At 39.8% G+C, this 72,089-nt stretch overlaps 2 protein-coding genes across 2 annotated transcripts in view; one reads left to right on the plus strand and one right to left on the minus strand.

The window, feature by feature from the left end:
- The first annotated feature begins 6,914 nt into the window (after positions 1–6,914).
- fhl3a (four and a half LIM domains 3a) lies at positions 6,915–46,785 on the plus strand. Its single transcript, XM_072460838.1, has 6 exons — positions 6,915–6,992; positions 31,624–31,788; positions 34,379–34,553; positions 36,876–37,045; positions 42,973–43,159; positions 44,667–46,785. The coding sequence occupies exons 2-6, from the start codon at positions 31,633–31,635 to the stop codon at positions 44,816–44,818; spliced, it is 840 nt and encodes a 279-aa protein (XP_072316939.1). The 5' UTR covers positions 6,915–6,992; positions 31,624–31,632; the 3' UTR covers positions 44,819–46,785.
- A 24,197-nt stretch (positions 46,786–70,982) lies between these two features.
- The window catches only part of rspo1 (R-spondin 1), an 18,193-nt gene continuing 17,086 nt past the window's right edge, over positions 70,983–72,089 (minus strand). The window contains exon 5 of the mRNA XM_072461331.1: positions 70,983–71,951. Within this exon, the coding sequence (XP_072317432.1) occupies positions 71,692–71,951 (260 nt within the window). The 3' untranslated portion in view covers positions 70,983–71,691. The remainder of the gene's footprint in view (positions 71,952–72,089) is intronic.

A 72,089-nucleotide genomic window follows, 5' to 3' on the forward strand; every position in this document is an offset into this window, starting at 1 on the left:
AGTTTACGAGGTGTGTAATTTCATCTTAATACGCCGGGATAAAAAGGAAGATTAGGGAGGAAAGGGATCATCTTCTTTAATACTGTCCTTTAATCAAGCGTCACACCACACAACTGTGAAACCACAAGACTGTTGTGCATGGCAAGCAGTACAAAGTGAAACATCTATCAAATATAACTACTGTAGCTTGGAAATGTAATATGTACGGCTGGGCTACGGTGACAAAACTCAAATCGTGATCTCATGGCAGAGATGATGTGCTATTTGGTTTACACAAGACTGTACTTTACAAAGACATACATAATACTAATAATGATAATGATACTACAGTCTTTGTTACCAGACCCCTTGTTTATATTAACATAATTTGATGGAAATAATTGTGCTTATTCATTAGATTCAAAAGCGCTAGATTTAATTTGATACAGACGGAAATGAATTGTTGCAGCTCAATTGCACATCAAAACAACTCTTATGTTTGAATAAAGAAATATAGGTACTGATAATAGATATGGTTTGTGTATGATCGTTGTTGTTTTTTGGACTTTGTTTTGTAACTTAGTAATTAGCCACCTACATGGATCCCACCAAGTGTTTTTCTTTCTGCCAGACCAGCCGAGTCGACATCCTTCCCTGCAGATGTGCTTCCTCCCAGTTTAATTGGGTAATATTGAAGACTGTGTGGCATGTAGTCTTTAACCACGCGGTGACACACAGCAGGCCTCAAACACACCGCTCTGCCCAGGGCCCAAAATGTCACCTTTCAAAACATAATCAACTCCAGATACACAGCGACACCAGGAAGTTACCAACTGACATAGTTCAGCAGGACCTGCTCTTAATGTCTGCTGAAGGTCATATAAGCTTGTTGCTTGTATGCACTAATTTACATTCAATTTTGTCAATTTCCATTCATAAGAAATCAGAAGACGTAGTTGTCTATCTTAAGAGTGGGTCACTTAAGACGATTCCCACTCAGACTCTTGCTTAATGTCGTTGTGTCCTTTGGCAAGACAAGTTGGTGTAATCCCTCATTGGTCCAGGAATGGTGCATTGTAGAAAACGTCTCAAAGGTAGTTGATGTAATCCCTAGTTCGTCCAGGAGTGGTTCATGAAAAGGTTTCAAATGTAGTCAGTGTTTTCAGTCTGATACAGCTTGCGTTTATACTCTCATGAGCTCAAATCAGTCCTGGCCAGTGGGACAAGTTATACATGAAATTTGCCCAATATATTTGTTTACAAGTCTGACAGTTTTACACTTAGGCCTATCGAGATCTGGTCGCCTCGTCCTCAGAGCTGTCAAGTACCTCACAAGCATTTGACTGATTTTGATTTCTGCCAATGTTTTATGAGGCTATTGTGGACTGAGGGGAGGTTCTATCTTAGACCACCATTCCAATTTAAAGAGGGCTTCTCCATTGAAATAGTACTGTGCTAGTACTTCCACTGCTCTCCACACCTCCCCCTGTTCCCAGCCCTTCTCCTGTAGGATCCTGCCTTATGTGTGCTGCTTGTTTGCCCCAGCGCCAAGTGTATTACTGTGGACTGCTTCCTTAAGTCTTAACAAGCCTGGTTCCCACATCTGCAAGGAATGAAGCAAGGCTGTGACATCATGGCAGAGGAAATGGAAGTCGTGAGAGAGAGAGTGGGCGGATGGCAAGGTGTCGGAGCCCTGTTTGGGGGCATTTCATTCAAACTTAGCACCAAAGAATTTTGTATTATGGGGAATTGCCCACGAGAGGGAGAAAAATGCTAAAGTTATTTCAATGGGTTAACGAAGGCATGCCTTTTAGGGTTTTGGATTCAATTATAACAGAAATCCTAATTTTACATTTTGTTCATTGTAACTTGACTTGTTTTAATTGTTGAAAACTGGCTACATGCCATTTTTGAACCCCTTTATCTATGACTCAATGTGAAATTTGTTTGAATAATCACAATTGAGTTGTGGACAGAGGTAGGGGGGGTAAGTGAAAGGGGGGTAAGTGAAGACAGGAATTTTCAAGTAGTCAAGCCTCCATTGCAGGACAGTAGAGGATTAATCACACTCAAGCTTGTATTAATCAATCAAAACGTACATTTGAGTACGTTAATGATGAGGAAATGCCTTTGTTTGGTTAAAAGCTCATTGAGGCGATAATGTGTTTCATGTATGTTCATTAACATGCACTGTCCCAACCAAATAAATATTAATTTGATTTAAAAGATGACTTTGAAATAAAACCTTGATATTTTTTGGGAGCATTACAGTCGAAAATATTCTGGCAAGCCAATAAAAAATTAGCTAAAACGTGATTAAATGTATTAGCTGACAGTAAATGTGAAAGTACTGTCTTCAATTTTTTTCTATTTTTCTTTTTTACTTTTATACAGAAAGCTCTTTTTGCAGTATTTTGAACATCAGCATTTTAGATTTTTTGCTCTAAATGAACATTTTGTATATCTTCAAGTAAACCTTCACAATATTACTGATGCTTGGCTATATTGCCCACCTCTAGTTACTCAATCACTTTTGCCTCATTAAGTTTGCATGGAATCCCTCCCATTCACACATTTTATCCAATTTGCCCTTTAATAAAATGTTTTTTTGTTTTTTCTGCATGTGAAGTCTGTGGCACTATTTTTAAACCTCGTCGTTACTATTTCTTCTATTAGCAATGCTTCTAGGTTGTCTGTGGATGGTTCATATGTTCCCCAATATCATAGGCATTCATAGTGGTGCTGTCTTTGCATGTTCATTCTGGGTGTTGCGAGATGCATTCCAGGAAGTTTATTGATAGAGAGTGAGTTGTTGCACATCATAAAAACTTGTGGTTTTATTATCTCATCTGTTTATGGAGTGTAGATTTGAGAGGGAGGAGCTGACACTACAAGTCAACACTGGTCTTAGCGTTTAACATTCTAGGAGGCAAGATTTTCTTTGTATAAATACATGTAGAATTTGCTGACTGAAAAGAACTAATGTTGTCATGATAGAAACATTTCGAACTTGATTTTGATACTAAGAAAAAGGCTCGATACTCGACTCATGGCGGTATCAAAAAACACATGTTTAGATGATAAACTGATTTTCCACACAAACATTTTTTAGGTTTTTTTAACGTTACCTTGTGGTCCTATGCTAGTTCTTATATAGATCAAGATCATTTCTAAAACTGCTCAAAAAGGTCCTTAGTTTTTGTGATAATTTTCAACCTTGAAACTTGTTGAAAGTAGTATCTAGTTAGATACTGCTTTAGTGTCGATTAGTATCTGAGTTTTGATTCTTTTGACAACCCTAAAATGAACAAGGGCTTTAGTCCTTATAACTCTACAGTGAAATGAAAACTATAAACAATATGCAAATGTACAAAGAACATAGTATGTTCTAAAAAAGACTATTTTGGGATTTTCTGCTATTAAAAAGTATTGGGATGATCTTGCAAGCAAAAAACAATACGACAGAAAAGCTTATACCTATCCTCATTCCTTCATACCTGCTGTATTTACCAACACTTACCCTTCAGCATTCATAGTTGGGTGGCAGAGACAAAAGTATGCGGCGGAGACAGGCTGAGACAAGCCAGGCCTGCTGCATGAACTGAAGTGTAGATTTATGTCAGCCGCCAAGTACGCACATCCAAGTCTATTCAACAAACAGAAAGACAATGACTCCGGTACATTCATCCAACTCTTCTTAAGCAAGGACATGGGAGAGATGCTTTTCTTCACCTTCCTTGGATTCAGCTCACTTCTGGTGCGCTGCGAGGAGCCTTACATGGTAGAAAGTGTCCTTGGTTTGGCTATAAAAGGACGACAACCGATCTTTAAGTGGACTTTGGTGATTTACGACACAAGTTAAAAAAAACCTCCAAAAGCAAGGGACGTGCTGCTTTTGGTACAGCTTGCAATTGAGAATGAAAGGACGAAGAGAGAGCGGTGGTTAAGGGGAGCCATCAGGGTCTGCGTCTGTCACCAGGCTGTCACTGCGGGGCTTAGGCAAAAACAAAAGACCCACTATGAAGTCGACCACAGAGGCATTGGCTTACTGTAAAATGAAATGTAGTATGATTACAAATGTGCGATCTCTAATAGTGACAGTGTTCTTGAAAGTGGATTGAAATCTTACCAGTTAAATATCTGACCATTTTATTGTGGTTCATACACATTTTCGAGTCTCAAAGCCACACATACTTGTCAGCCAAACCCATTCACTGTCTTCGCTAAGTCTGGAACGTCTCCCATTTTCTCTGGGTCTAAAATACATCATTATGTATCTATAAAAGTGAAAAATAAATGAATAAATAATTTCCAAGTTCTTCTATATTTTGATTGGTTAATTCTGCTTGTCTATCACTCAGAGCATGATGGGGCGGGGAAAAATACAAAGCTGCATTAAACGGAAACAAAATCATGATGTTTCTCCATATTGGCAGATTTTCATAGAATTTATACAACCAAGTGGTATTACGGTATGTTAAAGTGTGCTTGTGATAGCATACAAAAGTACTACTATTGTTATTATCAAAAAGGCTTTTTTGAACTTTTCCTCATTTTTAACAGTCAGCCTAATAAAACCTTACACCAACCACAAAGGCATTAGCAAAGAAAAATCCCACCCAACCCAACATCAAATTTTAATTACCAGAAATGTGTGCACATTTCCTCTAATAGCCACCATTATACTCTTGTAAATGCCATCTGTAACAAAAAAAACAAAACAATAAACACTGGTTCTATACCATGTTTACTGTCTTCCTTTCAGAAATCTGGCAAACACCCTTTAACTGTTTTCCCCATCTAAATCCACCATACGTTAGCAATTCCGTTGTTTCTTTAATGGGCCTAAACAGTGAGCTTCAAACACAACCACATCCAATCCTGGCGATGGAAACGAGATCAATGGCTGAAATGGGGGCCAGACCGTGAGCCAAACGCAGAGTAGGGGCCAATGACACAGGCACAATGATTTCACTATGGAGGTATTCGACCCCCCTGAAAAACCTCATCCTTCATCCCATCACATGCGCCTCGGCTCTGGTAAGTGGAAAATGTTTAAGCTTTCGGTGATTGCTCAAGAAGGAAACTGCTGAGAAGGACCTGAGAGATGATGGTAGTGTCAAACTTACAGTGATTTGTCAAAAAAGTTATAGTACATTTTTAATGTTGTAGATTGAGACCGTCAACTTGTGGTAATGTGGTTCCAGTGGGTTTTGGTTCCAGATATAGTCTGCGGCTTCATCGAGGCCAATGAATAAAACATATGAAATGCTACATGCAATTTTGCACTTTTAATGGAAGAAAATGATTCTGTGTTATCTGAACACTGTTTTAGAAATGAAGGCATTTCAACTTCCATCTGAAAGTCATTTTAAATCTGATGGAAATGATTTGAGCAGCATTTATACTCTCCTGTGCTTCTGTTGATCCTACCAGAACCATGGACCCCTCCTGGACAATAGGGGATTTCATCGAGTCGTTTATGATTGTTAGTTCTTCTTTACCTTGTTTGTTAGTTTTTCTTAGACCTTGTTTGTTAGTTCTTCTTAGACCTTGGTGCTACCAAGGTCTTCTTCTTTCCTGGGAATGCCATTAGTTTGATTTGCGCAAAATGACTAGTTTTCCCAGAAGAAATGCCAATGCCTCTGTATTGATAGTAGAATTGTTCAGATGGCCAGGTCACATAGGTCAGCATGTTTAGTTGTATGATTCATAATGAGGTCATGAAATACATTTTTTACACTGGCTGGGACAACAGACATATGGATTTTGAAATGTGCAATTATATGAGCATAAATTGATTATATTATTTTGTCCGCATTAATGGGTACATTTAGTTCACCAACCTTCAGTGAACAAAAATAATAGTAGTCAGCTTCAATGGAAAAGGTATTTAAATCTCCCTTTGGTAAACACATTACATTTTTCCACACTTTCCAGTCTCGTGACCTCACACAGCACTGCATATATCTGTTAAATATACACTATGCGTGACCTAAATGTACGCTTTATTTGATCAATGTTTGGGCCTCAAGCTTTAAGTGAACAATGACGGCGCCTGTTTTATTTTCACCTCTCTCTCTCTCTCTCTCTCTTTTTCTACATTTCTCCAAGTCTTCTCTAGACGCTGAACCAGGAGAGGCGGGGATAGGCACGCAAAACGGGGTCACGCTAGCAATCTGGTTAAAAGATTGAGAGAGATAGACAAATCTGCAACATAATTCAACCAGCGCTATCTGTGTTTACTGGAGCACCTGTTTTCTACCGGCCAGTCCATTTAACACCAGAGAAGGGACTTGTTTGCATTTTATCAGACGTAATGAATTAGACGGGGATGACGAATGGTGTTTTGCATGGCTGCATGATAAAGAGATCCCATTGGGTGACACAGGCAGATAAGGCGCTGACGGATTGCAGGGCTCTTCTGGCAAAGTCAAGAAACTAAAGCTTCAGGACTCGTGAACTTGCAGCTCTCCTTGTGACTTGAATGAAATGTAGATAAAGGTCTTTGGGTGCAATGTAAAAGGGATCTATGAAAACATCTAATCAGTTTTTCTTGTTATTTGTGGTACTACTAATGCTACTATTTAACTACTAGCTTGTTTTCTCAGGTGTAGGAAATCTATTGAGAAATTGCTTGTTTTAGAATGATTGAAATACATTTGGTTTCACTGTTGGGTTTCAGTCACATGCTTTTATTTCTTGTATTGAGGCTATCTTGAGGTCTTTTCAGGACCTCATAAAGGTTTGGCATTTTGTTCCAGGGGTGGATCTAGGAAGGATTAGGTGTTAAGGTTTAGGAACAGTTAATTTGGCTAAGGTTTGGAATGAAATAACAAACCTTTTTGGAGTCCCAGGTCTTTTTACCATTCAAAAGATGGATTATTGGTGACTATTGTTGTCTTGAATTGTTAATTGTTATGGCAACTGTTTGTTGATCCTCGGAGCGCCACAAAGACGAGCCTAAAAATAGTGTGCATTACAACAGAACAGACAAAGCCGAAGTCTAAACTGTAAGTAGAAAATGTGTTTAATAGTATGATACATGAGTAACATCATTAAATGGTATTTTTTTTCAAAAGGTAATATTGATAAATCATCTATACATGTCGTCAAGGAGATTTTACAGTTAATAATTTTGTTGTTCACTTCTGAAATGGTAATTTGCAATATTTGATATCCATATTGGCTTTCATCGATGTCACGCTTTAAGCCAGGTAGCGCTTGAAGATAAAAAGTCCTGTAAATCTTATATTTACATTTATAGCATCTGTGTGCAGGCTGCGTGTTTTTCTTCCCATTTTCCTTTCAAGTTAAGGCCATACCTCCTCTGTGTAGTGTTTTATGAGATGTCCTATTGAAATAAAGGGTTTCTCTCTTTGAAAATACTATCCAGCATAATTTATGTCTCCAAGTACATGCTTTTATCTGGACACGCCATGTTCCGTAGTCCAAAAGGAGAGGACGGTGCTTCTCAGGACGGGGTTGAACTCTGGTGAGATGCTTCAGGGACGACTATACCACAAGGGTGTTGAGTAGACATAGTAGAGTAACTATCATCATCAAGTAAAATATTGTAGCTGTTAATTTGCCCCTAAGGTCAGCGGATGAACACTATGAATGGCGGTGGTCAGAGCAGCTGTTGGATGGCCAAAAACTGCAGCCAGCCAGGTCTCTATAAATCTACCACAGGGATATCTTTGGCAACAGAAGAGGCAGAACACCTATTCTTAAAACAACTTCTGTCTAAGCAAGTTTTAGACGCTTCAATGGATTGCGTATTACCGTACATAAATATTTCACATTTCATTCGATCCCAAAAAGATAGCTTGCATTTGCAATTGGAATTTGATTGATGATGATGCCAAATGGCAAAAATACACATTCTGCCAAGGTAGTACAAAATGTGTATGAAAAATAAGATAAGATAAGATAAGATATTCCTTTATTGTCCCACATGGGGAAATTTAATTGATGCAACGCAGGTAGATCCAGAGGTAGATACAGAAGAAAAGAACAGATCACTTATAGGAAGTTTGAAAAACACTCTCAGTAGAAGATCTCCTATAAACAAAAACTCCCATAGACAAAACCTCCCATTTCCCAACAATAAATACTTAAATACATAAATACATAAATACCATTGCATGTGATCACGACAGTAATTGCACATAAATATGTGTCACGACGGCACATGGATTGCACATGAATTGCACAGTAATTGCACATGAATATGACAATATTGCAAGTGTTCAGGACTAACAGTGTTTGTTATAAAGTCTGACAGCAGCAGGAAGGAAAGACCTGCGAAACCTTTCCTTCACACAGCGAGGGTGGATCAGTCTCTCACTGAAGCTGCTCTCCAGAGCGGACAGAGTGTCCTGCAGGGGGCGACACTCATGGTCCAGCATAGATGTGAATCTAGCCAGGACCCTTCTGTCCCCCACCTCCTGCACCGAGTCCAGAGCAAAGCCCAGGACGGAGCTGGACTTCTTGATGACTTTGTCCAGCCTCTTCCTCTCCCTCTCTGTGATGCTGCTGCTCCAGCAGGCCACATCGTACAGGAGGGCTGATGCCACCACAGAGTCATAGAAGGTCTTCAGGAGTGGCCCTGTCACTCCAAAAGACCTGAGTCTCCTCAGGAGGTAGAGCCGACTCTGGCTCTTCCTGTACAGTGCGTCTGTGTTATGAGTCCAGTCCAGTTTGTGGTTCAGATGAACACCCAGGTACTTGTTTGAGTCACTCTCTCAATGTCCCGTCCCTGGATGTTCACTGGTGAGGGGGCAGTGGAGTGGCGTCTGCGGAAGTCCACCACCATCTCCTTGGTTTTCCCCGCGTTGATGAGGAGGTGGTTCCGCTGACACCAGTCCACAAAGTCCTGCGCCAGTCCCCTGTACTCCACATCATCGTCGTCCGTGATGAGTCCGATGATGGCAGAGTCGTCAGAGAACTTCTGCAGGACACAGTTGTCCGTGTCATGTCTGAAGTCTGCAGTGCAGAGGGTGAAGAAAAAGGGCGCGAGGACAGTGCCCTGGGGCGCCCCCACACTGCAGGTCCGAGTGTCAGACACACAGTCCCGTGCTCTCACAAACTGGGGTCACAAATGCTACTCTAAGTACTAATTTGTTCATTTTTGATGCGATTTTAGTAGCATTTTCATTCCCTTTTTTTAAAATACAAAACGTATCTGGTCAATCAGAGATAGAGGTGAGACAGCCGTGAATTGGCATGATTTGGACCTGTGCTATGCTCAGGCAGATTTTAGAGTAACTGCTTACAATTACATGGTTAGAATTCAACTTAATTACAAGTACATGTCTAGCCAATTAATGTAATCAAAATGTACTCTATTACAGTAATATGAGTATCTGCAACTAGTTACTTTCCACCTGTGACCCCCCTTATGATTAAAATCCTTATGCTCTTATGATCAGCACGAGTCACGACCAATAAAACCCTCATTCAAGCATATCAGAGACCAGTAGGTGGAAATATTTTGAAAGGGTCCTACCACATGTCAGCTTAATTTATGACACATGTGGACAGTTTTCCATCTCTGGAGTGAGGAGAAAGAATCCCTCGCCTTCACAAACCCATTAAAATAACCAGTCTACCTTTGTCACCCATCAACACAAAACCGAAAGAGCCACTATAGCAGCTGCGGACACGTGACTTAACCTCTGCACTGGAGCTGGAAAAGAAGGTGGTCCTGGGGATTGTAAAATTGGGTCAAGAGATATATGTTCCTATGTACTTCTCCTCTCTCACTTTGCTTCAGTCAGCAGAATTGTCAGGGGAACTTTGGAGTATCTGCGGCGATCCTTAAATGGAAAGGTTTTGATCATTCCTAGATCTCCACAGCCATGACATCATGTTTGAGTTAAAGCCCTGTGTAGTCACAATGTGGAGAATGCAGTAGTGAGTCCATATAACACAATATATATTTTTTCTGTCTCCAGCTGTAATTTTCTTGGCTCTTCATTTGGGGTGTAGTCGACTAAGGAAATTCTTGGTCCACTGTGCATCGATTACTTGACTAAACATGGGCGTGACACTGGCAAAGGCCCTGAAAAAGGTTAGGATCCTGTGTAAAATCAAGTATAAGAGAAGTACTTAGAAGCCAGATTAAATGCCCAGTCACTCCAGCTAACTCGGACCATACATTTCAAAAAAATAATTGAATAACAAAAACTTTGGTCGACTAAGACTTAATCGACCGATTAATCAACTAAACGACTAAAAAACTACAAACCTATTGGCATTAACTTCATGTTCATGTTTTCCAAGGTATTTTCCGAGAATAAAAACACCTGTAATTGAACAAACGCTACATGGATTGGTTTAATACCTAGCTCTGGAACATTCAAAGCAAAGCAATAACATCTCCATTCGAGCAGGTGGCGGACCCCCTTCTTGCACCTTCTAAGATATGCTTTAACATCACTGCAGCAGACTGAGACTTCATGTAATCCGACTCTTTACTGCAAAGCTAAATGCCACACCTCTTCTACTTTAGATTGTTCTTTCTCAAAGTCATTTCCCTTTACACCTGCATGTTTGATATCATCGTCACTGAAGCGCACTGAGATCCTGTGCTTGTATGTGGAGTGTGAGCAGTAATTAGTCTCAGCAGGAAGCCCCCACAAACGTATCCAAACAGCCTGTGTGTGCAGCTGCCCGAGCATTGTCCCCCTCTCGTCTGATGGATGGTTTATTTTCCTCTTTGATCCTCCGTGCCTCCAGCCAGTGTGGAGTCGTGTCAGTGCGACTTGTCTTCCACGTGGCCAAAGGGAACACTGCTCTCTTCACTGTTTAAACATAAAACACTTTTGGTTATGGTAGAACTGTTATGGTAATGCATTTTGGAGGATGTGGAGTTGTTTGGCTCATAAAGGGCATTGTGTAAATAGTGGTATCTAGTTTTGTGAGAGCTAAAGATACATAATGTGCACAGGTGTCACACTGCAAACATGAAAGAAACTGTGTGGGGCAGATGGTTAGTAACTGAACAGTATGCAATGGTTCTGTTGGGTTTCTTAATCATCATTCAAAGTGATTTTCAGTGAAGCCTGACAGAATCCATCCCAATTTAAATTAGCTTTAAACCCAGTGTAGTATAAATACATTCTTGGGCTTTTTGTCAAGCTGTAGTTTTGGCAAGATTTTGTCAGATTTGGTTGAAGTGTAACTGGAAACAAGTTATTCAGTGAAAAAAATCTGACTGTAAATCCACAAATTGTGAAAGTATAAAGAAAAGTAAAGATGCTGTTGGCTCGTTTGGACTGAAAGACGCAGAGCATTAGTTGTGGCTTGACAATGACCATTTTAAAGTTTTATTTACAACTAGAGATGGGAAATGTAGATAATATTGTGAATGTTGTTTAGAAGATCTTCCTTAAATCTTGTAGTTTCTGATGAGTGCATCTGTTTTTAATACTTTTATTGTACAATACAAATTATGTCTGACTGCAGTTAGAGGCCAGGATCGTATTAATAATGCAGTAGATTTCAAACATGGTTCATCATAACTACAGTGAATCCTTTGCATGTACATTTTGGCACGTTTCATTCTGGAACAGCCCATTTCATTTGTCCATAACAATGTGGCATGTGCTTGACTCTATATAATTTTACAATTTGAACTTGTGAAAGTCCTATATTTAGGTATTAAATTATTGTCCTAAATGTGCCATTAATCTATCCATATATGAAGGAAAACTATGAAATATTATACTGACAGTATCCACTTTTATTGCATATAAAGCTTTGGTATGCACTAATTATCCAAGTTCATAATTCTTCACGTCTCTAAACACCAGTGTGAACACGGCTACTCCCATAAAACTGCAGGTTAAGGCCTAGGTAAAAAGAGCAGGAAACTTCCCCGCCAACTTCTTTATAGCCACATGGGCTTAGGGAACTGTTTATATTACCATGGAGACAGCCTGACAAGCGGAAAATGTCTGCACATACTGGAAATGACTTCTGACACCTTCCTCACATTGGCACATCTATATTAGTTATGCGCACCAGCCTACTTGTTCTTATATTTATATTTTTTTCTTCCCACATAGCAGGCAATTTTACATTCCATCCCATTAATTGGAACACCATTGATTGCTTTTGGTTGTCTAATATACTGGCCCAGTGGTAAAGAGTGAACAAAAGGGAGACCAAGCACAACCCTGTCACACTCCTCTCTTCAGCGTCAGTGGGCCTGTCACGTGACAATTAATTAAAGAGCCCCAATATTCTTTATTATTAAGTAATCTATTTGAAGTTTGTTTGGTACTTAAAATAAATACACCAACCAAACACCAACCAAACCAACCAAACACCAACCAAACACCAACCAAACACCAACCAAACACCAACCAAACACCAACCAAATCAAAAGCTTTTCCGGTGTCCAAATTAACTATGTTTTATGCTTTTGTATGTGGTTTATTGTGAGTAAATATCACCCTAATGTCATCTTGGCTTTGTCGTTTGTTGATTAATCCTGAGTATTTGTTCCATTCCTTAAGACATAATTGAAGTGGATAAACGATAGTCCATGTTCAGGTTAATATTCACTGCTTATAGAATTTGGCCCTGGCTGGATTGTGAACGATAATTTGCAGCTGTTAAGAAGTTAAGAATGTGGCTTGTTCCCAGCGCCTGTAATGGTTAATACTATGTGACGATTGCGACCATCCACCTGTTGGCGCTGAAATATTCTCGTCTGGGGAAGCAGGGAAAAGTCTTTTTTGCATCTGCAGATATAACCTCAAGGTCAGGTGCCGCTGCCGCTGCCACAGGACCGCAAACTCTCAATGCTGAGGGATGAATAATTGCTTTCAGTTGTGGCTTGAGTGAGCAGGCGTCCATATGTGTCCTTTGTGTTTTACAGTAGATCAAATGGTACATTTATGGAGTAAGATTACTTATTATTCAGCGTTATGAGTAATGCATGAAGTAACGGCTGTTAAGAATTTTTATACAATACTTATACAATGTGTGTGACAATGTGACACGATGAATTTTGGATATTAATTGCACTTTGTTTGTTTTTTTATCCTTAAAGGTCCACTATGTAATTTATCGTTTATCATGAGCTTATGAGATACACATTGTTCTTACTTTCTTACTGTAGGTATTCTTATACTTTTCTTTTTCTGTTTTATTGTTTTACTTTACAGAAAATAATGGAACAAGAAGTACAAAAACAGCGTATAGGTTTAATTTAGTCCAAAGTCTGTCAAATTGAGTCCTAAGGTAGTATCTTCCATTTTGTGAATGTCTGTTATAATTTGTCCGGTCCTTGATCGTTGGTCCAGTTTGTGTCATCCATTTCTTTGTGTGGTCTTCTTTCCTGCCACCAGAAATATATTCTGAAGGGTTTTGAGACCCAGATACATATAGTTGTATAATATATGTAGCTATTATTTTACTTTCAATGTGTAATAAATTCAATTGAATGCAATAATTGTCTCAAGAAAGTTTATTGAAAAAGGACATTTTGCATTTTAGTTCTTGAGAAAACCCATCACCTGTTCTCTCTGAAGTTTCCCATGACACATTACATTTTGGTCTGAAAACAGAGCCAACAGCACTTGTAGGATTCACTTTTTCTCCCACACAACTCATTTGACTTACATCTCTCCAATACAAGCAAAACACAGACAAATGACAAGCTGTTCTTTGTGTAAATACTCTGGATACAGCAGGGTTTAGAATGACCTCAAAACCAGGTCATTTTAAAAGTTAGGTCAACAAGAAGCACCATCATCTTCTATTATCAGATTATGGGATACATGTTTCCATGGCAAAGGCTGAAATTCATGACTCTCGGATCCACGTTTGGACAACAGTGAAAACATGATGATAGAATGAGTTGACATTTGTCATAATGTATTGTATCTGTTGTCCAGAGGTGATTTTCCATTGTGGATCCTGTTTTGTCCAGTGTTTTAGAAGACTAGATTATTTGTGCTTAAATGGTTATTGTATCAGCTCAATGAGGGCGGGGCTTGTGAAAACAACATCCTCCCAAAGGCCTTACAGAGCACCAACTAAATCAAACCACACTCACGACTGAGAGCTTCCTGACCTTACATGTTCTGCTTTTAGCAGCACTGGGGTTGGACCAAGGACTCAAAACTACACATTTGAAAATAGTCGTCCATTTTTTCTTTGTCTTTACACTTATTCACAATTCCTCTACCATATTTTACAACCCTGAGATTATAGCACCACAGAGTGGAGCAATAAAGCAACCACTCACCACATGTATACATGGGCATTGTGGGTGTCTTGCTCAAGGACACAACAACAGCATGCACTCAGGGGTGTGTCCTAACTGTTTTCATTGGGGTGGCTCAAGAAACTTTAACACAATATTTTTTAGAATTACTTAAATTAGCCAAATGTACATGTATTTTCCTTTTTTTTTGTTGCTATAATTTGGTGCAAAATTATGATATACAGCTAGATGTCAAGATTGTTCGGTTAATTGTGATTATTCAGGTCACAATGTAGGACCTAAAGGTTGATAATTGTTAATAATGATTTTGTTCTCCAGAAAAGTACATTTAAATGTGAAATGCTTTTTATGTGGCAGTTTAAATAAGTTTGATTTCATTAAGTTGATCACATACTATTGGAACAGTAACGTTTTAGAATGAAATAAAATCAAGCTGTAGCTGTCACTCAACACTCAAACGTCTGAGCTTCACTGTTAGCCAGCATAAAACCTGCCTGCCTCATTTGTGTTTAGTATCATCAATATAGCTTTTATATAAGATCTGTGTTACACTTGTCCAGCTGAAACTTTGCCGGTCTTATACAATCATCCAAACGTTAGAGGTGTCGGACGTGATGTTTGCCCCTACAGTGAGCTTCAGATTTCAAAGGGACGTCCCATCACTGGATCAGAGATGGAGGCCGACCGGGAGGATGTGAGGATACCAGGACAGGGACCAGAGCCATGTTTGGTCACAAATCAGCCTGGGAAACTGGAGTAAAGGATTAATGACTGTTTGTTCAAAGGGAAATAATATGCAGTTGTTTTCTTATGTCAGAGGAACAAGTCTCCAGCATGTATTTAAAATAACATCTCTCAACACCTCGTCTTAAGCTCAGAACACAATCACTTAATAATAGACATAACCAAATATATGATGAAAGCTAAAAGTTTATATTCAAAATATTTTGATTCTGAAGTAACTACTACAAGCACATTTTAGTTTGTCAAACGTAACATAGAGGAATTGTTGTTGTTAATCCTAGCCCCAATGAGACACATTTTGATGTCCAGAAATGAACAGACGGAGTAAGATAAATGTGTTTAAGGCACACTATTAAGCTATAAATAAATAAATCAAAATGTAGATTGTGACAAAGATTAAAAGAAAGCTCACTATAATGCTACTAATATTACTAATGCTTCAAAATGCAGAGTTACAGCTCCAAACACCAGGAATCACTGGTCTCACTCAACATTAAAGGTGGTATGGACGATTTTTTTAAGCAATTTTTTTATCATATTTCCTCGTGGCGTGGATAAATCATTTGTCCTGCCACGTATCAATCATAAAACGCACCTATCGCTCACCTGCAGCCGCGTCAGGCTCGTCCCCACGTTTCCGCGTGCCTAAGCGCATGGATCTATCATAATATAGTTCCCTCAGTGTACGGGGCAAAATGAAGACGGAGAAAGACTGTTCGAGCTGACGCAGAAGTGGACAGAAATCTACGGGAGACGAGCGATGCGATGCGCTCCGTTGCGCTAATAAACAAACGCACGTGTGTGTTGTATCGGTCCGCACGGGGGAGTGACATGTGCACTTCCGCCTGCGTTCTCAAATCGCCGAAAAATCGTCCATACCGCCTTTAAGTTTTACAAACAAGTTTCTTATTTTATGTCAGAAACGCAAATGAATTAATTGCTACTGTAACTGTCTCCAAACTGTCTGGTGACAAGTGAATTAGTCCTTTTATATATATTGTTTATAGATAAACAGAACAGTTTGGGCTGGTGAAATTTAATGTTGCTGTTTTGGGGACATACATATGTGAAATTAAAAAAAAAACCGTGTGATTTTAAAAGCTCTTATTTCTTTATTACTATGGACTATAACATTTATCGAAAACATGTTTTAGATGCTTTTAAATGATTTACGGAATGTACAAAAAATTCACCAATTACTCCATCAATCGAAGAAAAGAATCAATAGATCACTCGATTACCAAAATAATCGATAGCTGCTTCCACAAGTCACTCATCTTGATTAAGGCTGACCAATAGGAGTGTGTGGTGAAAAGTAGCCTGTGAAAAATGACAAAGAACACTGCCACATGACAACATGGTAAATATCTCTCCAAATTGGGGTACGTTTGCTGATGAATTGTATTACCTTTATGCCCACTCATGTATCAGTTTAAAAAGTAGCAGCCTCACTTGTTGAAAAGACATTACTTCATAATCCCTATTCCTTACCTCCCTTCCCCGCAATTACAATAGCTCCCTAAGCCCTTTCAACAATCTTGATTCCTGGCCGTGTCTCCGCGTCGCAAGCTCAAGTGCATCCCCAGATCTGCTCACATTCTCTCAAGATGTTTCTCCTCAAGATTGACTCTCTGGCTCCAGTTTTCCCTGTGCCATCTAAACATTTGCCGACACACACTACCATTCTCCAGGCAGTGATTGTCCAAAAGGCTCCACTGGCACACGGGAGTCCACTGCATAACTCTGTCAATGCAAACCAGATGTGAAATGTATGGCAGTGAGGTTTTTTCTTCAAAGGGAGACAAATGTGGGCCAAAAATGTAGACTTTTGGCCATCCGCTTGGAGATATAAAAATAAAGCTATTCTGGAGTTCCGAGCCTTCCCTCATGGTGGTTAGAGCTGCACTGTATGATTTAAAGTAATTGCAATGTTATTGTTTGGTTCAGGAGGAATAGAGGTTGAGATGTGGAGACGGTCAGAGGACAATTGCATTTCTGACACAGGCACAACTAGATCAATAAATGGGGCTTTTCAAACGGATTGCATTTCACTTTACTTTACTATAACACTTTCAGTTCATTGATGATCAGACGCGGAAAAAAAAAAAATTGTCCAGGAATAAGACAATCGAAGAATACTTTTATGTTTCGAGTACCTTTGAAACTGTTAAAGCTCATTGAAAGTAAGGATCTGTCTAACGTGTTCCTTAGTCTCACAAACCCTTTGGCACTTCATCAGTATTTATGTGCATTTATTTTTTGTCAGCTTTGGAATTGCTTTTTCAGACAGACATGTGAAACCGGGAGGACCACACTTGCACAGCCAATCAGCTCTCAGCCCAAACTGTCACATGCTGACATGGCTATTTCTTACAAGTTTGTGATAAAAGGTTTGAAAATGACTCAAAGACAGCATGTTGTGGTCAGATATTTTTGGCACAGTTATATTTACATAATACTATCTGGGGGGAAACAGAATTATGAGATTATTATGAGAAAAACGTTATGAATACTTCAACTTAAGTACTTTAACTTTAACTTAGCGTAACCTATGCGCTTCTAACAAGACCTAACTCAGGTCCAATTTTTCTTGGACATATCACTAATATGTATAAAATGGCAGTAATATCTTTAATGTTATGATGTGGATTGGGTCCACCACAAGAACAAAACATGACAAGATTTTGACATGTATAATAAATACATTGTGAGGTTCTGTTGACTATTTTATTTATTTTGTAGCAATTTCATTCCCATTGTCAGTGTTTAAATGGATAAAGAACATACCTTTACACAAACATTGTCATATTTATGCAATTTCTTTAAAGTATATTGTATTTATTTTTGCTACTAGTTTGTTGATTATTTTGACGACCTTATTTTGTAGAATAATCTGGGGATAGTTTTGCTTTAGTGCTGCTAATAGGATACTACTGTTATATGGTTTTATAAATGACATTTCAGGAAGAACTTGAACGCTTGCTTCTACATGATACTGATTGCTGACACCCAGAAGTTGTGTATGTCTGGTTTGTAGAATCCGATTGTGGTTTATGACAATTGATGATCTTAAGTAACGCAGCCTGGCAACACGCAAACCTTCATTCTAGATCTTACCCCACGCTATTGTTGACAAAGTGAGTCTACTTCTTCACAAGGTCAGAGAGTTCACACACGTTTGCACTCTTGTACGCTCACCTGCCAAGCCAATGTCATTCAGCACGCCAAACCATTCCCCGTCTGACCACATACAGCCTGTCACTCGCAGATCTCAATAGAAAAACCTCACAATAAACCGGTCCAGAAGCCTCGTGTTGACTGACCGCTTCTGCGCCTCACCTCACAATGGGACCAAGGCTAATATTAAGAGACAACAGACTTATCCCAACATCTGCCTGCTCATTAAATTCGGCCAAAGTACTGACAAATTACAAAGGCCGTGGTGACGCTCAGAGCAGCAGGTAGTCATTTGGGCCCTTTCTGTTTATGATGCAGGCTTTGATTTGGGGCCTGAGTCACCGCCCACACCACACCATAGTGTTTAAACGCTCAGGGCCAATGACAGGTTAGCGCTGTAACTGTCTGCTCCTGCGGCCTCTGCTCTGTCCTCAAACGGGACGTCTCTCAGGTGTGCCACAAAGCCAGCCATGGCCCACTGACATGCGCCTTTCCAGTGGACTCCTGGAATTCGATGGTGAAGTGATGTGCTGACACAAACTATTGAAAATGTTTAACTGTCCCAAAATTGTACTAATAGTGACAACCAATCTGCCCGACAATCTTAAGATTTGGGATCATTTACAATAATGGAATTAATCACCGAATCCTACAACATTCATTCAATTCATAATTTTGGGTAGAGCTGTAGTCTTTTAGTTGTATAGTCAAGTAATCGGTCAATGGCGTCTTAGTCGACCAACATTTTGCTTAGGTGATTCGCTAGTTAATTGGTTTTAGAAGTAGCAGAACGGAGAAGGCAGAGAATGAGTTAGCTGAAGGTTTGGGAGTTTATTCTGCCTTTTTACATATGAAGACATTGTCTATTAGTATTTGCATGGTTGTTATGGCGTCTGTTACTAGAGTTTTTGAGGTTGGGCCACGCCTTATCGATGCACAGATCAAGTTTTTGGTCAACCATGAATTTCTTTAGTCAACTATAGCCCTTATTGTGAGCCTTTTATTGTATCCTCAAGGTTGTGTATTTTGCAAGCTTGAAACCAATTGGCACTATTCGTTATCTAAGATCTACAACAAGTATAGCCCCAAAAAGTGAGCAGCACAAAAACATCCTTTAACATGTTTGTAATTTGCATGTTCCTTATCTCTTCAAGTGATCTGTAAATATCTCCAAAGAAAATGAGTGCATAAACAAAAGCGCCGCTCCTACTATTACCACACTTCGGTTAGCATTGTGACCCCATCGCATGAACTCTACAGACCACAGATTACACAAATGACTTGGGTATGAAGTTTTGTATTATTCACTGTAGTCATTGAGCAACATAGTGGTAGACTGTATTCAATAAGCCGCCATTCTCTACACTGCCCCCCTGTTTCCTTCATGAACAATTTCCTCTTCTTCCTCTGATAAGATTCATTGCTGTACATTTGATTACAGTACTTGATTTATCTGATGCAGTGAAACCAAATATTTGACTTATGAGCAACAGCATTCGGGGGCCAGTTGTTGATTTGTGACCCCAAGCGAGATGATATACCAGATGATATACAAGAGAACCATTAGTCTTGTTGATTTCAGTTGAGCGTGTGGAGGGGAGATTGGGAAGTGGCTCCCATCGGGCTTGACCTCGGCTGGCAGCCTCTTGAATAATAACGTGGATCCTTGTGATGTTGTGTCAGAAACATAAGCAGAGGCATCAGAAAGCCTTGTGCAATTCATTCCTTTGTCTTCTTCCATTATTCACAAGTGGAAAGGGTCTGTAAGTGACCGCAGAGGCATTCTGTCAACACTGTTTTGAATGTATTGGTTTGTCTTTTTGTAAATCAAAGTGTCAAGGAAGGATTTTTATTTTTTGCTGAACCAACAATAGTCCCACTGCATTGAAAATAAATGTATTTATGTGTATATTTTTTCATAGGTAATCAAAAGTGCCCAGAAAAAGCTTAAACAAACCGCAATGAGAACATCAAAACTCCAGAGGCCCTTTAGAATAAATAACATGAGTAATATCCTAGGAGGAAATTTCTGCATGGGACAGATATTCATTTTCAAATGTTTAGCTAAGTATGGACTTCTTTTGCTGGAGGTTTTGCCTGTTGGACATGTTGTCAAGGGAAAACTGGAGTGACCAGAGAACGCCCATCCAAACATGTAAACTCCACCAGACGCTGTTAGGAGAGAGTGCTAGCCAGTGCCAAATTGACCATACAAACAGGTTTTTGAAATGCATGTAACTATTGTGTGAGATGGGCAGTTAAAGGACCTGTACTTGATTTCAAACCACGAGTCAGGAGCATGTTTTACTTTCAACCGTTAGCCCACTTTGTTTTTTCTGCCGCTCTGATGTTGCACCGCGACACAGAAGCCACTGTCTGATAGGCTCATGCAGTTGTTTCCACAGACTTCTGTAATCGCCACCTACTTTGAGCTACATGGGTCACTCTTGATAAAGCGCCAAGTGTATGAGTCAGGTAATTCTTTTCCCATGATTCAATATTGCACTGGGTTTGACAAAAAGAGCAGACCTGTGAATAGCTTCTGTATCAGTTAATACCCAACAAAATGCTCTTTTTAGCGTGCGACACATGATATTAAGAGCATTTCTTGTCAAGAATAAATTAAAATCAGGTGCTGGCTCTTTGATATTTCATTGTACCCTGTGCCTTGTAAACAAAATGAGACAGATCTACTTATATACCATTCCAAAATCTATTCCATACTTTAAAGAGAACCTTCTATACTTTAAAGAGAACCTGAAATGCTCTCCATACGTGTCGGGCTCCTCTGCTCTCTCCGTGCAGCCGTGGAGCATCAGCGTGCCTGGCTTTTGTCCAACAGCAGACAGACCACAGTGTCATGGTATGTGTTTATCCAAACCCAGCCGCTTCACTTTCCTCTCCCTGATTTAAGAGCCGTCATCACTCTAAGATCCTGCTCCAACATTTGTTTCTTCTCCAAATGTCACCTTCTCCGTCAGCCCAGGTTGTGGTTTGATCTGAGCTTTAGTGTCTACTCCAGCGGCTGTGTATTCTATCAGAGATTTGTTTCAAAATGCTGCCAAATATCTGGACAGTAATGGAGATTAAGAGGCTCTTTTGTAACAACTCTTTTAAGATAGATCATTGATAACTAGTGATGTTACTATCCAAAACGTTACTAGGACAGATTGTATAGTAAAATGTTGAAATGGGCTGTCAAATGTAGTCTTGTAGTCTCCTGAACATGAACGTATAGGTGTTGACTCTCCAGAGTTCCCTTGTCTCGACCTGAGCTGCTTGACAGTTGACGCAAATGTGTTTTTGTCCTGAGGGCTGTTACTCGCCTCAGACTGGCCTGACATATGATCTACTGTCCCTTTACCTGACAAATCCTCCTTTTGACCGAGATACAGACACTTTTTTGCTGAATAGTGCCCTAAGACAAATGCCTTAAATTCAAGTGCGTTTCTTAGAGCCATATTTTATTTAGACATTGCTCATTGTTCATTTGTATTATGCAATTTTCCTCGACTGATATCAATGTGAGTTACTATTTTATTTACGCCTCACACATTTGTTAACTATGCAGGTTTTGGAATCAAACTGACAACTCTTTGCTGTGAGCAGAGTAAGATTACTTGTAGACCTTTCCCATCTTTGTGTCATAACACAATTTGATCTAATGGTCCTTTCCGATGTCAACTATTGTTTTTGGGTGCACAAGTGGACTTAGCAACAGCACTGCCTGGTGTTTTCTGTATTCAAAGCTTTGATCCTCTTTCTCTGACCATATTTAGCCTTACCACATTCAGCTCAATATGGCTTCAATTCTATGTTGCGCAATTGCTATAAGTGACTTCCCATAACCTTCTCGATGAACTTTTTTAACATTTGACTTTAAGCACAAAATGAAACTTTAACCAAAATTTGCTCTCGCACACGGTTTTATCAGGGAGGTCCAGCTCAGTTTCCTTTCAACTTTTCCTCTTGACATGGACGACAAGTTGATATGTGGTTTTTCATACATCTTGACACAGCAAACAAGCATGTAGGATGACAAGGGACATACATGAATCTGTATCATTTAGACAGGAAAGAGGCTTGGTTTGTTGCAACATGGAGTCTTTGTCTGGTCCTGTGTATATTGTACTTGTGGGTTCTTTTTAATGGACAGCAGCAGGAAATAGAGAAGAGCTGCCCAGGCTTATTCCCCACTGGATGACTGACTGTGCGTTTGGAGTCAAGCAAAGCATTAGCAAAGTTTGGTCTAGGGATTAAGGCTCCGGCCTGTGGGACTGCATGGGCCACTCTAGTCCAGTGACCAGCTATAGATGCAGTGTAGGGCAGTGATAATGCTTATAGAATGTTACTTTTTCAATGACGTAACAAATCAAGCTCAGATACATTTAATAAAGTAAATTAATGGTAGTGTAGTTCAGTGTAAGAGGCACTTTTTGACAATGGTAAAACACTGAAATGTGTACAAATTGTCCAGTTCGAAGGTAGATGCTCCTCTGAGGAAAACACAAACCCGCGGAGATCTCGAGTTCCGTAAAATGTCATGTGTGAGCGCTAAAACGAGTAATAGGAGGCAAATATTTCACCGATAAATAAAAAATCTGATGAATCTCACTTTTGAAAATGAACTGCATTGCACTGCAATAAAAACAAAACTGTCGAAGATTGCAGATCAACCCCAGCAGCTTTGTCTCCACAAGAACCAGTCACACCTGCAAGCGGCAATGAAGGGCCTTTAACCCCACTGAACCTGTGTTTTGGTCATGCACATTTACTTGAAGCATGTGACATTCAACATGAAATACAGTGTCTAGGCTTAAATATAGTCAATTGGGCTTTTAAATAATGTATTTAGATTTGTGAAATAAATAATGTATATAGATTTGTGAAATAAATAATGTATATAGATTTGTGAAATATATGAATAATTACATTTGTGCAATGCAGTTCATTTTCAAAAGTGAGATTCATCAGATTTTTTATTTATCGATTGCAAGCAAAGTCAATTCACAAATGCCTAACATTATCATTTTTACTAATAACTAGGCCCAAGAAGTTCTTGACAATATTAATTTAGTTCTCTAAATCTGAATCAAATATGATCGGCCTACGGAATTTTATGATGTAATGTAAAACCCAGCAATAGGTCAATAGGTTCAGCTACAGGTTATGCAATTAAAAAATGACTAATTTTATTTGGATGGAATCTGAATTGATTCCATTCAGCACCTTAAGCAAATAACGCATAATTCCTGTTTTCATGTTTTTGAATACAGATATGACAAACCGAGTAAATAGAATTTAGATTTACTGACTTGTTTTGCATTTTGTTCCATTAATAAACTGATCACTATTACCCACTTAGAGAGCTCTCAGACAGCCTTCTGCAATCATTTATATTGTCCCATGTGATAGATGGTATATTTCATCCAAATTCCTCAGATGAACAACACGTGGCCCATCACATAGCCAACTCCTCTGCTGCCTATGGAGATCCGAACTCTATAATTGAAAGTAGGGGCGTATTTCTGGATCCATCCTGTGTGTAGGCAGTGGCCGTTTTCTTCTTGAAGCCCACATTCTTCCCAAGGGGCCGAGTTCAGTCACTGCTCTGGAATTTTGGAACATTATTGACCCAAGAAGAGTCTGTTAGTCAGAGGACATGAGGGAGATGGAGCTGTTGCTGCTGGAAAGTGTGGATGTGAGGGTGTACAGAAGGAGATGTATAAGCCCAGTGGGATGTGCCATTTTGGGTCAACTATTTCTGTTTAGGCCACCCCTGGACGGGTCAACTCTATGATGATTTTGATTCCCAAAGGTAGTGAGTCAAATGGAAACTTTACATAACTAGATTGGGGCTTTATTCTCGAGCCAATATGTTTGTCATGGATGAGTTTTAATGTTTTTACCAGTGACAGACATGGTTTTGTAGATGATTTTAGTTTCCCAGAGAAATTTGTCTAGTATTAATTCCAAAACAAATTAAATGGTCTGTCATTTTTCAACAAACAAAACTTGTCTTTTATTAATCAATGGGAATTTTTATTGCATTGTATTTTTTTTTTTTTTAACAATAGCAATACCCTATATTTGCAAATACAGATTTTAGATTTTTATAATGTACAGCAAGGCCCAAAAATATTTTCTTATTTGAAGTAAAGAAGATCTGAATTATCAGAATGTATTTATCTGGCATAATTTGTGGCATGATTGTACAAACATAGACATACTTTTTTAGCCTAACTGCTCTTCTAGTTAAATTTTTGCTCATTAGCCTGTTAAAAACAGACAAATCAACACAAATCTGATACACACAAAGACAATCTGGGGATGACACATGGAACACAAACAGATTGGGCCACTGCAAAAAATAGTATGAAACAGAACTGAAACAAAATTGAAGTTGACTCAGGATTACGTTATTGCTGCTACTGGTCTTATCGGGCAGGATACAGTTCAGTTTTCACCTTATCACCTCTGTGGCTAGTCATTAGTTTACTAGAGTTACTGTAGGATGACAAGAGGACCATTCCAGTGAAGAGGGTATTTGTCAACGGGTACCGTCAGGTACAGAGTCCATTTTACTCATAGAGTTGTTTTCATAGACGGCTGGGACTGATTCATGTTCACTCATCAACTGGTTAATGTCAAGGTCCAGTTAATGTGTGTTTGACAGTTAACATATGAAATCCATCAAACAAAAGTGATGAACTTTACAAATTTATAGAATTAAATATAGCAATTGTTTTTGTGACCAATGACACTGACCATTTTCTCTAAATCCTACAATTCAATGAAAGAAATCTATTCAAAAGTTTATTTCAGCAAATCAACATTAAGCCTGTTGGAAATCGAGGCACACCTCAAACATACTGGAATTTTCGTGCTGTACAGCGCTCCTGAATAAAAGCTGCACCAACGAAATTTACAAAGACAAAATCATTTGTACATACGGGCCCACATTGTAACATGAGCTATTTAAACACATACTACACGGTAGTGATGCACCAGTTGTCTTTGAACCGGGGGTCTCGCGGCGCACCTGCGGTCCGCTGCGCTGCGGATCTAATTAAACTAATTTCTCAGTGAATAGGAGTTGGATTGTAATAAAACATATAACATTTGAAGCTTAACAAATATAGAACATGTCTGAGTTGTCCTACTGTCCCCTCTGTCCTTCACTACTCTGTGTGAGCTGTGTCTGTGTCTTCACGTCTGGTTCTACCTGCTCCTGAGCAGCAGCCCGCCGTATATTGCTGTGCGCGCCCCACCTGTGTCTTTGTGTTCAGCCCTGTCTAGATTCACTTCCTCATTAAACAATCTTTTTTCTGTGACTATAAGTCTGATTGTAATAAAACACACAGCATTTTAAAGCTTAAAGAACAGAGAACATGATGTGTCCCCTGGACAATGCTTCCACTGTCAACCGACGTCTTCTTCCAATGTGTGTCAAATGTTTGCGCTTCCTGCTAGAGTGCCGTTAGCTAATACAAATCTATAATTCATAATTATAAATAAATAAAGATGCACCGTTGAATGGGCCGCAGGGTTCAAAGCGTGGGAAAAGGTGGCAGGTTTAACTTAGAAAAATACGCTACTTCTTTTGATATCAGGATTTGGAATCTTTGCAATTGCGCATAGCATTCTTGTTCATGGTTTAGTGAGTCAACTGTTACTTAATCTTATCTGATTGCTAGGCACAGTAGGCACGGTTGCATAATCCTGTATGTTTCAGGTGATCTCCAAATACTTTGAGGGAGACGGAGTAAGAGAAAGAAATCAAGGATTGCATTGGATTGAGCAATATACTGTAGGAACTTACAATAAATTGATCCAATCCAGGACCAAGGAGGATATAATTAAACTTCATTCCAGAAAAAGGTTTATGGAGCTATTTCATCAATCTTTGGTAACATATTTGCATTAGGGGAAGACAATGAATGTTCGTGTGCTTTTGTATTGGAAACTGACAGCACAGCAGACGTCATAGTGCAGAATTTCCTCCTCAGAGTCATGCCTGATCTCGTCCAGTACTACCAAACAAGCAAACGCACATACTGTACTGTACCTACACCCTGCCACTGCATGTACCTGTAGCTACTGCTCTGCAATAACTGTTGGTTTCTGACATTGCGGCTGATGACAATCTTGGAATTTTTTAAGAATAGGTGTGTCAAATGTATATGTATTGCTATGGCTTGACGTCAATCATGCACCATTGTGTTTAAGAAGATAATAAACTGATCATTGAGATTCAATAGGGTGTAAGTTTAAGTTAAGGTTTACTTAAAGGGGCAATTTTTCTGTTACCTGATTGTGTCCAAGGAGATATTGTCATGTTGTCTGATTTTTTACAATCCAGAGATAAATATACCAATCTAGCATTAGTTTTTATTGTTACAAATACATTGGAAAAACTGATGTGATCTGTAACGTATGTACCATACTTTTCAGGCTATACAGCGCTCCTAAATAAAAGACGTGCACACGAAATTTACAAAGAAAATAGAACCTCTCCATATACGGGCCTCACCTGTCAATAAACCGCAGGTGTCCACATTGTAACATGAGATATTTACACAGAAATAAACGCGGTAGTGATGCGTCTTTTGGAACGGGGGTCTTGCGGTGCACCTGCAGTCCGCTACGTTGCCGGACAAATTAGACTAATATCTCAGTGAATATGAGTTGGATTGTAATAAAATACTCAGCATTTTGAAGTTTAACAAAGAAAGAACACATCTGAGCTGTTCCTACTGTCCCCTCTGTCCTTGATGACTCTGTGTGAGCTGATTTACCTGTGTCTGTGTTTTCACATCTGGTTCATCTGCTCCTGAGCTCGTACTTATCGAGTGAGTGTCACATGAGTGTAACATGAGGTATTTACACAGAAATATGTTCCATGGTGGTGATGCACATGTCGTCTTTTGACCCATGAGTCAGGTCTGGCTAATAAACTCTCATTTCAATACAGCAGGTTCTAAACTGCAGACCGCAGTTTATCTGCGCTCCGCATTTCTTTGTCTTCTGCCGCGCCTAGATTCACTTCCTCATCAGACTAATTTATCTGTGAATGAGTCTGATACATGCAGTTGAAGTTTAAAATGTAGAAAACACGATGTGTCCCCTGACATCTTCTTCAACAGTGATTCAAACGTTTGCGCTCCCTGCTAGAGTGCCCCCTGGTGGCCGTTAGCTAGTAAAATCTGTAAATTAGACGCACTGTTGTAATGACCGCAGGGTTCAAAGTGTGGGAAAAAAGTAGCGGCTTAAAGTCTTAAATCAAATATATATTATGAGAACGTAATCGTGACATTGACCAACTTTTCTGGAAATTAACACTTTATTGACCAAATATTTAAACAGATGAATAGGAATATGGAATATGCAAATGGACCATTAACAGGTGGAGACAGTAGATACGATTGCTCTAGATCTCTCTAGTAGTGTGATAATAAAATGATCCTATCAGCCCAAATCATTAAATGAAAGTCTCCAGATGTCATTTCTAGTATTGTTGTAACACTCACATTTCTTGTGGTAGATAAGGATGGTTCCTTTCAGTTAAATGACAATGTCATTGAAAAATGAAATAGTTTGATCCATTTGCCTGTGTGAAAGTATGAGAAACTCACTTCACTTCAATCAGTTTTAAGCAACGTGAGCAAATCTCTTAGACATTAGATAATTCCATGCCGCCATATAATTACCTATCTCTAAGTGAGGAAAAAGTTACATTGCCAACACAAAGCATTACTGTCACACAAGATTAAATAAGTGAAAATGATCTTTAGCTTGCATTTAGCTTAGTCGACGACTCTGAAACTTTAGCATCCGTGACAGGGCGCTGATGTAATTGTGCTCAGGGCCAACCACAGCTGCTGGTCCTGACAGTGTGCCATGGCCCCAGATGAAACACATTCGCTGAGACACTAAAGATGTCTTCTTTAGAGAGCAGATAAAACGATATGGAAGAGAGGTAGTCCAGAGTGTTCATGCGGTGCTGTCTAGGATGGAAGCTCTTCTAACAAAAAGAGCAGAGATCTTCGTGTTATCATTGGACCATCATCACTAAGTTGACTATGAGTCAGGAACAGGTGATGTCTGTCTTATAATGTTTTTTTATCAAACAGTGTTGCAGTTTGTGTTGTTTGCAATTGTCACGGTTCTGGGTCACGACAATAGCTAAAACAGCAGAGATCATAACGAACAGAAAACAAAATAGTTTTTAGGACGTCAGGACGGATCCAGAGGGTTTGTGTATATGGCAGTGGTATATGGTGTTATAGCAAGTTGTAGCGTAGATGTATCGTAGAGAAGAATGAAAGGAAAGAACAAGAAAGCAAAGGGTGGGTGCCTGATGGTAACAAGTGTGTGGCGAGCGGAGGGAGAGCGGGTTCTGATAGAGTTTAAGACAATCTTTAAACTATTCAGAAAATTTAAACATTTTTGTAGTTTCTTGTTTCTTGTGTGTGTTTTTTAACAACCATAGTAATAGTAGTAATAGTAATACACTAACTATACCCGCACAAACACAAGTCTATGTTGAAACATGACCCTGTTATTCTTCATCTCCGAGGTGATTGTTGTTGTAGTGAGTGGCTGACAGTGCACTGCCAGAGGCCTGTACTTGTCACTGGGCTGTGCTCCAGTTCTTCTTCTTCTTTGGTGTTTTATGCGGTTGGTATCCATAAAGTGTTACCGCCACCTACTTCCACTTTGCTCTGCTCGGACGTGACATACTGTGAGACTTATACAAGGGTGTACAAGGGTTGTGGCCAACTTCATCTTTGTTTAGTTTGTTAATTAGTCAGAAGATTCAGAAGTCATTAAGGTCAGAGCTTTTTATTACGATTATGTCATCATCAACATAATTCAGTTCATGGAAGTATTATCACAGTGGAATCAAACAGAAAAGATAAAGGAATATCTTATCTTATCTTTTCTGTTTGATTCCACTGTGATAATACTTCCATGAACTGAATTATGTTGATGATGACATAATCGTAATAAAAAGCTCTGACCTTAATGACTTCTGAATCTTCTGACTAATTGCCAACAAAGATAATTGTCATTGCACCACTTCTGCACCACATTCTCTGTTGTTTTTTTTACCCATGAAAAAGTACAATTCTGTATTAACCTGAAACTTATTCATCATAATATTAAAATGATTATTATCCATAAGACATTTAGACTTCCAGCAACACACAAACATTTTGACAATATCTAACACTTCATAGTGTGCTGCTGGTGGTGGAATGGTCTTAGCTGGGGTGAATAAGTCAGTACAAAGTTAATCACTTTGTACTGACTTTGTTAGATCAAGTCCTGCCTCTGACAATTAGCTGAATGTCCTCCCAGCTCTCCCCCCTTTCACCATACACTGTCGTGTCAAATAAAGGCTGCTGAGGGCCCCTTGATAGTTTTATACTTTGACCACAATAAAAGAATGACATACCCAATTTCTTCAGTCATGGGTTTAGCAACTGCAAATAACTTATTGTGACATTATTGTTGCACAGGCGGCTTACATCTTTTTTTAATTCAAAGGTAAAGAGAAGAAGGAGTAAAGTCTAGTACCCGGAAAGCCCCTTGTGATGTTTCGATTGGGGCCCCAAGACACTCTTCCAGGGCCGCTGTGTTTTAGTAATATATCACCTTCACTATTCTTTTTATCGACAGCCACAAACCAAGGATGTTCGAACAGGTTTCTTTTAAAAAAGCTTTTTGATTCTTTGACCAGACCTTACAGCTGCATTGCACAGTATTGAATTGCTGTCCAACTTTTCAATATCTGCATGTACGCGCAATACTACTCATTATATATACAGGGAGCGGCAGGCCACTACGTCTGATACACAAATATAGAACAACGTTGTCGGATCTGCTGGTGGTCAACATTTCCAAGAGCAGTCTGACTGATAAGTATTTACAAAACAGGAGCACATTTGCCTGGTAATGGTCTGGCTTTTTACCATGAGGTTGCAAAGTGAGCTCTGTCCATTGTACAACAGTGTAACCAGTCTAAACCCCCTCCTTTCTGCTCTACAGTTTCATCATTGTAATAAAAGTAAATAGTGTTTTAGCTGCCGGTCCTGGTCCTTGTCGACTTGCACTGTTTGTCTTATTCCACTTGCTCCCACTTGTGCTGCGTGTTTGGTTTGAGCCGGAGAACAAGCCCAAGTATTTACTACATAAACACTAAAGTCGCTGGTGTTGAAATGACAGTGAGTGAATTCTATCATTTAAAAAAATAACAACGAACATTTATAATAATGCGGCAAAGTTCATGATGTAAATATTAAGAACTATATGCTATTGGTCCTATTGTACTACTACTAATCCTAAGAAGTGTTATGTCTACAAGGGTACTTCAGCGTTCTAACTTTAAACAACTTTTAGGGCATTTATTGAATCTTATAATTACTAGTGGTCGCTGATTTATGTCACGTTTAATTCACAGCACTAGTAATTTTGACTGTTCTGTCAGACTTCTTCCACTGTTTCTACCAGAGATCAAACTCAGTTCTGCCAATATTTTTAGATCAATTAATCCCTGTATTGTGCACTGTTCTACATAAAAGAGTAATAGCAGTGTAATCACAAGTTTTATGTCTTTCTTTTAATCAGTTAGTTTGCCTAGACATGATATTGGCCTTTGCTGGAGATTTGAAGCAAAAAAAACATATATCAGTCTACACTGGGGGGAAATACCTTCTTGAATAACCTAACCAGTTGATAAGTGCTTGAAATAAGTAGTATTTATCTGGGCATGTATCTATTGACAAAACCTATTTTAGGAAAGTCAAAATATACTAAAGATAAATACAACTTAATCCAATCACTCTTTAACCTATAATTGTATTTATCCAGTGTCTCTCTGTTTTCTGCTCCTTCTGCAATGTACATTACACTACAACTATTTCTAACACTATAATTCAAATTGCCACTTACCCTGAACCCTAGTTTTATTTTGAGCGGCAGTAGCTCCGTGGTAGAGTGCTCGTCTTTTGAATTTAACATCCTGGTAGAGCAGTGAGATCCACTGACCCACAGGTTGGCGGGTTCTGCCGTTGTGTCCTTGGGCAAGACACTTAACCCTTCTGTGTACATCTGGTGTGTGTATGGATGACTGGTTCCTTGACGCTTTGAGTGCCTTGACGGTAGAAAAGCGCTATATAAATGTGACTTATTACCATTTATCATATCTCTTATACATCGCAAAATACTGACTCTGTGAGACAATTTCAATATGTAAAAAGAAAATATTTTCCCTCAAAAACAAACAATGACCTTTTAATGCACAGAATAATTAGGTTTTTAGAAAGTGTTCAATTATTAAAAAGTGTTTGCTTCTTTTCATGACCCACAACACCATTTAACCCAACATTCCAACATTTACATCTCTTAATAATACTTGACCTGGCTTTTTAAAATGTCAATGAAATGCTCATTATTTACCATGTGTTTTCCAGAGCTTGACAATGGCGGACCGTTTCGACTGTGACAACTGTAAGGAGTCGCTGTACGGCCGGAAGTACATCCAGTCGGACGACAGCCCGTACTGCATCCCCTGCTACGACAGCCTCTTCTCCAACACGTGCGACGAGTGCAAAGAGCTGATAGGCCACGACGCTCGGGTAAAGCCTCCACCGAGACGTGATCAGACCGGCTGACACAGCTTTTATCACCATAGGACACAGTGCGAGTCCTGTCTAGTCTGAATTCAAATTGAAAGACTGTTTTCTTTAGGTGACATAACCCCACCCAAAAAGTTTAAAAAAAAACAACAACTTTAGAGTTACTTTAGTTTAGCTGTTCATATTTAGGCATGTCACAATATACATTTTAGTGTTCTGATTTTTAACATTTATTGACAAATAACAACACCTGAAATACTTCATTTTCTTTCATTCTAATGCATTACTGTGGCAATAGTGTGTGACCCGCTTTATGAAATCAAACTTTCTCAATGTAAAATAAAGTTATTGTGATATAAACAGCCACATAAAAAGCACTATACATTGAGGGTTACTTATTTGGAATATATATTGAATTGAAATGACTGTTTGTATGCATATATTTTTTTTTAAATAATTTATTTATACAGGGAAAAACCAAATGAGACAACCTCTCAATTTAATTGTTACCCTGTCAAATACAAAATACAAAATAAAACAAAGAAAGAACACATCCTATCATATCCTGATAAAATGCAAATGAAACTTCCAATAAAACAATCAATAAAATTAACAAATACAAAATGTGATAAAATGGTGTGAAACAAAAGCACTGGTTCTGTGGGTCGTCTCTAAGCAGTGCTTTGAATTCATTAAAGTGCGTGAAATAATTTAATTTGAAAAGTTTTTGTATTCAGTTCCACAGTCAAAGTTGATAAAGGCCTTTTTCCCTTTTTCCATGTTGACTCTAAAAATGTCCTGAGATCTTAATAAACGAATACTTGCTCTGATGCTCAGCAAACTTGTTCAATAATCAGGCGAGATCCCAATGAGGGCTTTATAAATAAACATAAAGTAGTGCTTTTCTCTTCTTGCATCCAAAGATTGCCATCCTACTTTAGATTATAATTATTATGATGCATATTTCTGACTTCTCTCTAATGTTCTTGGTAATGTTGCGTTTGGACCAAGCAAGATTGCAATGTTTGTCTCAGAATATGTCCTGTTATGATATATACTGAAATTATTTTTAAACTATTATTTTATTTCTATTTGTTGTGAGGTGATCCGTCTGGGTTTGATCCCCCATCACAGAGCACATAAGTATCATCTGTTTCTGTCACGTAACATATCAAAACATTAAAACTTTAGAACAGTAACATAATATTCTAAATATACAATCTCCATGTTTATTGAAACATGTTCGCCTGATTACAATAAAGCCCAAGAATAACTAGCATACTGGGCTAAATAATAAATGACTTCTTACTCGAGTTTATGATGGCACTGATGCGTCACTTGGGTTAAATGAGGCATCTCTTATGTATTTAGTGTGGCGGGTCACAGTTATGCCTGATTTAAAGCCTAATTATACAGCCAATTTGTCCACACAAGACCACGGGTTCATTTCTATTTTACAAAACTCCACCATGACATAACATCGCTTATTAATTCCAAGAAACAAGACGTAACTTCCACTAATGAAGAACACTAACATTTCATTTACCGTAATCATTATTATGCTGAGGAACAGTGAATTATTAACAAACTCTCATAAGCCATGGAGGAGAAAACGCTGAGCACATTTTTGGCCACTCCAGGCTCCTGTAGCAAATCTTTTTACTCCCCTTTTTGACAGGACATTTTCAGGCCGAAGTACGTATGCATCATTGTGCAGAGAAAGCACACTGTGATTAGAGTTGTACGCAGCTCGTGTGTCATTGTGACCTGCATCCACCAGAACACTAACACTCGATTATTTATGTCTAATAACAAGTTAAATGTCCATTTTCAATCATTCAGTCATTCACCGCATGGTATGAAATTAAATACACTTGTGCTTGTGTTTCTATATCATATTATTTTCCGTAGATGACATTTTCCAAAGTGCTAAAATCATTTAAAGGAGACTAATGTTTTTTCTGGAAACATACCACCACACCACATTACTCACACAGTGTTTAAAACTGGACCTTTTTTGTTAAGATAAAATACCATGTGGTATCAAGGTAGCAATTTATCCATCCATCCATCCATCCATCCATCCATCCATTTTCTACCGCTTGTTCCCTTTCGGGGTCGCGGGTGACTGGAGCCTATCCCAGTGACTTCGGGCCTTGGTAGCAATTTATACTAACTGCAATTTGAATAGCCTTATTAAAGCATGTACAGAGACTTTACAAATATTTTATCGAGAATGATTCAGGCTTAATAACTTCTTAATCAATAGCATAATCCCGTAATTGAGTAGTTATTAAACCAGAACTATTCCTAATAAATGAATTCAGTCTTGTCCATGTGTTTGTGAGGCTAAGTAAGGTGTAGTTATTATAAAGTGGAACCAAAATCAATTCTGGACCTTTACGAGCCAGGAAAGACACACGACCCAATAATTGTCAATGTCATTAACTAAAATTGTTATATTGAGTAAATTCAGATTTTGAAAACAATAATTTGGTTGTATTATCTGTCAGAATGGAAACATGTGTTGCCCTGAGCGATGGACACTGTGTTTGCAGACACTGTTAAAGAGATCCCTTTGCTTTCTTAGGAGCTGTTCTACGAGGAGCGGCACTACCACGAGCACTGCTTTCGCTGTTTCCGCTGCGACCGCTCTCTGGCCGACGAGCCCTTCACCAGCCAGGATGACGCCCTGCTGTGCAACGACTGCTACTGCAACGAGTTCTCCTCCAAGTGTGTGGCCTGCGACAAGGTCGTCATGCCAGGTAATGCACGCCATGGAACAGTTTATTTAGAATAGCAAGGCGACAGTTTATTGGAGCGACAAACATGGGTCGATACCTCCAGTTTGAGATGGCAGAGATGGGACCAGATGCTGATCGTAGTATTAAAGGAGAGTAAAGTGGGACAGTTGCGGCATTTAGACTGGTGACAGACTGGATGGCATGCTGTAAAAGTAAGTTAGTAGTAGTTCTTTTGGGAATAGAAAAATGATGCGTAGCTCAGTTGGTAGAGTGCTTGGCCTCTGAAGGTCGGCGATTTGAATCCCGCTCTCGACATAAACATCCTTGGTAGAGTGGTCAGATCAACTGTCCCACAGGTTGACGCTTCTGTCCCAGCTGTCTCAGGTGTCCTTATATTTTAGCCTTATATATTAGGCAAGATACTTAACCCACCTCGCCACCAGTGTCTGCATACGCTGGTGTGTGAATGTAAAGCACTTTGAGTGATTTGAATGTGGAAAAGTAAGGTAAATGTAACCTTTTGTTTATCATTTATGTTCCTGGTTTGATCTTGGTCTGAGGTCAGTTCAGTCTTGATGTAGAAATGATTTGGTCCTGTACTAGTCCTGGTTTAGTCCTGGTCTAGTCCATGTTTGTTTCTGTGTTTAATCACAATTTTGAGATGGCGTGTGTGCAAGTGTGAAAACACCATATGAATTCAACTCTGAGATCATTATTGTTTCATAAATCTATTTCATCATAAATTATCTCTATCTCTATTATTACCTACAGTTCTACTGTAGGTAGATAATGGCTCATTTGTCTTCTGTTCATTGCATTAACTCCACTGTGTATGCTGCTATATGCTAACAATCTCCTCTCGGTGTAAATTGTTGTACTCTGCTCTAAGTGGTTAATGTGCATGCCGTCCACTGTTATAGCTACACCATCTAAACAGTTCCCTCAATGGTTTCTTATTTTCCAAGATTCCTGTGATAAGCTGCTCCCAGGTCTTATGTGTAGATATAGTATCTCATTATTATTGCAAAAGGTCCCAAATTTCCTGATATTAAATCAGTATCTCAATCCTAACACAGTTTTGAGGCCTCTGAGTTCATCTCAGTTCAGTTTTATGAGTTATACAAATATATAATGCATGTATCAGCATACCTTTGCCTGAAACCCCGACAGCTTAGCGTCAACGCCAAACATGGCGCTAGTTCAAGAGGACATATAAGGAGAAGACAGAGAGAGGTTTATTGACAGTGGGTATAAACAGGAGCACATTCTGCAGACTGCGCTTCCAGCTACGACTGACCTACTTCCAACCTAAGGATTAGGTGAATCAACTTGCATAAATAAAACATTACATTTGTGTTTCAGACATGAGCAAAGCAAACTGGGAAACACACGTGTGCGTGTGCGCGTGCGTGCGCGTGGGCGTGCGCGTGGGCGTGCGCGTGGTTTGTGGTTTGTGTGTTGTGTGTTGTGTGTTGTGTGTTGTGTGTTGTGTGTTGTGTGTTGTGTGTGTCCTACACACACAACTAACACATTTTACTGATAGTTTAAGCAATTCTTTATCAAATTAAAGGTGTTATGTGTATTTATTTAGTCTTTAAATCACATCTATTGTGTAAATTACACCACACCTTTGGCCAATTATTTACAGTATGGTTGCTAGGTAACAGTTGAGGAATCACCTCTCACATCTGCTGCCTCATCCCTAACCAGGAAGTAACCGATTAGACTTCATCAAAACTTTCAAACTAGGAAAAACTAGGCAAGATTTTAGTCAAATCTTCAAGATAATCATGTGAACTACATTTTAATCAAATGTGTAAGTTTTTACTTTATATTTTGTAATAAATTATTTTCTAAACTCCAAACATGGGCAATAGTTGGCATATACTGTATAAACAAGTTCTGGATAACAACTTACAGTTCAATGGATCTTCTTAGCTGACATCAAAAATGCCATTTGTCTTTTCGTTCAAAATCTTCTGCAAAATCATCCACTGAAATATGCTATAAGTCCATAACAATAAAACCATAAGACCTCAACAGGCAGAAGGTAAATCTATGAAGTGCTAGGGGACATAAAGAAAATCTGATTTCCTGCAATCGGAAAGTTACTGCGGTGGCTGCGGTATTATGTTTCAAAATAAAATAAACTGTACTGAAACAAAATGAGTTTTATATACCATCACGCAATAATTTCATCTTTTACAGCCTGCTAAAAGTACCACCAGGAACAGCGAAATGACTTTAACAGCAGATTTCAAAAGGATAATAGGTCCCTTTAGCCGCTCATTCTTTCCATCCATCATTATGTCTATTATTTGCATGTATTTTCTGTGCTCTAAGGCTCGAGGAAGCTGGAGTACGGCGGCTCCACGTGGCACGAGGGCTGCTTCATCTGCCACAGCTGCCAACAGCCCATTGGCTCCAAGTCCTTCATCCCAGACAAAGACGAGCACTACTGCGTCTCCTGCTACGAGGACAAGTTCGCTCCTCGCTGCACACGCTGTAAAAAGGTATCTGTCCATCAAAACAAACAGCAAATAAACTGACAACATGCTTCTGGATGTTTGTGGTACAGTCAGAAGTACATCACACTGCCATTGTCTTTTTTAATGAAGGAAAAATATAACGATGACATGTTCCCAAACATTCACCTTTGTAGATACAAGACATTTCAGAACTGTGGATGTTGCTGTGCGATTTCAATATGTAAATCATTCATTCAATATTTTTACAGCTTTATTTGTTTAGCACTTTACACAGCAACAACTGAGCTAAAGTGCTTTCCTTTAGTGCATGAAAACAGGTTAAAATTCTATATAAAGCAATAAACATACAATATCAATATCATCACTTGTGACAAGTCTTTAGCTTGTTTTTTAACAGTACAGCTATGTTTGTTTGTTTGTTTGTTTGTGTGTTTGTTTGTTTTATTTATTTGTAAAACAACAACAACAAAACAATTAACATAACAATACAGTTACAAAAACTAAAACACACAAAATGACAAAAAAAATTATAATAATAATAATAATTTTACAAACAAACAAATTAAATAACATTGATACATAAAAATAAAATAAACCGAAAACAACACCAGTATTTTAATGTGTTTTAGTAGGCCATATATTTCTTTCTTTCTATTTCTTTTTATTTAATTTATTTATGATACCATGTATTATTAGGCCCGAGCGCCACAAGCTGGCGAGAGGCCTATTAATCTCGTAAGGCCGTGCAAAGCACGGCTGCAAAAGTGCGCACGTAGTGCGCACGAAATCGAGCGCGAAGCGCTCGCCCACTTCCAAACACTCACTAACGCACTCCTCCACTCATGCACGCCCCGTGCATACTAATTAGTAGTAGGAAAATGGAACATTACCGTTGTAAACGGGCGAAGCCCGTGCAAAAGTGCGCACTAAACGAGCACTTTACATTGGGATGACGACCGCTTCGGTCGTCATGCCCATACAAAGCACTCATTTGCGCTAAGTAGCTCACGAACACGTTCCCCATATCTTGCATGTTCTGTGCATATAAGCATGTAATGCAAAAATTGAACACTATTACTGTATAGAGGGCCAAAAACACAAAGTGGGCGGAGCCCACTCAAAATTAACGAAAGTACCCGTCAGTGACCAGGGACCCACACCATGAGGTAGGAAAGCGTGAGCGCTTTCCGAAAATGTATAGTTTATGATATTTGAAAAATGGGAAACATTGTTTTCGCATCGGAATATTTAGGCCCGAGCCCCAGCAGGGCGGAGGGCCTATTGCTCCCGCAACGCTGCCGAAGGCAGCGTTGCAACTGTCTGACCAAACATGCGGGCGCAGCCCGCATGTTTGGTACCCCGTCGCCCCTGGCAAGTACAGTGAACTAGCCCATGCCGAAGGCATGGATCATGCATACTTACTCCTGCTATGACAGAAATAGTCAACAATTAGTGAATGGGCGTAGCCCATTCACTAATTGTTGACAACAGCAGCGCGAAGCGCTACATTCCTCCAAAAACCCTCCTGGCATCGTCCCGTACGCGAGAGTCCATGCCGCAGGCATGGGCCATGCTTGTATCTGCTCAAATCAATGGAAGTCTATGGGGAGTGGGCGGGGCATCCCGACAGAATAGGGAGTGACGAGCGCGTAAGCGCTCGTAATGATGATTCCACCCCATGACGGCATCGGGAAGGCTTAGAGCTTTCAAACGATGTATAATTTGTTGTTATAGTGGAAACGGCTATATTGTTTTTGCTAAAAATATTATTATTTTTATTATTTTTCTTGTTCTTCTGCTTTTTGAGCTCTAATTTGACCCCCTGAACATGCTCAAAAACTCACCAAACTTTACCCAAAATTCAAAATCGGCGAAAAATTTTGTTTTTTCTGGGCCATTTTTTTTTTGGTTAAAAAATGGCGCGACAGCGCCACCGACAAAAGTCAAAATACATTGCGCCTATGGGAGACGCCCCGAGGTCAACTTTGGCGTAAAGCTACGAAATTCGGGACACGCATTCCTCTCGTGAGGACAAAAAAAAAATATCATTGTGGCCACGCCCCCAGACTTACCCTATGCCCGCAGTCTTCCTTTGAAAATGAAAACACACTGTGTTAGCCATTTTGTTCACGTCAAACTTTGACGAACTCCTCCTAGGGCGTTTTGCCCACCGACTTCAAAATCGGCGGACGTCCTCTGGACAAGTGGGGCATCTAAAGTTATTCAATTTTTTGAGATACCTTTAACGGTCTGTGTGCGGCGCAGCCGCAAAGTTGGACAACTTATTTTGGAATATTGCAGATCTAAAAATTGTTCCCATTTGATCAAAACAAGTCCGATTAGGACCAAATTTGAATCAGTTGTTCAACTTTCTAGTTTGGACCAGTTTATGATGACAAAATTTAAATGGGCGCGATAGCGCCCCCTACAGAGTGACCTTTAAATTAACATTGAAGGTCAAAAATTAGTTCTACCAAAATTTTCTAAACTTTACCCAAAATTCTATTTTGGCGTCCCGATAAAAAGCCAATCAGACAAATGCCTTAATTTTTACGGCGTAGTCGTAGCGATGACATAAATCTCCCATGTTATCCCTATGGGAAAACCGCTAAATCTCTCGAATATCCACATTTTTCTGTTTCAAACTTTGACGAACTCCTCCTAGTGCGTTTTGCCCACCGACCTCAAAATCGGTGTACGTCCTCTAGACAAGTGGGGCATCTAAAGTTATCCAAATTTTAAGGATAGCTTTTAAGGTCTCTGTGCGACGGAGCCTCAAACGTTTCCCAGAATTCTGACTATTTGGCCTTCAGAGTGGCCTATAAACAATAGAGTTTTTCCAAATGACATGATATTTTGCCATCCTGATCATAAAAGTATGAGAGACAAAGTCATATTTTGTACAGCGTAACCGTAGCCATGACAGAAATATCCCATGTTATCCTTATGGGAAAATCGCGAAATCCCTCAAATCACCACATTTTTACGCTTCACACTTTAACAAACTCCTCCTAGGGCGATTGTCCGATCAAACTCATATTTAGGGAAAATCATCTATACAAGCGGGGCATCAAAAGCTATCCATATTTTTATTCTAAGTGCTACGGTCTCTGTGTGGCGGACCCGCAAATATATGTCAGAAATGGGAAAACAGCGAAATCTCTAAAATGACCACATTTTTACGCTTCACACTTTAACAAACTCCTCCTAGGGCGATAGCTCGATCAAGTTCATATTTGGGGGAAATCATCTACACAAGGGAAGCATCAAAAGTTAGTCATATTTGGATTCTAAGTGCTACGGTCTCTGTGCCGTGGAGCTGCAAATATACTGTCACAAATGGGAAAAACGCTAAATCTATGAAATGTTCAAATTTATGCTTCACACTTTAACAAACTCCTCCGTGGGCAATAGCTCGATCAAGCTTTACTTTGGGAAATATCATCTACACAAGCGGGGCATCAAAAGTTATCCATATTTTTACTCCAAGTGCTACGGTCTCTGTGCGGCGGAGCAGCACATTTGACTGACATTTGTGTTCATTTGCACTGGATTGGCCATGTCCAATGTGTCTCCGTCTGTCAACTTCTTTTTTAATTCAACACAATAAGGGCGCCATCTTTATCAAGTCGAAAGCGCAGAGTCGGAAGGCCGGCGGCCCGCGAGGGCCGTTGGATGCCGCTTGCGGCTTTAATCTTCTTCTTCTTCTTCTTCTTCTTCTTCTTCTTCTTCTTCTTCTTCTTCTTCTTCTTCTTCTTCTTCTTCTTCTTCTTCTTCTTCTTCTTCTTCTTCTTCTTCTTCTTCTTCTCGGGACCAACCCCCCTATTTTTGAACATTGACGAAAAGTCACAAAAATTTGCACACCTCTAAAAATCGTGCCTCTCTACATTCTGACTATTTCCCTTTTCTTAAATAAAAAAATTGGCGCGTCAGCGCCCCCAAATGTACCAAAAATGCATTGAGAGATGGGAAATGACCCAAAAAAAATCTGATCGTAGAATCATGAAATTTGGCGCAGAGGTAGATGGTGACAAGAGAAGTAAAAAATATTATCACGGCAACGCCGTCCGCCCAACCAAATGTCGGCCATATTGCTTCAAAAATGGCTAAACATGACTCGGGAGTTTTTCCAAACGTCGTACTTTTACGAACTCCTCCCAGGGCGTTGGCCCTAAAAAGCTGAAATTTGGTGAAAATGCTACTGAGGAGTGGGACATCAAAAGTTATTCAAATTACATTGATACCTGTCACGGTCTCTGTGCGGCGAAGCCGCAAACTTTAGCTAGAATTTCAGAAATCTCCCAAATTTAACATTTCTGCCGTTTGCGCAGATAAAGTCCGAATTGCGTCAAATTAGAATCAGTTGTTAAACTCTTTGCCCTAAACATACTTGAAGTGAAATAAATTAATTTGGCGCCACAGCGCCCCCTACAGATTTTATATGGAGGTTAAATGTTTAGTTTTGCGAAATTATATGAAATTTGACACAAAACTCAATTTTAGAATCCCCATCAAAAAAGTCAATGAGACCCATGTCATAATTGTTATGGTTTTGCCGTAGCGATGACCAAAACCTGCCATGTTATTCCAATGGGGAAATCGCCAGAACATGTTTACACTTTATACTTTCACAAACTCCTCTTAGGGCGTTAGCCCTATTAACCTGAAATTTGGTGAGACTCATCTTCAGGGGTGGACCATCAAAAGGTATCCACATTTTTATTCAAAAAGTCACGGTCTCTGTGCGGCAAAGCCGCACATTTTGCCAAGAATTCAAAATAGAATTGATTTTTGATGGTAAAACAAAGGGGAGAAGATGTGACAGCGTCACAGATTCAGCAGTAGGCGTAATAAAAGGACAATTGGGGCGCGTTAGCGCCCCCTCCTCTTGCGGCGTGGCGGCGTAGCGAGGGCCGATCATTGCCGCTTGCGGCTTTAATTATCTATTATTATTATTATTATTTATTTATTGTTTGTTTGTTTGTTTGTTTGATTGTTTGTTTGCGTATTTCAGTCACTTTTCCATTAATTTGATCAAACTAACAAATGTTAACTGCAATAAAAAATCGGAAATCGGATGCTAATCAATATCTAAAACCCATTGCACTTGGGGGACCTATTTTTCCAAAAACGCCTGAAAAAATGACCTCCATTTAAAACTGAAGCTGTTCCTGAACCCTCTGAAGCATTCTGATGTCTGTTTTACTCTAATTATAAGTAGAAACAAGCTTCTGCCTGGATTTTCTTTGTTAAATATATCAAAGAGTAAAGCTGGTGTCTGGAGGGATCGGCTGATTGACACTAGTTTGACCTTCTGTTGGGTTTTGACAATCCTCTTTTAAAAGCTGAAGGTAAATTCACTAAAAATGAGCTTTAAGGACTTGTAATAAAGTAAAAATGTCCTGGCGGAATCCACACAAAAGTCCTTTATATTTCTTTTATTTTAGTTTTTTTTTGTATCTGTGGGTGTACATACTGACCCTGATGCTTCCCAGAATGATTGATCTGACTGGAAATAAGAGGGTGACAGCTTTGTTTGTATGTGCAGCATATCAAGCAGCTTGAGAGCCCTAAGTGTGAGGAGTCAAACTACCGGTACTATCAAAACTAGATAGTCAATAGAACTAGTATCGATACAAAAAATCTGATCTTTTGTGAACTGTTTTTTTAACAATTTGAAGATCACAGTGTTTAGAGTCAAGGAAGAACTATTAGTTTTTTGTTGAAATTGTCAAATTGTCTAAAGCATTGACCCAAAAAATATAATTTTTAGTTATTGTGGCATCAAAATCTGCATCAAGAATCAAGTATTTTCCTTTGTACGGAAATCGAGTTTGTAATTTTACACCCCGACAATAAACTGCACACTCTTGTGAACGATGGCTTTCTGAATGCACTCTACGAGATACAAAAAATGCATCTACCATCATTTGTTTTGAACTTTGTTTCAGACCCTTGCGAAAGGCGGAGTGACTTACCGAGACGAGCCGTGGCATAAGGAGTGTTTTGTGTGCACGAGCTGTAAGACGCAGCTGGCCGGTCAACACTTCACCTCCAGAGAAGAGAACCCGTACTGCCTCAAGTGCTTCGGAAGTCTGTACTCTAAGAAGTGTGAGGCCTGCTCCAAGCCCATCACAGGTGACGCCGCAGCCGCCGCCATCACGTGCATTATTCTAGTCTTTTTGAACTCATTTTGGACTTCTCAACCTCATCTTTCTTGTTGGTTAAGCTAAAGTGTCTTGGAAATATGTCACAGCCTCAGTTGGGATGAAACAATGGAAACAGGCAGTATAAAAGGAGGCATTTTGAGCGCAATTACCGTATTTTCCGGACTATAAGTCGCACCAGCCAAAAAATGCATAACAGAGAAGAGGAAAAAAAACATATTTAAGTCGCACTGGAGTATGAAATGTGGTTGCAAGTGTGAAAATAACAAATAATATCACGTTTAAGTCGCTCCGGAGTATAAGTATATAAGTGTAAATATAAGTATAAGTCGCACCCCGGCCAAAACTACGAAAGAAGGTGCAACTTATAGTCCGGAAAATACGGTATCAGGGCAAGTCAAGGGCAGTTTGTCTTCATTAAAATATACATTTACCCATGAATTTGCTATAACACTAAGTAGATTTGAGTCTGTTTTCATGAAAGTAGTTGGTTAGATGTATTGTCTGGGTCAGTTTTGGAGATGCAAATACTATCACTTCTTTTTCTTTTGGGATGGCATTAATCTTTCAGAAATGTCAACCCAGTTCAGGATTATGCACATTCTGCACAAGTGGTCTGATGCTGAAGGAAAAACAAAAAGACATTTAACTGGAAAACTAGAACTGACAGTGATGCGCATGTGTTTATGGTTTGGACAGATAGACGGCCATTGTGTGGAGAAGGGAACAATCAACACACAATTCACTTTCTGCTATTTCAGCATTTGAGGGAATCAACCAGGCTTAAATCATAAAACGATTTACTTTGGTCTTGTAGAATATGCAAGTTGAAATGAAATATAATACACCACTTAAGGCTGTAAGATTCATCTAGATTACAAAAATCACTATTTGATTGGTAACAATAAGTAAATTGTTAAAGGTGCTGTTTAGGCAATATTATAATTCCATGAGTGATGTATTTAGAGTACACAGCCTGGTACTTATGCAAACATTCTAACCCATTTATTGTAATGAGACAGCCAATAAAAACACTGTCATCTTGAAGTTTGTAGACAGAGCAAACACGTAGGTTTTTTTTTTTTTTTTTTTTCATTACATTTTCCCAATTTGTTGTGCTTGAAAATGCTAAGTGCTAACTCCTGGAATGGTAAAGGTTAATGGAATACTGGTGATATCTTTACAAACACTGGAAGGGACTATTGTGATTAGAATTACATCATTTATCCAAAATACTGGATGAAGGTTAACAAAGCACTGCAAACCGTTTTCAGTATTGGCATCACACCTGATGTATTTAGACCTCAAAACTCCTACCATGGACACAAGAAATGGATGGAGCAGAATAAGGCCCGTACAGAAAAATACATGACCCAAACTGCACCGACAGTCAAATTCTTCATCCCTTTTCTTAATGCAGCTTTCACTATGCAGTTTGCGTCTATATTTACAACTCTGCTTTTCCCCCTGTGTCGTAGGTTTTGGAGGAGGGAAGTACATTTCGTTCGAGGAGCGTCAGTGGCACCAGCCCTGCTTCACCTGCAGCCAGTGCTCGGTCTCTTTGGTGGGGGCCGGCTTCTTCCCAGACGGGGACAAGATCTTATGCCGTGAATGCCACACCAATCTATAAGACTCATTACTCCAGCTGCCTTCCCCCTTTTCAGTGACTCTGTTTTTACTCACAGCATCGGACACAACCACGCTAGATACACAGGGCTTCTCCTTTGTGCCAAACATACTTGTTCCTTATTGTTCAAAAAGCAGTTTGAGGCCGTATGGAAGTCATGGAATGGGTTTTTGCAAAATCCTTAATCAACGGTTGGACACAGAGAAGGTTCCAATGTGTTTTAAATGCAGGATTTGCATTTGTGGCCCCGTGGATGAATGCTCTACATAACAGTCTGTTATGTACAGCTCTACATAACAGACTCTAACGGAAAATGTCAGAAAAATAATACATATACTAATAATGTGCCTTAAAACTTGATATGCAAAAATAAGAAGCTAAAACCAAAGAGATAAAAGTGCAAGTCGCTTTTTAAAAGAGTTTGTGGTGAGGTTAGCGAGGAGTCAGAAAAGTGTAATGATTTTGTGGGTATTTTTTCTTTTAATGGGCTTAAGAGTTGAATGCAGTGGTTCTTAAATGATGGGTCTGGACCCGGAGGTAATATAGATGGAGAATTTATGATATTATATTAATTAAAAAAAGCACATATGTTCATAAAAGAGAAAATAATACAGAATAGCGTCTAACAATCAAATCAAAGCATAACAATGTTGTAAAACGTAGTGACAAATCTATGACTAGAAACTAATGAAACTAATAAAATAACGTAAAGATTTTACTTTACTGAGCATTTCAATCATTTCTGTTGCACTTTCAATCATTTCTGTTGCACTTTGGCTAGTATGTGCACATAAGACGTTTCTCGCTTTGACTGTCATGTTACTTCTTACTTGTCTTTTTTACTGCACCGATTCCAGCGGAAACTAAAAAGCTCAGATTTGTTGATTAAGCAACAGAGATAATGGATAATTAAGTCCAAAGCATGAGCTGACAAGGTGGGCAAACTCCAAATATTGAAATGTAGACTACAACCAAATGTCACCTTTTTAATATCATTATTTTACAATGATCCAAAGCACATAATGTTGATTTCATGATATTCTACACAATACTGAATTTATGCAAACGGTGAATGTTTATTTAAAGGGGGCGTATTATGCTAAATAGATTTTTATGAGCTTTAACCTTGACAGTGTTCCCTAATCTTTGTCTTACTCAAAGTTATATTTTGATCTGATGCAATTATGTTAAGTGCTACAAAAATACCTGTTTTCGCCACATTTTAAAATGTAATATTATTTTTAAATGTAATATTATTTTTAAATGTAATATTATTTTAAAATGTAATATTCCAAGGGTTCTTTAAAAATAAAAACTGATAAATGAAAAGTTGCTGCTTACTATGATGAAATTCCTCTTAAAAGAGACAGGAGACTTTGCTCTGCAGTTTTGAACAGAAGGTTGATGGTCCCATTCGGTCCCAATATTGTATTTTACAAAATGCAAAATTATGATCTACTTATGTTGCACTTTTGGACAAAATACCTGGAAAAAAGCATAATATGTCTCCTTTCATGTCTGATCATCCTTAACAGCATTGTAAGGGCTTGATCCTTTTCTACAATGATAAATACATGTGTTCTATGATTAACTAAACCATTGCATTTTAATACCCCCAGTGACATCTTGGAATTATGCTTTTGATTTGTAAATATTTATCTGTCACTGATGGAACATGCATGTTTTCATTCCTCTTTATTACCACGCTTTAAAATCAGCGTTTTATTGTTAGTGTGTAAAATTATAAATGTATTTCTATATCCTTTTTTCATCTTTTTTAAAAACATGTTTTATTTCAGCTGCTGGTGAGTCAGAGTTGGCATATGTGCGTTTCAGCGTATAAACTGTGCCGTTGTGGTCACAGGCGAATGAACTTACAGTAAATCAGAAATATGTGATACGGCTACAACGGCTACATGCTGGTTAGCTCTATTTGTGAAGTCTAATGAAATAAATGTATGCTGCGGACATTTTTATACTTTGTGTGTGTTTTTGTGGCTGCGGTTGGGTGTGCGTTACTAGTTCATGAGCTCATAGTACTCGACGGTATAGCGTTCGTATGGCACAGGATTACTGAGGCTTTCGAGGAATGTTTTGCCTGTAACTTGACTGATAAAAGCCATTCAACAAGATTGTGTAAAGTAAATTATGTCATGTAAAGATTATTCTGTAGGGCTGTAGTCGATTAAAGACGTTCTTGGCCGACTAAAGACATGTTCTGTGCTTTGATTAGTCGACTAAAAGGCGCCAGGTAAAAACTCTCAAACATATCAAATGTCCAGTAGTAGAAGCAATTACTCAAGTAAAAGTAACACATAAAAAGTCTACTTAAGTAAATGTTTGAAGTACCTGTTTGATAACGTACTTAAGAGCGTTAAATGCTGTGATTTTGATAAAGAAATCTTCGCCAACAGTGGCAATCCTCATCAATTCCTTAAAATGTCTAGTGAATTTTATGTTATGCGTTTACCACCACAAAAGAGCTAAAACAAACTCCTCAAACAATATGAAAACTGCTTTTTACTTGTCAGTCCAGTTAAAAATAGTGTACAGAAAAGTAAAAAGAATCAAATGTAAAAAGTACAGATACATAGGTACAGTACTACTACTGGTGATCATGCAATTACAACAATGTACTGTATATACAGGAAACTAAGCAGTGCATAGACTTCTGCTAATGCCCATGCAAATAATTTAAAATCCCCCACAAAAAATATTACTTGACTAAAAATGAAGGGCAACCAAGAGACGGATCAATCCACTAAGCGACTAAAGGTCAACAGCCCTAATAGTCTTTTACTGTAATAGTAGTAAAGAGTAGGATTGATAATAAAGCCGGCCGTGCTCTGGCGTTCCTGCTGACTGGACTGTTGGATGTGACCCACACAAAAGGAGCAGAGCCGCTCTCCAGGCTCACAGCCCGGGTGCCATGTCCTCCTCCCTGCTTCAAGTTGCAGATTTTTTCACCAAAAAAGGAAATGGAAAAGTTGTAGCAGCCCAGGCCAGGAGGGGGGAGGGAAGACAGAGAGAGAGAGAGGGAGAGGAAGAGAGTGAAGGGGGGATGGTGGAGTGAGAGAGAGGATGTGCAAGCGGAAAGGCTCTGTGGCACTTTCATTCTGCACGTGTCTTTTACTCTTTGGTTTAAGAACGAGTGGTGACCAGGATGTGTCAGTGGAAATGAGGTTACAGTTTAGATCATGGACAGGTAGGTTATTATAAAACATAATAAAACATAATAATATAAAAGATTTTTTTTTTAAATGGCACTACTTTCTTTCCTGTCGACATTACAACTTGCCTTTGAACAACAAAATCAATCAGTAAATCATCAAAGTTTCACAGTATTGATTTCTTTCTTTATTTTTTGAGATGTATTAAGATAAATAAATGTGGTATTTTGTACTATTTTTATTACTTTTTTTATGTTGCAACAATTGAAAGTAGTTACAGCAACATTCTATAATCCCTGAGCTGGAAAACCATATCTCTGTATTTACCGGGTCTATCGATGTAAAATAAACAAAAGAAAACTGGCACAATGTTCAATGTCTTCTCTGTCAGTTTAAAATGTAAATGATTTCACTTCTGTTTATTCATACTATAAATAAACAACAGTCAAATGATTTTCTCAAGATCGCCTCAGATGGCTAGTATTGGTGGTGCCAGTATTCAGCTCCAAAGACGTGATTGTCGTCAGTTGAAAGGATTTTAAACCATAAGATTAAATTTGTTTTGTGGAGCCAATCTCAAACAAATAAGGATAACATCATTTGTACATTGTTCTATTTTGGCTTGAATTTCTTTAAAAAAAACAGTAAGTCCTCCATTAATTTACATTAATTTTAGATTATGACATCACCAAATTGTAGCATGTGAACGCAACTGCAATAAACGTTTTAAATTCTGAATTCCCATTTTTTTCCAGTCTCTATAATGTGATCCGAGATGCATTGTTCCTCATTCTAAAAGAATATGCTTTTGCTGTCCATGATATAGTCCAAAAAAAGAAGTACTAAATAACTTGGAACTATTGACTAACTTCTACAAAAAGTGATCTTGACTCTTCACTTCTTAACCTTTTTGTCAGACATTGCTCCAAAACATCACAAATTTAAACTAGCGGTTCAAAAATGCACTTTAGTCAAACACATAAGAGGATCATTATTAGACCTACATAAAAATAAACACCATGATTTGAGCGCGGCTTCTCAGTGTGACAAGATAAACACCAAATGTCACAACCACAGCCCATCAGGGGGCGCTGTTTTAATGCACTGTGTCAGGTGTTGTGTCAATGTTGTCACAAGTCATTTGTCTGGAAGGAGGCGTGTCATGTTTCCCACACAGTCACTCAAAATGGCACATGTTAAATACGCTTGTTATATCCGAGCAAACAGACCAGGGTCAAAGAAAGTACAGAGAAGAAACCAGTATTTAAATTATAGGATTCAACGGAAATTACCGGAGTACTTGTACAAGCTTTTATTTAATGCTACCCGTGGTATCAGAATGATGAAAACGTGGGACTGTTGTGCGGCTATAGCAATTAACAATTACAAATAAATATATTATTTTCTTTTCAATGGGGAAATGTCTTGAAAATATCACAGGAAGTTGAAACCCATGAATACTAATAAAAGCCTACTATACTTTATTGGAACTATATTTTACTGGAACTATATTTTACTGGAACTATACTTTACTGGAACATCTGGCCTCTTGTTTATTTGCAATTGGTTGTTACAGATGAAGTTGCCAAGGTAAGTTTCCAAGAATACATTGTTAAGGCAATTAAGTTTATTTGTTGAGCACAATTTGTACACAAAGTAATTCAAAGTGCTTTAAAGAACAAGAAAAGCTACATTAAAAGCACAGTACAAACAGAGAAAACCATTATAAAAAAGTAACCTTTATAAACCATTGTAAAATGTACTTTAAAAGAGAAGAGTGCAGATAAAATCCTTTCATTCATGTGCACAGGTAACATAGGCGTTTTCTGCCTGGATTTGAACATGTCTGGCACCAGCAGGAGGCCGGTCCCAGAGCTTCACGTTTAGGCCTGTCTGGCACCAGCAGGAGGCCGGTCCCAGAGCTTCACGTTTAGGCCTGTCTGGCACCAGCAGGAGGCCGGTCCCAGAGCTTCACGTTTAGGCCTGTCTGGCACCAGCAGGAGGCCGGTGCCTGAGCTCCACGTTTAGTCCTGTCAGGCACCAGCAGGAGGCCGGTGCCTGAGCTCCACGTTTAGTCCTGTCTGGCACCAGCAGGAGGCCGGTCCCAGAGCTCCACGTTTAGTCCTGTCTGGCACCAGCAGGAGGCCGGTCCCAGAGCTCCACGTTTAGTCCTGACTGGCACCAGCAGGAGGCCTGTCCCTGAGCTCCACGTTTAGTCCTGTCTGGCACCAGCAGGAAGCCGGTCCCAGAGCTTCACGTTTAGTCCTGTCTGGCACCAGCAGGAGGCCGGTGCCTGAGCTCCACGTTTAGTCCTGTCTGGCACCAGCAGGAGGCCGGTTCCAGAGCTCCACGTTTAGTCCTGACTGGCACCAGCAGGAGGCCTGTCCCTGAGCTCCACGTTTAGTCCTTTCTGGCACCAGCAGGAGGCCAGTCCCTGAGCTCCACGTTTAGTCCTGACTGGCACCAGCAGGAGGCCAGTCCCTGAGCTCCACGTTTAGTCCTGACTGGCACCAGCAGGAGGCCAGTCCCAGAGCTCCACATTTAGTCCTGACTGGCACCAGCAGGAGGCCGGTTCCAGAGGTCCACATTTAGTCCTGACTGGCACCAGCAGGAGGCCAGTCCCTGAGCTCCACGTTTAGTCCTGTCTGGCACCAGCAGGAGGCCAGTCCCTGAGCTCCACGTTTAGTCCTGACTGGCACCAGCAGGAGGCCAGTCCCTGAGCTCCACGTTTAGTCCTGACTGGCACCAGCAGGAGGCCAGTCCCTGAGCTCCACGTTTAGTCCTGACTGGCACCAGCAGGAGGCCGGTCCCTGAGCTCCACGTTTAGTCCTGTCTGGCACCAGCAGGGGGCCGGTCCCTGAGCTCCACGTTTAGTCCTGACTGGCACCAGCAGGAGGCCGGTCCCTGAGCTCCACGTTTAGTCCTGACTGGCACCAGCAGGAGGTCAGTCCCTGAGCTCCACGTTTAGTCCTGTCTGGCACCAGCAGGAGGCCAGTCCCTGAGCTCCACGTTTAGTCCTGTCTGGCACCAGCAGGAGGCCGGTGCCTGAGCTCCACATTTAGTCCTGTCTGGCACCAGCAGGAGGCCGGTCCCAGAGCTCCACGTTTAGTCCTGTCTGGCACCAGCAGGAGGCCGGTGCCTGAGCTCCACGTTTAGTCCTGTCTGGCACCAGCAGGAGGCCGGTCCCTGAGCTCCACGTTTAGTCCTGACTGGCACCAGCAGGAGGACAGTCCCTGAGCTCCACGTTTAGTCCTGTCTGGCACCAGCAGGAGGCCAGTCCCTGAGCTCCACGTTTAGTCCTGACTGGCACCAGCAGGAGGCCAGTCCCTGAGCTCCACGTTTAGTCCTGTCTGGCACCAGCAGGAGGCCAGTCCCTGAGCTCCACGTTTAGTCCTGTCTGGCACCAGCAGGAGGCCGGTCCCTGAGCTCCACGTTTAGTCCTGACTGGCACCAGCAGGAGGACAGTCCCTGAGCTCCACGTTTAGTCCTGTCTGGCACCAGCAGGAGGCCAGTCCCTGAGCTCCACGTTTAGTCCTGACTGGCACCAGCAGGAGGCCAGTCCCTGAGCTCCACGTTTAGTCCTGTCTGGCACCAGCAGGAGGCCAGTCCCTGAGCTCCACGTTTAGTCCTGACTGGCACCAGCAGGAGGCCGGTCCCTGAGCTCCACGTTTAGTCCTGTCTGGCACCAGCAGGGGGCCGGTCCCTGAGCTCCACGTTTAGTCCTGACTGGCACCAGCAGGAGGCCTGTCCCTGAGCTCCACGTTTAGTCCTGACTGGCACCAGCAGGAGGTCAGTCCCTGAGCTCCACGTTTAGTCCTGTCTGGCACCAGCAGGAGGCCAGTCCCTGAGCTCCACGTTTAGTCCTGTCTGGCACCAGCAGGAGGCTGGTCCCTGACCTCAGGTTCTTACCATCCATTTACCTGCAAAAGTTTTATTTCTGTCACTCGTCCCTTTTACAGACAAATAACACTGTATACTTTGACCAGTTACCTTTAATTACATTCTCTAAATAAAGACACAATTGCCTGTCTTTCTGTCTCTGTTGCTTCTCCTACATTCACACAGGAAAGCTTGGGGACATGTCTTGCCAAAGGACACAATGCCAGTATGTGAGTGGGACAATGCCAGTATGTGAGTGGGATCAGGTTTCAAATTATTTTCACCGTACCTCTACAATATTTCATACAGCAAAAACAGATGATGTGTAAAAAGGTAGTTGCAGCTGAAGCAAAACCAAACAGTAAAATACTAATACATAACATGATAGTAAAAGTCTCATTTGATCATAAAGTCCATAACAATGAAGACATTCCCGTTTGGACAAGTTTGTGTTTGAGTCCATTATGAGTGGATCATAAAAGCCTCTGCAGATGATTAACATGCCCGTGCTGTTTACACTCCTCACCAGCACTTGTCACTTAAACCACTATTAAAGAGCCCCTATTTATTATTTTACGGTAAAATATCGTTAAACATCCGAGTGTTTAGAAATAATGGTTTGGAGGGGCAGGCCAAAAATGTCATTGTGTTGTATTACCAGGATATTAAGAGACTGCAGTAGTACTTTTGTAGAATGGAATTTTCGTGTAATATTTTAAATTGTTTACAGAATTTTTGGTCACAGGGAAATGTATCCAACATAAATTGGAGCAGGATTTCCTCACCAGTAGTTTGCTCAAAGTTGCATTTTGATTCATGTATGTTTGAATAATCCTGTATTATCCGGCGCCTGAGGGTTGAGTGCTTAGAAAATTAAACAGTTTTCATCTACCCCCTATCCCCGCCCACATCTCTGTACTCTGTAAAAGAAGACTCAGAGTGACATGTCAGGTTCTAAGTGTTCAAAAAGAAAAGCATGTAAATGACAAGTCACTATGAAGAGGCGGGGCTTATCGTTACAGCACTTTTGAACAGGAAGTCAATGGATCTGTTTCTATTACTGAGCCGTTTTAGTAAATTTTATGGTTCACAATAAACAGGACGTACACAAATGGTCTGCTTATGTTATAGTTCAGTACCAGTGGTGGAAAGAAACAAAATAAAAGTACATTTTTAGGTATATACTCTACTTATGTTAGTATATTTTGAATTTAGTTATCGATTCAATTGCTGCTGTTGACGGAAAATCAGCAAAAAAAATAAGAAATGCATTTTCCTTTTGACTCTAAAAGTATATTTTCAAATGGGTACTTCAATATATATTTACTCAAATAGATTTTTAATTTGATACTTTTTACTTATTGTTTTTTTGTTCCTCTGTCTGTACTTTTACTTAATGACATATTTGTTTTGTTGAGAAAATAATCTTTAGAATGACGTATAGCTTTCTGGTATTGATAATGGAAATAAGAGTGATGATACCATAGTACGTCTAAAATCCGGTTTTGGAACTTGCAAAATGTACTATTGAATCCTCCATAGTTCAATACTAACTGTAGTGGAGTACTTCATCCACCACACACAGTTCAGGACTAAAAACCTGAAAAAGGCCTTTGTACTCTTTTTCCACCATGTAACTGATATTCTGGCTCTGGTTTTGAAGATAAGTGTGTAATCTTAAATTGGGGCCCAGGACCACACCCCTTTCACGCCCCTTCCTGCAGCTACACTATTTAAGCACACAGGTCACACAGATCAGTGTGGTGACTTCGTGCCCGTCCCTCCCACCCTCTTTTAATGATTCTATTTATTCTAATTTATCTCCTAGATGGGGGTATGGAGGCCCGGGAGCCTACTGCCCTCATCGCCAGAACCCCCAAAACCGCATCCATTTCTGTACACTTGTGTTGTTCATGTTTCCCGTATGCCAATTAACACTTTGCATCGTAGCTGGGGTTGTGGCCCTTGCTAGAGAATGCGATCTAATACAAAAAATGTGATCATCAAACCAATTTTGCAGATAATGCTGATCCTTTAAAGATGTGTTCCCATGACGCTTTTAGTTAGATTTAATATTATTTTGGCTGGGCCTTGTGATTTAAGATAAGTTATTCCTTTATTATTAACTTATTTTTTTATTCAAATTAAATGGTCGTCCCTTGTTATGAGACTTTGTGAAATTCAGTCATCTCTTATCAAGTCAAACCCATACTCATGTCCCATACTTGGTCTAGACAGAACACCAAAACATGTGTCAGCTTGTGCAGAGCTGCTACTATGACTGTTAACCTTCTCAAGAGTCTCAGATACGGTCCACTGCGTGAGCTTGTCCTTTTCAGCGTTATGGACCCCTTTACTGTAGTCGGCTCTGTCTGCAGCCGTGGAAACAGCTGGTGAGAGCGGTTAATGTCATCATCTGCTCATCCTCAAAGTGATGAAATATTACTGTGGATGTCTGTGTCTGCTCGGCTGGAAAACGATGGCAGTGCAAGGTACAATATGTATCCATGGGTTCCAGAGAGTTGAAAAGTTAGTAAAAAAGAGATATTTCTGCCCTTATGTGGTTATTAATCATCCATGTATTGGTTTAGACTTAAACCTCAAGACTTAAGCTTTTAATATGGCATTTGATATTGTTATGGAGCTAATGAAAAAAATAAAACATAAAAATCTACATATGCATTTTTGTCAACATTTCCCACCAATGGTTGTAATTAACAATTCATATCTATTGAAACGTCCTCAGAATGTGGCCTATCCATCGGTTTCAGAATGATGAGAAATGAGGGTGTTTTTTTCATTAAATTTTTTCCCCCAATATTAAATCAACACTTTTCAACAGGCTTTACCAAAAATATGACTTATAAACAGGTTAAAGTTGGTCCAGTCCAACACATGGCTCATAAAAGTTATGTTTTTTTATTGTGCTGAATAACAAACTGCATTAGGATTTCATGTTCACAATGTCCTTGAAATAATGTAACACAATACTTTTTCAGCTGGGAAGCTAAAGCCTTAAATGGGAGATATTGTGCAAGATCAACATTATTGAGCTTTTAAACTTGTTCCAACAGTGTTTCCTAATCATTAGTTTACTCAAAGTTGTAGTTTGATTAAATCCTGCATGAGTAATCCTGTATTTTCCTGCAACTGAGGCTCGAGTGCTCAGAAAATTCCACCCACATCCTTGTACTTACTTAGGGATTATTTGACAAAAATCTAAAATGTCACATAACAACTTTTCCAAAATAAAAACTTGTAAATGACAATCTGCTGAGGCGGAGCTTATCAGTTCCAATGGTCTTGTTTCTATTTCCATGCGTTTTAGATCAATATTGTAGTCAACAATGAACAAAAATGTACACTGCTGAGCTACTTACATTCTATTGCTCAATACCTGAAAAAAGCATAAAGCAAAGGAAATAACTGTAATTTCTTATGAATGCATGTAGTTTAAAAGCATTGGATACAAATCGATACACATATACCAGGAAGTCCACACATATCAATATTTGAGTATAGGCCTACTAGGCATAAGTAGTAGTGGTGGTGTGTGGGATGGACAGGCTGTAGTTATTGAAACAGAGAGTCCAAAAGGGTTAGAGAGTGCGTTTACATTAGTGACTTGGGAGGTGATGGTTGAGAGATAAAAATAGCAGACTGAATTGGCTGACAGTGACAGACATGTTAGCCTAAGAACAGGGTTGGAAATGCAGTCTTCCTGGTTAGATGCTTCAGCGCCATATACAAATACTACACAAAAGTAATATGTTATTTATTCCAGCCCATAATGAACTGCACTCCAGCCGTTCTTCCACGTCTAGTTAATTGTTTATCCTCCATTAGTTCTGGCCCATTGGCTTTACCACAGTTCAGGACTCAAAGCAGCTGTAGAGGATGAGCTGAGTGAGTGAGTAACCTCCCAGCATGCCTCTGTGTCCCAGGCTGACTCTCCACTCTCCATTACCCGTTGCCCTTGTGCCTTTGGGCCAGTGTGTCTGTGGCTTGGCGCGGTCCTCGTCAGCGTTCACTCCCCGCTGAGGTCAGAAGGGTTTGTTTGTACAGAGCTCTCTCAGGCTGTAATGAGGAAAACAAGGACAGTTTTCCACAGTTCAGGGTCGTGTCCACTGTGTACAACATAACAAGTCTACTTTAGAGTCTGCACCTCTCTGTGATGGACTGCAGCTGGGGTAGGCCTAAGTGTAGTTTACTTTACTTTAGACTTGATCTGTTGAGTAAATTACAATTTTGCTTCTCACCAAATAAACAAAAAAGTACTATAACTAATTACAACTGTTTTGAATGCATGTTCATACCTAACACCGACCTCCTGGAGGAAAAGCCTTTGTTTTAGTTAAATGGGGATAAGCAAAGCCCCCAGAGGACCCCCACCCCGGCTTCTGAAGAACCTTTCTGCTGCGAGGAATTAAAAATGCCAGCAACCCTTCCAAGCCGGCTACACTGAAAAATATTACATTTGGCGAAACGTAATGCTTATTTGAAGCTGTGTTACTCTGTTTTCAAACAGCAAAATGTAATGTAATGGATTTTCAGGTGCATGTTCAGCTTTAGAGCAGCTTTTTGTGTACAGCAAAGGGAAACTATCCTTTACCCGGAGATCGTCACGTTATCCCGGTGGACATCCTAAGGTTTTTATAAGAGATTTTTATAAGAGAGTTATTTGTTCTTTTCTTCTGTATCTATCTCTGTATCTACCTGTGTTGCATCAATGAAATTTCCCCATGTGGGACAATAAAGGATTATCTTATCTTATCTTATCTTAGTGCTGCTTATGGCATTTGTATGTACAGAAATGTACTCATTTACAAGAATAAATGTATCCCAGCTTCAAATCCATAAAAGCTGTGTCTTAAATCTAATGGGGACATTCTAATGTGAAAATATAATTTTTTTCTTTGCTTTGGTGATAAAATGGACACCATTTTGAGCACCTAACATTGTTGTTTTGTAAAATGTATGTACCCTTTGTTTGTGCATGCAAATGCAGCATTTGCACAAACAAAGACATAATTTAGGTTTAAAACAATCTCTAGTATCAAATAACTTCATGTCCTTTGTTGTCACCTATAGTTTGGGAAATTGGTATTTCAGAATGTGGTGCTCTTCCATGTTTAATGCCCATGCTTCCTCTCCAGACTCATTGTGATCATTTCAGTGGCCACTACATTGAGATGTAGCTACAACTTTGAAGCACCCTCTGCCTTTTGTTTGTTTAGATATCAGGCTGATTTACTTGTTGTATTTCAAGGTGCTAAATGACAAATGTCCATGGCTAAAGAGTCCAAAAAGTTGTTTTAAAAGCCTGAATAATGCATATCATAAAAGCCTACAAAATATTTTATTTTCCAGGAAGTGTGTGAAGGTGTTGACTTTATTAAGGACCACTCTGTGAATTTAGAGCTCTGAGAATAGACTTATTTGGACAGGCCCATCTTTTTCCATGTTTAACCTGAACACAGAGGTTAAGGCTGTCAAGTGAAGGGCCATTATGTGTGAGGGATTTCTCTTAAAGAAGAACACAGTGTGAAGTTGCGTCACCCACACCGATCATGTCTGTGCTGTTTCTGATGCGCTTTTCTGATTTCCCTCTGCAGCAGCTTGTATAGGGTTATAGCCCTCTGCAGCAGCTTATATAGGGTTATAGCCCTCTGCAGCAGCTTGTATAGGGTTATAGCCCTCTGAAGCAGCTTGTATAGGGTTATAGCCCTCTGCAGCAGCTTGTATAGGGTTATAGCCCTCTGAAGCAGCTTGTATAGGGTTATAGCCCTCTGCAGCAGCTTGTATAGGGTTATAGCCCTCTGCAGCAGCTTGTATAGGGTTATAGCCCTCTGCAGCAGCTTATATAGGGTTATAGCCCTCTGCAGCAGCTTGTATAGGGTTATAGCCCTCTGCAGCAGCTTGTATAGGGTTATAGCCCTCTGCAGCAGCTTGTATAGGGTTATAGCCCTCTGAAGCAGCTTGTATAGGGTTATAGCCCTCTGCTGCAGCTTGTATAGGGTTATAGCCCTCTGATGCAGCTTGTATAGGGTTATAGCCCTCTGCAGCAGCTTGTATAGGGTTATAGCCCTCTGCAGCAGCTTATATAGGGTTATAGCCCTCTGCAGCAGCTTGTATAGGGTTATAGCCCTCTGAAGCAGCTTGTATAGGGTTATAGCCCTCTGAAGCAGCTTGTATAGGGTTATAGCCCTCTGCAGCAGCTTGTATAGGGTTATAGCCCTCTGAAGCAGCTTGTATAGGGTTATAGCCCTCTGCAGCAGCTTGTATAGGGTTATAGCCCTCTGCAGCAGCTTGTATAGGGTTATAGCCCTCTGAAGCAGCTTGTATAGGGTTATAGCCCTCTGAAGCAGCTTGTATAGGGTTATAGCCCTCTGAAGCAGCTTGTATAGGGTTATAGCCCTCTGCAGCAGCTTGTATAGGGTTATAGCCCTCTGAAGCAGCTTGTATAGGGTTATAGCCCTCTGAAGCAGCTTGTATAGGGTTATAGCCCTCTGCAGCAGCTTGTATAGGGTTATAGCCCTCTGAAGCAGCTTGTATAGGGTTATAGCCCTCTGCTGCAGCTTGTATAGGGTTATAGCCCTCTGATGCAGCTTGTATAGGGTTATAGCCCACTGAAGCAGCTTGTATAGGGTTATAGCCCTCTGATGCAGCTTGTATAGGGTTATAGCCCTCTGAAGCAGCTTATATAGGGTTATAGCCCTCTGATGCAGCTTGTATAGGGTTATAGCCCTCTGAAGCAGCTTGTATAGGGTTATAGCCCTCTGAAGCAGCTTGTATAGGGTTATAGCCCTCTGAAGCAGCTTGTATAGGGTTATAGCCCTCTGAAGCAGCTTGTATAGGGTTATAGCCCTCTGCAGCAGCTTGTATAGGGTTATAGCCCTCTGCTGCAGCTTGTATAGGGTTATAGCCCTCTGATGCAGCTTGTATAGGGTTATAGCCCTCTGAAGCAGCTTGTATAGGGTTATAGCCCTCTGAAGCAGCTTGTATAGGGTTATAGCCCTCTGATGCAGCTTGTATAGGGTTATAGCCCTCTGAAGCAGCTTGTATAGGGTTATAGCCCTCTGCTGCAGCTTGTATAGGGTTATAGCCCTCTGATGCAGCTTGTATAGGGTTATAGCCCTCTGAAGCAGCTTGTATAGGGTTATAGCCCTCTGCTGCAGCTTGTATAGGGTTATAGCCCTCTGATGCAGCTTGTATAGGGTTATAGCCCTCTGAAGCAGCTTGTATAGGGTTATAGCCCTCTGATGCAGCTTGTATAGGGTTATAGCCCTCTGAAGCAGCTTGTATAGGGTTATAGCCCTCTGATGCAGCTTGTATAGGGTTATAGCCCTCTGAAGCAGCTTGTATAGGGTTATAGCCCTCTGCAGCAGCTTGTATAGGGTTATAGCCCTCTGATGCAGCTTGTATAGGGTTATAGCCCTCTGATGCAGCTTGTATAGGGTTATAGCCCTCTGCAGCAGCTTGTATAGGGTTATAGCCCTCTGATGCAGCTTGTATAGGGTTATAGCCCTCTGATGCAGCTTGTATAGGGTTATAGCCCTCTGATGCAGCTTGTATAGGGTTATAGCCTTCTGCAGCAGCTTGTATTGGGTTGTAGCCCTTTGCAGCAGCTTGTATAGGGTTATAGCGCCCCTTGGTGACAAGACGAGGAAGTGCACATTTTCAAAATCAGGGTTTGCTGTCAAGAAAAGAAGAAAAGCTTGAAGCCAAGTCAACTGTGTAGTTGCAATCTGAGAAAATTGTCATCTTACTGACCTGATGGTCTTGAAAGAGAGTTTTTATGCTTTTTGAGAATAAATAAATAAGTAAAGTTTCCCCATCCTTTGACAACCCAAAACACGTTTAAATTGTTCGAACTTAATCCATATAAAATAGGCTGTAGAATGTAAATTTGTATTCCATAAAATACATTTTAAACAATGTATTGTTATGATATTTTTATGAATTATGTATTTGTTTTACCAAATCCCAGGTTGTGAATCATTGTCTAATATGGGCAAATCTATGACATAAATGTTGAGGACTTTTAACCTTGATTGAACAAAATCCTGCACAAAATTGTTGGCTCTAATTGCAACACTCCATCACCATATTGTTTTCACTATAGCATACTGACAGGAGGATGCTTAAATGTTCTGTATTTGTATCTGTATCTGTCATTCCACATTGTCCCAGAAGAGGGCACTACATTTCAAAGATAAAATAATTGCGACCATTAATTGCGTGCATTATTTGATAATTAGATAATAAGATGATTAGATAATTTGACTACCTTCTTTTACGCTCAGATAGATTTGTTGATGTGTACATTGTTACTGTCATATTACTTTGAAGTGACTTAAGTTCCACTTAACGCCCCTCTGTCCGAAAAGCAGCCTCCTCCCTCCTCCAGAGCGGGTACAGTGAGGGTGGGGGCGCCCATAGATGGTCAGGGTGCTCTCCTCACTTGCCCTGAACTTTCTCTCACCCGCACGATGACAGCAAACTTCTGGGAGACTTCCACAGGGATTAAGCCATTTCTACAGAGCATAAAGCATTAGCACAACACCCCAAAACGGTGCAATCTGATGAGGCTGGTCGGGGCATCTGAGGTGAACAAATACTGAACAGAGACCAAATACAAATAATGTCAACCATTTTCCATATTTAAAAGATAAAACAACAAAAATAAACAGGGCAAGACCAGGTTAAGTTTAGAGGTTTTGATGGCATTTTTATAGATTGTTGGTAAATGGATATTATCTTCTATATTTCCTCTTTCTTCACCTTTGGGAAGTTCTTTTTCTGGGGTTGTCATTGTGAATCTTTAAAACCATGTAGAATACAAACTTCAACAACTTGGAACAGTAAAGGCTTCTTTGGCATGAGAATCAGGACTTTTATAGGTATTAACAGATAAGATGTGACTATAATGAAGAAATAAAGGGAAATAAACGAAGCAACGATTATCATAACCCTTTGACTGAAATCTTTATTAAGGCTTATAAATCAAAACTTAAGGGGAAGGGGAATAATATTGATATGCATTAATGACTTGGACAACCAATCTACTAAATGAGAGATTATGGTTGCCAGGAGGCTCACTTCTGTCATGTGTTCTGTGACTGCCCTGTTGCACAAAAATATTGGATAGAAATGAACAAGTTTTGCAGACTGTTTTTGACACCACCATGACACTCAATTTCAGAACTATGTTGGGCCTCAAGACTCCTGACATGGACTCAATGGATGGATACCTGTGGAAAATACTTTTGGCAGCAGGAAAAAAGGCCATCACAAAAAAATGGATGACACAAAGTGCACCGAAGATTAAGAACCGGACCGACACTATGACTGACATTGGGACAGAATCGGAACTTGGAAATTGACTCATTTAACATAAATAGGACAAAATGGGACTTATATCATGGACCTAGTATGCTCTTTTTTGTTGTCATTATTACTATTTATTATTATTTTTCTTGGATACCTTTTTTTCCCTAAATTTGCATTTTCAATTTTACCCAATCCGTCTTTTGTCTAGTTCTGTCTTGTCTTTTTCACAAAACACAATTCAACACTATATATATATTGTTGCTGGCACATTAATGCACACTGTCCTAATTCAAATAAAAAAAAAATATTTAAATTCATTAGAAAAAAAAAGTGCCTACCTTTCTGATAGACTCAGAGTCCGCGTCCTATTTGTCTCTATGTCACTGCTTTGCCTGGAATATTCCACAGTGTTAACTAATCCATCTCCATGGAGACAAGCAGATGACCCCATCCAAGTTACAGGTCAGATCAGAGGGGCAAGCCTGCTCACAGTAAGAATGTATGTTTTTCAGAGTAGTAGTATTTTTTTCTTTCTTTCTTTTTTTAAGTTTTAGCATTATAGACACCTGTAAGTGAACAGATACAAGATAAGTTAAATGATATATTGTGGAACAATCCAGGCAAAGCAGTAATGAGCAGGTGTGGGACCCCTTATGTCAGAAAAGTTACACAGTGCACCTTTAAAAAGAAGGTATGTATTTGTATAGAGTACAGAGATTTGAACATTCTGTATTCAACAATTGGTAATAGCAATAAATGGAATGTTTTAGTCACTATTTCCACAACAATAGACCCGTCTGCTTTATCTAACGACAAAATGGTGAGATACACATACAGCGATGCACTGATCCCTCAATGATGCAACGTTCTCTTTGAGGCATGGAAGAAATGTTAATAGACCAGGTCATGAAATCATACTGGCAAAGGACTGGCAGCTCTTTTTGTCAAATTACCATTATCATCACCTCGAGGTGCACGGAGAGAGTGGGAAGTACCGACGGCTTTGTCCACTGGACCAACCACACAATTTATGGTCAAGTGTTAATATTCTTTCTTTCTTTCTTCCTATTTATGTGGCATGACAAAAAACCTTCTATCTGATTTAAGACCCTACAACTACCAAAAGAAAAAGGTGGCTGTGTTTTTCTTTTTTTCTTTTACTTTATTACTTCATTTCAGTTCAAATCAGAACATTGCTGTACTGGTGTGATCCGGAGTACAAAGCTCAATGGAAAAATATTGAGTGCAATGCAGTGTCAGACGTTCCTGTTCCTATGGCTGAGTCATCTGGAGGAAGTGGAGTGGAGTATCCCTGGGTAAAATCGGTGCTTACAACATGGAAAACATAAACTGAACAAAGATGTTAAAATCTTAAGCAGGACAACAACAATAATAATAAATATAGCCGCAAGCGGCAATGATCGGCCCTCGCCACGCCGCCGCCACACCGTCGCCACGCCGCAAGAGGAGGGGGCACTAACGCGCCCCAATTGTCCTTTTATTACGCCTACTGCTGAATCTGTGACGCTGTCACATCTTCTCCCCTTTGTTTTACCATCAAAAAGCAATTTTATTTTGAATTCTTGGCAAAATGTGCGGCTTTGCCGCACAGACACCGTGACTCTTTGAATAAAAATGTGAATAACTTTTGATGGTCCATTTAACCTCCATATAAAATCTGTAGGGGGCGCTGTGGTGCCAAATTATTTTATTTCACTTCAAGTACGTTTAGCGCAAAGAGTTTAACAACTGAGTCTAATTTGACGCAATTCGGACTTTATCTGCGCAGAAATGTTAAATTTGGGAGATTTCTGAAATTCTATCTAAAGTTTGCGGCTTCGCCGCACAGAGACCATGACAGGTATCAATGTAATTTGAATAACTTTTGATGTCCCACTCCTCAGTAGCATTTTTACCAAATTTCAGCTTTTTAGGGCCAACGCCCTGGGAGGAGTTCGTAAAAGTACAACGTTTGGAAAAACTCCCGAGTCATGTTTAGCCATTTTTGAACCAATATGGCTGACATTTGGTTGGGTGGACGGCGTTGCCGTAATAATATTTTTTACTTCTCTTGTCACCATCTACCTCTGCGCCAAATTTCATGATTCTACGATCAGATTTTTTTTGGGTCATTTCCTATCTCTCAATGCATTTTTGGTACATTTGGGGGCGCTGACGCGCCAATTTTTTTTATTTTAGAAAAGGGAAATAGCCAGAATGTAGAGAGGCACGATTTTTAGAGGTGTGCAAATTTTTGTGACTTTTCGTCAATGTTCACTGGGTGAAAAATAGGGGGGTTGGTCCCGAGAAGAAAGAAGAAGAAGAAGAAGAAGAAGAAGAAGAAGAAGAAGAAGAAGAAGAAGAAGAAGAAGAAGAAGAAAAAGAAGAAGAAGAAGAAGAAGAAGAAGAAGAAGAAGAAGAAGAAGAAGAAGAAGAAGAAGAAGAAGAAGAAGAAGAAGAAGAAAGAATAATATTCCGATGCGAAAACAATGTTTCCCATTTTTCAAATATCATAAACTATACATTTTCGGTGTGGGTTCCTGGTCACTGACGGGTACTTTCGTTAATTTTGAGTGGGCTCCGCCCACTTTGTGTTTTTGGCCCTCTATACAGTAATAATGTTCAATTTTTGCATTACATGCTTATATGCACGGAACATGCAAGAGATGGGGAACGTGTTCGTGAGCTACTTAGGGCAAATGAGTGCTTTATATTGGGATGACGACCGCTTCGCGGTCGTCATCCCAATATAAAGTGCTCGTTTAGTGCGCACTTTTGCACGGGCTTCGCCCGTTTACAACGGTAATGTTCCATTTTCCTACTACTAATTAGTATGCACGGGGCGTGCGTGAGTGAAGGAGTGCGTTAGTGAGTGTTTGGAAGTGGGCGAGCGCTTCGCGCTCGATTACGTGCGCACTTTCGCAGCCGTGCTTCGCACGGCCTTACGAGATTAATAGGCCTCTCGCCAGCTTGTGGCGCTCGGGCCTAATAATACATTTTTATTTATATTGCTTTACATTTGACCCCAAATCCCAAGTGCTACAAAGCAAAAACTAAAAAAAAACAATCAAACAACACATTACAATTCTAAAATTAACTGTAAACTTTTCTTCTTTTTAAAAGCTTCCACCGTCTGGGCCCAGACTGTGCTGTTGGCCTGACCGGGTCCTGGCTGAAGTGTGTGGTGATCTGGATAACAAAAGGCATAGGAGGTTTTTTTTACCAGATCGTAAAAGAAAATGTAATAAAAAGCTTTGATATGTTGAAGGAATACTTTGGCTTTGAGAAACAGGACGTTTATAGATATTTACAAATAAGGAGTTATTTTAACCAAGAAATAAAACAAAGAAACGATTATTACAACCCTCTGACTGAAATCATTATTAAAGCATATAAATCAAAACTTTCAAGGTGAATAATATCTAAAGTATCTAAATTAATGTATGATCTAGATAGCCAATCAAATATATAAATATATTCAAATTAAATGAGAAAATGTTTTCTTTTTTTTTTTGAGTGGGAAGGTGTATGTACTTCACAATGGATGTCCACAAAGTCACATGTCTGGAAGGAATTCTGATGGAAGAACGCCATGTCAAAGTGCTCATTAGGGAGGGGCTGAATGCTGGAGAATCTGTGGTTGCCTGGAGGCACATCACTATTGTGTTCTTGGACTGTCCTGTTGCACAAAAATGTTGGACAGAAAGGAACAAGCATTGCAAACTGTTTTTGACACCACATCACACTCAATTTCAGAACTATGTATTTGGCATTAATACCCCGGCTATGGACAACATACATATATTTGGAACATACTTCTGGTAACTGGGGAAAATACAAACACAAAAAAATGGAAAACACAAACTGTGCCGACAATTAAAGACTGGACTGACATCATAACTGACATAAAATGGGGGAGAAACTCAACTTGAAAATTAACTAATTTGACAGAAACTGGACAAAATGGAACTTTTATTTTGGACCTTGTGTGCCCTAACTTTCTTTTTCTTCAGACGCCTTACTTACCTAAATTCTCATTTTCAATGTTACCCAAATTGTTTCTCTCTGGTCCTGTCTTGCTTGTTTTTGTTGTTTTATGTTTTTTTTTATTTGAAAAATAAAATGAATAACAGTAATAATAATAAAATGGTCTTCCAGTCCTCTCCTTTGAGTTTTGTGGTGTTTCCTCATGGCCCTCTGTATGTGTGGTCAAAAATCTTAATGTGTTGGTTTATTCTTCAAAATAAGACATCTGCTTCCATCAGAAGCTGTTGAAATGATACAAATCTCTGTTTGAACTTCACCTGAATTACAGTGTTGTATAGAATAATACAAACACATCCTACTTACACTGCAAATCTTCAGCTAATACAAAAGAGCAATCACCTGGTCCATGCAAAACTCTCCATCAACTCCTCTCTTGCATAGACAGTGCATTCTAAAGCTTCCTGAACATTATAATATCATAATGCTTATAGAATGTACAGCGTTGTTCACAAACTAAACAGCAGATGTGTGAACTTATTCCACCATACCAACTAAGAATGGTAGCTGTTGCTGTGAATATGAGTGAGCTTCAAAACACAGGTTCAATTTCCAGGCCAGATGAGACTCTTTTTTTTTTTTTTTTTAATATACTAAACTGTCTGGACTCTTTTTGCCCCCGTGGCATTGATGTGGGTGCATAATGTGTATGTGTCAAATTAAATGCAAGAGGGTGAATCTTACCTCTACAAAGATGGTAGATTAATTTGACTGAATTATTTCTATGTTATGCTTTTATGCTATGGCTTGGATTTGACTGGTCTTATTATTGTTGTAGGACTACCTTTCCTTCGCGTTTGATGTTTTATGTCCGTGCAGAACTTTTGGAAGCGGTTCTGTTGGCGAAACGTGCTCTGATCGCTTCACATAAACACCACGAGGGGGCGCTGCACCGCTGGCTGCGCAGTGCCGCGTCTGGCTCAGCGGTTCAGAGGTTCAACTCCCGAGTGATGCATGCGTAATTTACAGCGGGGGCCGGCCATTCGCGAGCTGCCCTCCCCGGGAATAATGAGAAACGGCTGCTCTGTTGCGCGCACACCCCCGCCCCGCTGGCCACGACACACCATTAGTTTGTATCCCTGTCTCTGCTTTTACGAGCCGGGGGCCGACGCCAGCGTTTGGCCCGGATCTGGATCATCGTCCCGTCACCGGCTCTCCTCCACAAAGCAGACCCCCATGGTGCTTCCCGTGGACAACTGTACCAGCCTCCAGCGGGACGAATGACAGCTCTGCGCGCACAGCGGGCACGGAGCCGGGCTTATGCTCAGCTTGAGTTATGGCCGCTTTAACGAGGCCACAGTTCAATAAGGGAAATTTCCGTAAATATTGGGGGGGGAAAGTGCATTATTTCATTTGTTCAGCTTGGGACGAAAAGAGGAAGCTTAAACTTAAAGTATGCATAAAGAGACAAATGTGGTGGGTGGTACTCAGTTTGCTTAAGTTGAGACACTTTTTCAAGAAATCGTACTTCTTGGAGTAACTTTCTGACACTATACTTTTACTCGTGTATTTTTATTGAAGTAACAGTAGCGCTACTTACTTGAGTTAAAGCTTTATGTCCACAAGATTGAATGATCTGAACATGTGTGTTTTCATTGTTCATGTCTTTTATAAAGTAGTATTTAAGGCCAATAACTTGGCATACTCATGGAAAAGTTAAGTTTTTTGTATTTATGTTACAAAGCAATGCAGTGCAAGGTTTTATTGTTTTAGTTTTCCCTTGTGTGAGTGAGGCCAAATAGCCCCCATGTTATGGGGCATTACACTGCTAACAGTTAAAATGTCCCTAATTCTGTGACTTAATTTTATGAACAAAAATACAAATGCAACACTTTTGTTTTTGTTTTTATAAATACTTTTCTGAGTTATTTATAGAGTTGTTCTGGTTGTTGATTGTGGCCTGTGGAATGTTGGTCCACTCCTCTTCCCTGTCTGTGCGAAGTTGCTGGATTTTGGCAGGAGCTGTTGTATTTGCCGATCCAGAGCATCTCAAAGCAGCTCAATGGGTGACATGTTCTGTGAGTATGCTGGCCGTACTAGAACTGGGATGTCTTCAGCTTCCAGGAATTGTGTACAGATCCTTGCAACATGGTGCCGTGCAGTATCATGCTGTAACACGAGGTGATGGCTGGGGATGAATGGCACAACAATGGGCCTCAGGATCTTGTCAGCAATCCACCCACATGCTGTCTGCCATCTGCACTGAACAGTGAAAACAGGATTCATCCGTGAAGAGAACACCTCCCCAACGTGCCAAATGACATAGAATGTGAGCATTTTCCTACTCAAGTCGGTTACGACGACCAACTGCAGTCAGGTCGAGACGCTCATGAGGACAACAAGCATGCAGATGAGCTTCCCCTGACAGTTTGTGCAGGAGGTCCTGTCCTGATGTGGTTACACATGGTCTGCAGTTGCGAGGCCGGTTGGACCTACTGCCAAACGATCTGAAACACCTTTAGAGATGGCTTATGGTACAAATGAACATTCAATGCATGAGCAACTGTTCTGGTGAAAATTCCTGCAGTCAGTTCAGAGTGACTTTTGTGAACAGTCTAAGGCACACCTGCCTGATCAGCATCTGGATATGCCTCACCTGTGAGGTGGGATCGGGTGGGATGGATTATCGCTGCAAAGGAGAAGTGTTCACTAACACAGGTTAAGAGAGAAATGGGTCTTTTGTGAAAAGAGAAAAAGTTTCATATCTTTTGAGTTAAGCTCATGAAAAATGAGTAACAGAATAACCGAGGGATCATTTCCCATAGAAATACTCTTGAAGTTCCAAGAATGTACAATTCAAGACACAGTTTGTAGAAAAGAGCCATGCGAAAGAGTTTATAAATGGGGTTTAAAGCATAAGCTTAACAAAAGTTTGTCAACACACAGCAAATACAATTGCTGGCTCTTTCTCCATCTCCATGGTGGATACGTGTATAAGGAAGCAAGAGCAATAGATTAGTCTAAAATGCCTTGGTCTAGAACAGACCTGGGCAAACTACAGCCCGCGGGCCACATACGGCCCGTTTGTCTTTATAATCCGGCCCGCCAATTTTTATTTTGCCCTTAGGCCAGACCTGGGCATTTGTGGCCCCAGGGGCAAAATGTGGCCCTCGGCATGTTTTAATTTAACAATAAGATTTTAGTTTCTATTTTTTAACCGTCTGTAACATCTGTCTGCACTTGTATCCTTAATGAAGATGACATGAAATTAATTAAATATTAGATTCAATAGCCTATATTTGACAGAAGTTATTTTTATTTGATATTATATATATATATATATATATATATATATATATATATATATATATATATATATATATATATATATATATATATATATATATATATACTTGCCTGGATCCAATTATGGCCCTCGGAGGAAAATAATTGCCCACTCCTGGTCTAGAACATAGATCTGCCAACACTTTGATCACGTCTCTTCTACTGCCACCACATACTGTAGTACTGACCTATGGAAAAGTTGTACATATACTGTAGTACTGACCTATGGAAAAGTTGTACATATACTGTAGTACTGACCTATGGAAAAGTTGTACATATACTGTAGTACTGACCTATGGAAAAGTTGTACATATACTGTAGTACTGACCTATGGAAAAGTTGTACATATACTGTAGTACTGACCTATGGAAAAGTTGTACATATACTGTAGTACTGACCTATGGAAAAGTTGTACATATACTGTAGTACTGACCTATGGAAAAGTTGTACATATACTGTAGTACTGACCTATGGAAAAGTTGTACATATACTGTAGTACTGACCTATGGAAAAGTTGTACATATACTGTAGTACTGACCTATGGAAAAGTTGTACATATACTGGCTTTGTAGTTTTGGCCAAGAAGGAGCGTCTGAGGACAGGGGATGCTGGGACATTGCCAAGTCCCTATGGACATTGTTTAATCTGGTTTTCACTGTCGCCCTCCAAGACAACAGCTGTTGTGATTTTTGGGTGTTTATAAAGATAAATTGAATTGAATACTGTAGTACTGGCCTATGGAAAAGTTATACACATACTGTAGTACTGGCCTATGGAAAAGTTATACACATACTGTAGTACTGGCCTATGGAAAAGTTATACACATGAAATTGGACAGTCAATAAGTGGTAGTTTTATAAACTTCATCCAACTTTATTTAGGCGCTGTACATGTTGATAGTATTAATGATACTTAATTTGAGTAACACTGTGTGACACATTAGGTTGTAGTTTCAGCGAGTAATGCAATGTGTAACTGAACCAAAGAGTATGCTATTGTATTGTATTGTGTTGTGTTGTATTGTGTTGTATTGTATTGTATTGTATTGTATTGTATTGTATTGCATTGTATTGTATATGGAGTGCAACACCCATGGAAACATAATATAGCAAACAAAACTGAAGTCTGGCTAACGTAGACATTTTCCTGACACCTGTGAATGTGGAATAGAAAACCTGGTGTAGCTGTACATATGTTCTGTGCCTTGGAAACATGATTACAGAGCAGCTGATGATAAATAAGAGTGCGTTATACAATCCCAGGGCCTCTCAGTCGACCAGGCCTGTATTAAACCTCATGTGCAAATGTTAACACACATCTGCACGCTCCACCCAAACCTTGGTTTCATTCAGAAGTGTTTTGAAAGTGGAGCAACAGCCAGACTTTTGGAGACCACAAGACACATGCAGGCGGTCTCACATGAACTCTGATGCTTTATCATTGAGATTGTTCGATTACAATGTATTTGATTTGCATCCATTTTTATTTATTCTACGTAGGGGTGCAAGACACTCACAAAAAATAATATCTTGCTATTTTTGCATCATATACTATAATATTTATACAATATTTTCACAATGCATCAGTAATGTGCTCAAATGTGACTGTAAATGTCTTGGTTGAGGTTGAAATATTGCACAAAACGTGATTGGAGCGTAAAATGAACCACAAAAGTGCAGAAATATCACTTTTTATACTTGTTCTTGTCTCTTTTTGTGCTAATATTTCATAGTTTTAATTACAGATAATATAATCGATGTTCTGACAACTGCGGTGTTATGCATCTCCCACCTCTATGCAATATTATCTACTGTACATTGTCCATCTGTTTTGCTCTCCATTGGTCAGAGCTCTAAATGTGTAACAAAATAACTACCAGTTGTGTGTCACTTCTCTGCAATTCAGTTTGCCTTTACCCAATAGATGCACAAAGAAACTGGGAAAGATAAACGGCAGTCCAGGTGTTCCTGACAACTGCCTCTGCATTCTGGCTCCACATGAAAAATCAGATAAGGATTATGTTGCTTACTTTCATACAATGTTTGATCAACTTGGAATTATCTTTGGCAAAATTCTTCTTGTAAATCAATGTATGCATGTTTGTTTTGTTTAAACCCTTCATTTTCCTGTACAATATGAAGCTGCAGTCACACACACTGCAGATATCTGGTTTCTGATGAAAATGTACATCAAAGACATAAACTGAGGAGCAGTGGTGGAAGAAGTACTGTTACAGATACAGGAACGAAACATCACTCAAGTAAAAGTATGAAAAAACCCTACTTAAGTCAAAGTTTTAAGTGCCTGTTTACACATTTTGGATCTGGATTTGAATTTTTTTTAAAGTGCTGATTTTTGTTGAATCTCGTTTGTATTTGTACATTTTGGTTTGCTCAAGCCGTCTAATACCATCTCAAAAAGTAAAGAAAATCACTTTTTTAAAATCCTGTTTAAAAAATGTAATGAAGTAGACAGTACAGATACCTGCTCTCAAATGTAGTTGCTAAAAAGTTGCTAATTTAAAGTACAGATAGCTTTTGCTTTTGTACTTTGTTACTTTCCACCACTGCGGAGGAGGATACAAACTGTCCCTCTTTTGCTTCTCCTATAGATTTTACATCTTCGTCCCTTCACATATAGACACACATAATAGACCATCTGTCAATATACAATCACAAATATATTCCAGTGCCTTTCTCTTCGTCATCTCCTAATAGTCCATATAGATATAGAGACATAATGAGTCCTATAGATTGTGTTGATATCATGGACAGCGGTTTGAGCAAATCCATTTTCCAACAAAACAAAACAAAATGAGAACCAGACTGGAACCAAATCCCCCAGACCAGCGGAGAGAGAGTCCTCCTCAGCGTGATCCGATCAGAGTTTAGTGACTGCGTTTGTGAAGCCCGACCACACGGACGCGACGGCTCACGGTAGAAACGAGGATCAACTTGTCTCCGGAGTCACCAGAGTCTGTTCCAAATATGAACGAATAACTCCATTGTGTTGCATCTTCAGTAACGCGTAGCAGCATGAAGTCAGTGGTCCGGGAAACGACAGCTGTCAGTCTGCGTGTGTGTGTGTGTGTGTAAGTGTGTAAGTGTGTGTGCGTGCGCTGGGGGGACAGTCCTCAAAGCCCCAGCGGTCAGCAGCGATGCGTGGTTAGTTGATGAAGCTGGTTGTGAGGCTCGGAGAAGTGGTCGTCCTGATGTGTCCTTTCTGCCTCCTCCTTCCTCCTCCTCCTCCTCCTCCTCCTCCTCCTCCTCCTGCTCCTCCTCCTCCTCCTCCTGCTCCTCCTCCTCCTCCTCCTCCTGCTCCTCCTCCTCCTCCTCCTCCTGCTCCTCCTCCTGCTCGGCTTCTCCCATGGGTGCCTTCTCGCTCCCTCCGGTTAGCGTTAGCTCTCACTCCTTTGTTCTTTCCGGCTGGAAACAACAAAATGTGAAAAATATGGGTTAATGTTTTTGTATTGAACTAAAAATACGGTTGTGGTCGAATAAGGATTGTTGGAGATTGTTGGAGAATATATGATTTGTGGTTTAGAAGAATATGGAGCAGACTGT

Source organism: Eucyclogobius newberryi, unplaced genomic scaffold (genome assembly GCF_026437365.1).
Source record: "Eucyclogobius newberryi isolate DKJ021-1_F unplaced genomic scaffold, fEucNew1.0.hap1 SCAF_3, whole genome shotgun sequence".
Lineage (NCBI taxonomy): Eukaryota > Metazoa > Chordata > Actinopteri > Gobiiformes > Gobiidae > Eucyclogobius > Eucyclogobius newberryi.

Excerpts from the sequence above, each read along its gene's own strand:
- fhl3a (XM_072460838.1), top strand. The coding sequence starts at position 31,633 with ATGGCGGACCGTTTCGACTGTGACAACTGTAAGGAGTCGCTGTACGGC. Across the intron at positions 31,789-34,378 it reads TGATAGGCCACGACGCTCGG|GAGCTGTTCTACGAGGAGCG; the intron begins GTAAAGCCTCCA and ends TTGCTTTCTTAG. Across the intron at positions 37,046-42,972 it reads GCTGCACACGCTGTAAAAAG|ACCCTTGCGAAAGGCGGAGT; the intron begins GTATCTGTCCAT and ends ACTTTGTTTCAG.